The 72089-nt window shown below is 45.1% G+C and overlaps 2 protein-coding genes and 3 pseudogenes across 2 annotated transcripts; 1 reads left to right on the top strand and 4 right to left on the bottom strand.

Moving 5' to 3' along the window:
* Window positions 1–1873: 1873 nt before the first annotated feature.
* LOC786836 (melanoma antigen family B, 2-like) lies at window positions 1874–7289 on the bottom strand. Its single transcript, NM_001206775.2, has 2 exons — window positions 7194–7289; window positions 1874–3440 (listed from the first exon to the last, which is right to left on the bottom strand). Exon 2 carries the CDS (start codon window positions 3380–3382, stop codon window positions 2372–2374), a length of 1011 nt encoding a protein of 336 aa, NP_001193704.2. The 5' UTR covers window positions 3383–3440; window positions 7194–7289; the 3' UTR covers window positions 1874–2371.
* Window positions 7290–11818: 4529 nt separating this feature from the next.
* On the bottom strand, window positions 11819–13936 carry LOC100140161 (polyhomeotic-like protein 2; annotated as a pseudogene).
* Window positions 13937–14211: 275 nt separating this feature from the next.
* On the bottom strand, window positions 14212–17821 carry LOC100139469 (melanoma-associated antigen B3-like; annotated as a pseudogene).
* Window positions 17822–48119: 30298 nt separating this feature from the next.
* On the bottom strand, window positions 48120–53469 carry LOC112445611 (melanoma-associated antigen D2-like). Its single transcript, XM_024989104.2, has 2 exons — window positions 53256–53469; window positions 48120–50737 (listed from the first exon to the last, which is right to left on the bottom strand). The coding sequence occupies exon 2, from the start codon at window positions 50674–50676 to the stop codon at window positions 48544–48546; it is 2133 nt and encodes a 710-aa protein (XP_024844872.1). The 5' UTR covers window positions 50677–50737; window positions 53256–53469; the 3' UTR covers window positions 48120–48543.
* Window positions 53470–58333: 4864 nt separating this feature from the next.
* On the top strand, window positions 58334–59652 carry LOC112445608 (ubiquitin-conjugating enzyme E2 D3-like; annotated as a pseudogene).
* The last annotated feature ends 12437 nt before the right edge of the window (window positions 59653–72089 follow it).

Consider the following 72089-nt stretch of genomic DNA (forward strand, 5'->3'; position numbering starts at 1 on the left):
CAGTATAGTTGACCTTGGCCAAAAACTCCAGGGCTTCTACCTTGCTGGTTTCCATAGCGGCTCTCAGACCCCACAGGAGTGCTCTCGTATCCCCCCATAGCGAGGGGGATCGCAGCCAGGCAGGGGGATTGTGACCAGGCAGTGTGAAGAGAAATGAATTGACAATATGTCAGCCTCAGACTGGGAGGAGTGAAGCATTATGGACTCTAGAGCAATTCAGACCAGGCTCTACACTCAGTTCCATCACTTTATCAGCCTGGAGAATAGAAGTTCTTTGTCTGCTAAGTGAATTTGATAAGCCTTGTCTTACAGAAGTATCAGAACATATGTAGCTTGTGCAAAGCACCTGGCACTGCAGCTGGCAAAGTTTAGGTGTAATGATGCTTATTTTCACACCAGAAGAAAATCTATGGGAATTTCTACCTTCATCTATGGGAATTTCTACCTTCAACTATGGGAATTTTTCTTTACCCTGGAGAAACTAGAGACTATGTGGTCTTCTAAACAAAGAAAGCTAAGTCAATCAAACTGCTGTAGGGCTTCCCCGGTGGCTCAGTGGTAAAGAATCTACCTGACAACCAGATGTCAGTTCAATCCCTGGGTTGTGAAGATCCCCTGGAGAAGGAATTGGCAATCCACTCCAGTATTCTTGCCTGCAAAGTTCCATGGACAGAGGAGCCTGCCAGGCTACTGTCCATGGGCCCACAATGAGTCAGACACGACTTAGCAACTAAACAAGTAATCCTAAGTAAATTTTCTCTATCAGAGAATATGTTATTGAATTTAGAGGCAAGTGTTTTACCAGGATGCAATGCAAAACCTTATAGAATTTGTGTCAAGGACCAGTAATTCCCCTGCCTCCCAAAGCCCTCCCGACAAAACACCCCGATTTTCATGTATTTCACCACCACTAAAATCTAGCCCTGCTCAGGAGGTCTACTAGATTACACTCGAGATACCCTCATGTTTGGAGTGTGCTGGGGCTTCTTCCGTTCAGGGCCCAGAGTGCCAGTACGGTGACGTCTCAACATCCCATCACAAAGGAGAGAGTAATATGCATCAAACACCTGGTTTGTGGACTGTGTTCACCTGCACTGGGGCAGGAGCACTGGACACCATCTGTTCTTTCCCCCAGGTGGAGATTCCCTCTGGTTGACTCACAATCTCAGGGTAACTGTTCAGGGAAGCTTCTCATTTGTCTCAGCCTCCCAACTTTGAGGCCCACCATCTGGGGATCTGGGCCCGGCTCACCATTATCACAGGTTCATCCAGCCCACCACGCAGCCAACTTAAAATGACCTCCCAGGAAGGAACAGGAAGACAAAGAAGATGTATATTATGATTAGCTTTCCAGCCCCACCTTAGCCTCTCACAACTTAAAAGGCTGGGAGTGTTGGTCGAACGCAGTGAAATAGTTGCCTCAGGCCTGACTAGGGGCTGGAGGGACTGCTAGACGTGACTTTGGAGCACACACTGGCCTTGACAGGACTATAAACCCTGACTGCAGCTTGGGCTCTCTCGTCATCCTCTCTCAGAGCCTTTTCATAATCGGGTGGGAAGGCACTGGGGATGTTACCATTGACCTTGGCCAAAATACCAAACCTCAAAGTTTTGGTTTAAGAGAATAAAGGCTGAGAGAATTTATACCTCACTGCTCTCATCCCAACTCCCTCCCCAGCATCCTCCCTGATTTTTGTCACTTGTCTTAGATCATCACACCACCTTCCTTATGGAATCACTGCTCATATACTCAACACATCTACAGGCAGGTACAGGGTCTCCTTTATCTTTGCATCACCCCCACCAGCACAGAACCTTCTGAAGAGCAGATGCTCAAGTAAAGATGGGAATAAAGGAGCCACCAAGCAAGGAATGTAGTTTCTTATTGTTTTTATTGGCATTCATGAATAAGCTAACAACATCTAAATATATCGCTAAGGGTACTACTGAATGTTATAGAGAGATAAAGGTGAATAACATAAATCAAAACTTGACTACAGCTTACTTCGTTTTCATCTGTTTTAAAACTACAACGTTCTTTCACATTTCCAAGAAAATTATATTCCAAAGCTATGTTATCTTGTTCTGGATCCCCAAAAGATGAAGGATTTTCTGAATTACACTACACAGTACCAAAACTCTTACTCTTAGATCTGACAGACAACAACAAATCTGTGATCCATGTCATTCGTAAATTTGGATTCTGAATCTAAACAAACATGCTAGGAAATGAAACAACGTTTGAAAGGTAATAGTGTAAAACAGGAACACAAAGAAGATACGTATTGACATTTCCAGCCCTACTTTAGCCTCTCACTTCTTGAAAGGTTGGCAGTATTGGTCAAACAAAGTGAAGCTGCCGCCTGAGAACTCACTGGGCACTGGACGGATCTCTGGGTGGGACCCTGGAGCGGGCAGTGGCCCTGGCAGCACCACGAGACCTAACTAGAGATCTGCCTCGGGATCTCTTCTCTTCTCCCAAAGCTTCAGCATAATGGAACGGGAAAGCACTGGGGATGGTACTACTGATCTTGGCCAAAAACTCCAGCACCTTCATCTTGCTGGTTTCAGCGTAGGCTCTTGAGCCCCATAGGAACTCATAGCTCAGGGGATCGCTGTCGGGAATCTGACGATACACAAGGTAATTCTGCTGCACCCACTCTTCCGTGATGAGCTTCCTGGGATCCCCAAAGATTACATGCTGCTTTCCATCATAGATGCCCAGAACATTCAGGAACTCCCAGACATCAGCCTCAGAGGCGCGGTTGCCATTCACGTAGATCACATTCAGCAGAGGCATCAGAAGCCCATTCTTCGGCACCTCACAGCTGCTGCTCAGCACCTCATCACTGATGAGGCCTATCTTGCTGACCAGGGTATAGGAGTAACCATTTGGCTTGACTTCCTTCAATTCAAGACCGAATGACAGCTCCATGCATTTAGCTGCTCTCCTGAGGATCTCGGGGAAGCGTGTCTTGTACCTTTTGTGAAAAAGATTCAGCATATCTATCTTCCTAATGGGCTCTTTCATCTTAAACTGATCAAGCAGGAAATTGACCAACACTCCTGCCTTCTCGGTCAGAGGATCTAGAGGAGCGGTCTTAGCAGAGGTTGAGGCCCGGGAAGAATTTTCACGTTCCTCAACTTGGCCCCTGCCACGTGCTTTAGATCTTGGGCATGAAGCCCCTGCAACAGGAGAGCTAGTGGCTGCAGCTCCCTGAGGCTTCTGGCCCGCACCGGCAGGTGGGGAGCCTGGGGGCGTACTCCCAGAAGTAGGGGTGGGGGTGGCAGCAGCCTGAGCATTCCTGAGATCCTTGGTCTCCATGCGTGCCTGGCGGCGTTTCTCACGCCCACGGTGCTTGCTCTTCTGCCTCCGAGGCATTACTATCAGCAGGCACAGCTGGCAGGGAAGCAGGCAGGCAAGTAGGTGATGCTGGAACCTGGAGAAGGGAAGATGAGTGGATGAGCTCCTTCAGCATGGAGGGAATAAGGCTGCTCTGCCCGTTTCCTTGAGAGCCCTACTCTAGGAACCGCTGGCCTCTTGTTCTTGGTCAGCCTATCCCCTGAGAACCCTGTGTAGAAGTGAGAGCGTTCCAGCCTCAGGCCACAGCCTGCCTGTGGCTGCCTCCAATGACAGAAGATCCTGGGAGTGGGGCCCTTTCTGGGTCCCTTCTTTCACACACACAACTGTCACATCAGCTCTTAGTGGGGCCGGGACCCCTGCCATGTGCTGCTTGAAAGGCGACACCTCAAAGCTCCCTGGGACCCATGAGAAGGAGCCAAGTCATGGACACTGTAGGGGTGGATGGCACTGGCAGTTCTGGGGGCCTGCTCTGTCCTGAACTCAGTTCTCCACCATTCAGGGTCCTCATCTTGTCAACACCAAGGGTGTGGGCCCCTCCCTCCTGCCTCTGGTGCTGCCCCTTCAGGTGAAGAACCTCATCTCCCTTAGAAATGACACAAAGAAATGAGGGGCCTCAGCGGAGGATCAGGCAAGACTCTAGTGTTCGTTTGATTAGCTGCAAGGGGGAGCGTGCTACCTTCAGTCCTCATTCGCAGTCCCCACTTTGACTCCTGGGAGCATCTGGGGGCTCCTTTCTCTCCTGGCTTGAGGACCTCTCTTCACAGCAAGGCCAACGACTCCCTAAGATCAAACGGGGAAAGCCAGGGTGGCCTTACCTGGCCCTACCACCCATGGTCTCTGGGGCCTGAAGAACTGCAGCAGGAGGTTGAGGCCCTGTAATGGGTGCTATTCATGCAAGGTCCCCAGATTTTACTCAGGGGAGAGTCTAAGATTCCTTCCTCTGCTGACTCATTAGACTAAGACCCTCACTTCCCTGTTAGCTGTGAGTGAGGCACACACACTTCTGCCCGCCATGTATGCCTGGGGGCACCAAGGAGTGACAGTGCGAGGAATTCTGGGAGTTTCCCACAGTCCTCAGCATCTTCTCTGTGAGTCCTGGAAAGTGTTAGAAATTCTCCCTCTGCTGACCTGAGCACGCTGAGGTTCCCAAGGTGAAAGAAAGTGTGAGCCACCTCTAGTCATCCCTGTCCCTGACCTCCCTGGGATGGCAGCAGGGGTTGGACTCTGTGGGACTTCACTGTTCTGTCATCACTGGCCCCTTTCGTCCTCACTTGGATGTGATTTATGTTCCTCCCTTAGTCCACACTGAGTTTTCTGGCCTCAGATCAAGGCCCACATCTCCCTGAGTTCCTGGGGCTGAAAGTGAGGGGTGACATCTGGCAATCTCTGCCTGAGGTGCCCCAGGGCAGACAGGGACTGGGACTTTGCAGGCCCCCACTGCTTTGGGTAGGTGCTCAACTAAGTCATCTCTCTGGGTCTTTATCATGACTCTGTGACTCCTGGCAAGACCAGGAAATCTCTGTCTCTTCTTGAGATCTCTCCCCTCCTACTAAGTCCCCCATCTCCCTGAGACCCACTAGAAAGCAGCGACATTTTCCCGATCTCTAGCTACAGCTGTGTGTGGACTCCTCATGCGGACAGTCAGGAAGAGATTCTGCACTGCCCTCTGTTGTCGCGGGGTAGCTGGATGGTCCCTCAATTCTTAGGTCCTCTTCTGGGCTCCTGGTAATAGCTGCAAATGCTCCAGTGGCGGACCTGAACCCATACCCCCATCAACGAGGTTCCTCATCTCCCTGCGAGGCTCTGCGCAGAAGCAAGTGGGGGTCATCTGATCCCCATGCCTGGGTCTCCCAGGTCTGAGAGGAGTGATGTACTATGTGGTTCACTTCCTTCTGGGTGGGGTTCTCACATGTTCATTCAGTGTTACCACTGTGACTCCTTTTAGGAACCGGGCTTCCTCCCTATGTTGAATGAGGCCTCACCCATCAGCGTCAAACCTGAATATCCCTGAAACCATCCTTGGAGAAAATGAGAGGGCGTCTCTGCCTGAGAGCTCTAACCCAGCTTCCCAGGGCGACGGCAGAGCTGGCACTCTGTGTGGGCTCCTCTGTGCTGGGGGAGTCAGTTGTCTCCTTCCTTACATAGAATTGGTGCTTCAACATCTCTCACGGCCTAGGACTCCTCGTTTTCTCCTAACCTGGGCAGGCAGACCTGAAACCAAGGCCCTCATCTCCCTCAGACCCCACAGGCAGAAGTCAGGGGCATCAGAACTGGCCAGCTCTTCCCTGGACCCCCAGAGCTGACACCTGAGGGGGCATCAGATGTGGCTCTCTCTACCGTGTATGGATCTTCCCCTCGACACCACATCCTTCCTGGGACTCTGCCTTCTGCAGACCTGAGCCCAAGACCCTGTGAAAAGTCTTCACCTTTCCCGGACCCAAGCTGACAGAGTGAGACACATTCCACCAAAAATTATTTGGGGCTATGCTGCTAACCAAAAGGGCAGCACTCTCGACCCCCACCCCCTGCCCCAGTTCTGGAGTCAGGGGCTCCCTCAGTCCTCACTCAGGATTCTGGCCTCCAGTTTGGGTAGGGTTTGGGGTCTTCCCTCTGCTGACCTGAGTCTGCATGCCCCAGAGCAAAGCTCTCACCTCCCTGAGTGCCTAGAGGAGATGCTGGGGGCTCCATATCCAGCTACCTTGTTTGGGGATGCCCAGATCTGAGAGCAGGGCTGGTCCTTAGTGTAGCAATCCACTTGGATGCCAGGCCTGCTGACTAGCACTGAAGGTCCTAGCTTGACTCCTTCTAAGGCTGAGACTCCTCCCTAAGCCTAATGGGTTACCTTATCTATCATTCTATGTCTTTATTTATTTACCTTTCACACCCATTGCTTTTTATTATGTAACTGGTAGTTACATCTTAACCTTTCTCACCTATTTCTCTTCTCCCCCACGCCCCTAACCCTAACCCCCATCAACCATCTGTTTTTTTCTCTCTTGCTTCTACAATTGTTTCTGTTTTTCAGATTCCTCACAGAAGTGAAATCATATAGTATTTCGTTTTCTCTGACTCATTTCACTAAACATACATAATACCCTCTAGGTCCATATCCTTTTATATAAAGGCCTTTCTCTACCTGAACGTCCCTTATCCACAACGCCTGCCAGCCCCTGCACACCATGCAAAAAATGACGGGTTCTCTCAGCCTGAATTACTCTATGGTAATTTGGACCCCTATGGACCCCTATGGGGTCCAAACCTTCCCATTCTAATGCCTAATGATCTGAGCGGGAGGGGATGTAATAATAACAGAAATAAAGTAAACAATGTAATGCGCTTGAAGCATCCTGAAACCATCCCTTTAGCCTACCCTACCCTACCCTCATGCCACCCCACCCTCCTTTGTCCACCGCATCACACCCCATCCCACACTGCACCCCACCCCATGCAAAAATTGTCTTCCAAGAAACCGGTCCCCCAGTGCCAAAAAGATTGGGGGCCACTACTGCGCGGCACTGCAGCCATTGGTGGCGGGAATGGCTTCTGTGCAGCCACCACTTTGGAAGGAGATAGCCCTGTGAGCACTGAAAGCCCCATCTTTTCACCTGTTGAGGGCAAATACCACTTCCAACGCATAAAGAGTCCATCCTCTTTCAACAAAGCCGCCCGAGCCGCCACCGACCCTCCACGTGGCAACAAGATGGCCCCTTGGCCCGCAACTCGGGACAGGCCATGTTACACTGCAGATTGCAGGGGTGGGATGCGGTTGGGTCACTTTTCTTACAGGGAGGGGTTGGGAAATTCACTTCAGCTACATTCAGGTCCTCACCTTGGCTCCGGACGAGTCCAGCACACAATCTCCGCTGAACAGACGCTGCAGCTACCAGTCGCGCTCCTCGCCTCGGAAGCGGAAAAGAGGGGCCCTGCATACGTTCGTACGTGGGGTCTCCTAGGGGCGGGGCAGGGGCAGGAGGCGGGGGCGGGGCAGGGGCAGGAGGCGGGGGCGGGGCGCTACAGAAACCCGGTAGTTCAATATCCATCCAGCCCTGGGTCCTCCTGTGCAGTGTATCAGAGCCCAGGACACCTCCTTCTATGAACCCGAGTCCTCCAGCTCCCAAACGAAGCCCTCGCCTTCCCAAGTCCCTAGTGTCGGGAGTCAGGGTGCTGCTCTGAGCATCTCTGCTTGTCAGGAGGGGGCGCCACTCTGTGAGCCTCCCTCGTAGGGGGAGAGACCCTCTCACTAGCACTGATGGTCCTCACCTTAAGTCCGGTTATGGTCAAGATGCCCCCCCCCTGCAGATCTGGGGTCCGATTCTGCTAGAGGAGGCCCTGTCCTCCCTAAGATCACACAGGTTGAATGAGGGGACCACTCAGAAGTAGCTCTTCTGGGTCTCTCAGGGCTAACAATTTACAGAAATCTGTTTGGCTCCCTCTCCAGGGGTCCTGTCTAACACTCAGCATCGCATGTGAGGTCCTCTTTGGGTTCAGGTCCGTCCCTCTGTGAAACAGGCTGATCCTATTAGACAAAGGCCTCACCTCGCTGAGACTTTCCAGACTGAAATCAACCTGACATCTGTGCCCAGCGCTTCCTGGGGACCACAGCATCAGCGATTTTCCAGGGCCTCCTTTTATAGTGTGTGCTACCATGCATTCACTTTCAGGTCCTCACATTGACTCATGACGAATCCTGTAACTCCACTCTCTATTTTTATGAAGCTGCTTGTCTTACAGCAAGGTCCTAGTCTCCTGAGAATTCCAAGTGGGAAGTCAGTGTGATCCTCATGTGATCGTAGTCCATCAGGGCCTCTGAGACCAGACAGTGGGGATGCAACTCTAGTCCTTTCGGATTCCTTTTGCTCAACATACTACATCTACTACAACCTGGGTCTCTGCCTTCTACTGATCTAACATTCCTCTTCTTAGTCTTTGGATGACCACTATATTCAGCAGTGACAGCCCTCCTTCATGGAGGTTCCCATATCAGCATCTGTCACTTGATTAAAGGCTTCCTGGGAAATGCATATTCCTACAGACATTGAACAGTTAACCTCTAGCAAATGTTGGAGAAAACAGGTCTTGGTCCCAAAAGTAATCTAAGATTAGGAACATGCAGCAGAAATCAAGGAACTCGGGAAAGAGGTTATGCTGTCAGAGAAAAAGAGCTGATATATTCCTTCTCTTCAGCCAGATTAGGGTGTCTGCTTATTTGCTCAGTCATATCTGACACTTTACAACACTATGGACTGCAGCCTGCCAGGCTCCTGTGTCCATGGGGATTCTCCAGGCAAGAATACTGGAGTGGGTTGCCCTCCTCCAGGGGATCTCCCCAACCCAGTGATTGAACTCAGGTCTCCTGCATTGCAGGCAGATTCTTTACCATATGAGCCGCCAGATTTAGGGTAGTTTAAAAATCTTTACTTTCAGTACCCTCCTGTTGTTAAGTGGTTAAATCGAGTGGTTAAGACTCTGTGCTCCCAATGCAGGGGGCCTGGGTTCAATCCCTGGTCAGGTAACTGGATCCCACATGTCACAACCAAGAGTTCATGTGCCACAACTAAAAATCTCACATGCCACAACTAAAGAGCCTGCAGACATGGCAGGAAAGGTCCTGAGTGTCACAACTAAGACCCAGCACAGCCAAAAAATAAATTGAAAAAAAATATTTTTAGTCCAAATAATAAAATATTTACTTTCTACATAGAAGGACAGCACCAGATAATCTTGTAAGCCCTTGATCACTTGAGGGTGTCTGATTTTGCACATGCAGATTACCATATGGTTACTGAGCATTATCTATTTGTCTCCTTTAATTATCACTCTTAATTATTTTGGTTATGTGTTATGTGGCAGTATTGATGGGAAGGGAGTTTGGGGGAGAGTGGACATGTGCATATGTATGGCTGAGTCCTTTCACTGTCCACCTGAAACTGTTCACAATATTGTTAATTTGCTATTCCTCAACACACACACACACACACATACACACACACACACACACACACACAAAACTGTGCTTCCAGTGCAAGGGGTGTCAGTTCAAACCCTGGTTGGGGAATTAAGATCCCATGTGCCACATAGCAAATCAATCGATCAACAAAAGATCATCAAAGAAAAAAGTGATGGGGATCCGTGAAAGAAATAATTGATAAGCTAGATTCCATTCTCTTTAAACTTCTGCTCTGTAAAAATACACCATCAAGAGAACAAGATGAGCCATAGTCTGGGAGAAAATGTTTGCAAAAGATATATCTGATGAAAGCTCTAATCTAAAATATACAAAGAATTCTTAAAATTCATAAGAAGAAAACTAACATCTAATAAAAAATGGACAAAAGATAGAAATAGATACATCACCAAGGAAGAAACACAGATGTCAAACAAGCATATGAAAAGATGCTCCACATCATATACCATTATGGAACTGCAAATTAAAAAAAACAAGCAGATACCACGACATGCCTTTCAGAATGGCCAACATCCAAAGGACTGAAAACACCAAATGCTGGTAAAGATGTGAATCAACAAGAACTCTCATTCCTTGGTGGTGGTGATGCAAAATGGGAGAACCACTTTGGAAGACAGTTTGCAAGTTTCTTAGTAAACTATACACATTCAACACAGCTGGTAGGAATGTAAATTGGTACAGCCAGTATGGAAAACAGTATAGGGGTTCGTCAACAAATCAAAAATATCACATAATACTTTCCGCAATTCCACTACTATCCACAGGAACTGAAATCAGGACCTTGAAGAGCGCTCTGCACTCCCATGTTCACTGCAGCACTACTCACAATAGTCATGACAGGGAAGTTGCCTACCTGTCCAGTGACAGATGAATGGATAAATAAGTAAAATATACATACAATGGAATATCATTCAGCCTTAAAAAGAAGCTAACCTCTCTAGTCATGACAGCGTGGATAAATCTAGAGGACATTATGGTACAGTGAAATAAGCCAGACACAGAAGGACAAATACTGCATGTCCTTTACATGAGGAATCTAAAATGGTCTAAGTCAAAGAAACAGACAGTAGAGTGGTGGTTGCCAGGGGCTATGGGAGGGTGAATGAGGAACTGTAGATTTAAAAAATATTCACAACCTAAAAGCTGACAGTTATGCCCAGCGAGGAAAGAGTGTGCCATTCTAGCGGATTCTGGGCATCATCCCACCTCAGAGGACTGTCACCCTGATTTCTTTTTTTATTTTTATACATCAGGGTAGGTATTATTCTGTTTTGCTTCAGTTACATACATCTCAGTACATATATGAGTGTGGGGAAAAAACTGTCAGTCACAATCAAAAGTTTTGCAAAATTCTATGTAAGGCATGAATATCAGGAGTGAATATATGTTGAAGGAAGCACCCTTCAGACTGAGGCCTTCCACCCAGAGTGAAGAGACAGCAGGGGTGTATTTACCTGTGTCAGTCAGCCCTGCAGATCCAACCTATCCTCTTTCAGGAGTTTCAGCTCCCTCTCCCACCTCACATACAAGGACAGACTCTGGCTGGGCCTGGCTTTGTCTTCCAGAAAGCGAAAGTCGAGGTCCAGCATGGACTCGCCAAGCTGCATGGGCCACAGTGGCCCGCTCCCCTGCCCTGGAGTGGGGTGGGCAATATAGGGGTCTTCCTGGGGGACATTCCCCACTCCCCCTCAGCCCAGGGTCCCATGCTGGCCCCAGTCTGGCTAGCCATTCCCGACCTTCTGCAGACCAGACTTCCCAAGTCCTAGCTCCATCCTGTGGGTGGTCAACTAGTCAGTTGTTTGTTTCTCCTCTTCCTCCAGGAAGTAGTTACATCTTAAAGGTTTTCTGCAGTTGTCATCAAGATGTGGGTATTAGTTCTTAAAAGGTCCCTGCTAATCAGTCTCCCTGGGCCCCTCTGTTACAGACTAATTGAGTGCACAAGCAGCCTGTGTTTGGCAGGCCCCTTCTTTATTCGAGGCTTAGGCAATTGCCTCCTGAGGCAGAGACTCCTAACAGTTTGCTATTCCAGCATCCAAAGAATGCTCAGCTGTTGAGTGAGGCAGAGTTACCCCAAGGGTGGTGCTGGACACGGAGCTGCACGCACCACAGGTGTGTGTGTGAGGGTGGGGAGCTCTGGGCTCTGCCTCCGGTGAGCCAGGTATTGCTGACGAACAGCATCCTGTCTCCCCAGCGGCAGTGGTGGGTCGGGGAGGCTCAGAGTTGAAGAGGCCCTGGACCCTTGCACTCCCAAGGAATACCCATGAAGAACAGGTGGGATCTGAACCGGGGCTGAGTGTGCCCTCAAATGATGCGGCAAAGCGTGGAGGATATGCTGTCCAGTTAAGGTGGTTGTCCCCCTACCAGCCCAGGGACCTACCCTCTCCCTGCAGGTGAAAAGTAGCTCTTCAGGATCACAGAAAGGCATCCCCAGGGGAGAAAGGCACAGAAGGAATGGATTTTACGTATTTGTTTTTTAAAAACAAAAAAAGGTTTAAAAAGTCCTTCATTTCCAACCCTGCCTGGGGGGTGTGAGTGGGGAATAGAACGAACTGAGAAGGGCACCCACCCTCCCCTGGGGAGAGTCCAACTCTTCCCCGGGAGCAAGCAGTGTGCAGGGCAGGTCAGAGGCCGGCCCTTGCCCTTCTTGCCCTGCCTCCTCCATCGGCAGCTCACACTGCTGCCAGCAAGTTCCAGAGGCAAAGAAGTGTGGGAGCCGAGGCCGAAGGCTGCCTTCTTCACCTCAGCGGTCACTCCAGCTCTTCCGCCCTTGGACGTTCTCTGGGCCCCACCACTGGGCTCTCAGGGTGAGTGGACAGGCAAGACCAGGAGGCGCAGCTTGGCCCAGCCCACTGGCAGCTTCCTTAATGCCGTCTGTGACACAGCAGGGCAGTTTGGGCGGGGGGCGTCAACAGTGAAGGAAAGGGCTGCAGAGACACCACGATAATCTGGAAAGGAAAATCTCCTGCTAACCTGCATCGCTTTTTGATCCTGCCTCTGCACCGGGGCAGCCCTTTTTCCTATTCCCCATCCCGAGGCTGAGTGGAGTCCAGGACAAAGCACTAAGTGGCTGTTTGTTACAAAACACCTGGAGATGCCAGGGGGGGCTCTCGGCCCGTCAGTCAGTCCAGGCTCCCACACAGTCACACACATAGCATTAAGGCGTCTGTACTCGCAGGGGTGGCCAAAGCAGGCCCAGCTTCTCTCCCTCCACCTGCAGGGGTAAGGGGGGAGAACCCTTCTGGCGGCTTCAGTAACAGGGTGAAGTGGGAGAAGCTGGCAACGGAAGAGCGAGCTGGGCCCCGAGAAAGAAGAGGAAGAAGGCAGGCGAGGGCTTCCGAAGCCTCTCTCCAGGCCCGACGGCTGCCCTGGGAAGTGACCCAACTCAGCTTGGGAGCCCTAACCACATACCCCCTGGAAAATGGGGGACAGAAAGAGAGGAAGAGAAGCGGGGCTAGAGTCGTGGGACTTTGGAGGAAGCCAGTGCTATCAAATATTTACAAGCATAAAGCCCCATCTTCTGTGCCAACTACCTCTCTGCCCCTCCCACAGAAAGAAAGGCCCCTGAGAGCCACCAAGGAGGTCCCGAGACCTCCTCCCCAGCCACGCCCCACAGCGGGGGGCCCTTCCCTCTACCGCCCTGCTCCTTGAGCATGCTGATGCACACGTAGATCTTGAGGGTGGGCCCCAGCTTGATGTTTATGGCACTCATCAGGTGATCCTCGTTGAGCAGCAGCAGAGATTGCCCATCGATCTCCTGGCCATGGAACTCCTCTGTGATTTCCTGGCAGCCTGGCAGAGAGCGGATGAATTCGTAGACATCGTCCACGTTCCACTTGGTGGGCTCACTTGACAGGAAGTGGTGTCCCATGCCTGCCAGGTCCCGCATGTGCATGTCAGGGAGCTCCAGGTCCCGCAGGCCTTGTTGCTGGCGGGAGGTGGACGAGCTGGCTGAGATGGGGGACAAGGGTTCCTCATAGCTTGAGTTATCTGAGCAACGGCTGGAGTCTTCCTGGCTGTGTGTTAGCTGCAGGGCAGCAGTAACTGAAAGGGGTACGGTGCCTGTTGGCTGCTTCTTGGTATCCTTGGTAAGTGTTGGCAGATTGGCTTTGCTGGCCTGATGGCGGTTGTGGGTTGTGGCTCCCACCTTTTGCACCTTGCTCTGGTCTGAGTGGAAAAGCCCCACTCGTTTGGTGCACCCCACGTTGTACCTTTTTGCACAAGCCATGGAACAAAAGTGCTTGGAACGCTTAAACTTGTAGGCAAAGTCCACCCAGCCACAGAGCTCACACTTGAGTTTGAGGGGAGTACCCTCCTCTTTGGATTCTTGCAGATAGGGCTCCTCCATCTCTGAGTCAGTGGTGGTGGTATGGTCCTGCTGACGAAGTTTCTCAGGCAAGAACCCCTGTGCATACTTCTTGAGATTCCCCACCAGCAGAGATGAGCGTCCCACCATTCTTGGGGGCAGTGCCAGTGATGCTGGAGGCAGAGTTTCCGTTCCCTGAGGTCATGCCAGGGGTGCTGAGGTCCGTCAGTGCATCAACAATGCCCCGCCCTGTCTCTGTTCAGGGCCCGGTTGGGCCTGGCCGGGCGGGGACTACGTAACCCCTCGGCCGGCCACCACCTCGCGCAGGGTCCCTGGCCGGGCGGGCCGCCTCCTCTCTGCCGGAAGCCTCTGAACCGGGGTCCAGGGCTGCCGCGGTGCATCCGACTGCACCGGCGAGCCGGCGGCCACAAAGGGCGACAGGGGCGCGAGGCCAGGGTAGAGGTGCCATCGGCGGCGGATTGCGTGCCTGCGCGTTGTGCGCTCTAGGGTTGCAGCCGCCGTGGAGACCTCACCCTGATTTCTCAGAAACTCTCTGGAGAGAAGGCAACGTGAATAAAACATCTAATCTGCACATTGCTTGCCTGCACCGGAACAAGAGCTACAGGATACATTCCACGCCAGGTTCACGCGATTTCTGTCTGATTTACTCACAATCCCAAAGCACAGGGAGACCCAGAAAATCCTGCAAGTTTGGTTCCCAACCCCTGAAGGACAGTCAATATCACAATTGAGTCACAACAAACTTTTGGTTTCCCAGTGCTTTCATAAAACTTATGTTTACACTATATTGTAGGCTATTAAGTGGGCAATAGCATTATGCCTCAGAACAATATAGATATCTTAAATAGAAACACCTCTTTGCTGAAAGAAAAAAGATGCTAACCATTATCTGAGCCTTCACTGAGTCCATCATTTTTGCTGCTGAGGGTGTGAACATTGCAAGAGGTATCAAAACGTGACACACAGACATGAAGTGAGCAAACGATGTTGGAAACATGGAGCCAAAAGACTTGCTGGAAGCAAGGTTGACTGACACAAACTTTTAATTTGGTAAAGAAAAAGAACAAAGAAAAGAAAAGCAGTACCTGTGAAATACAATAACACAACATGCAACAGAGTGAAGTGTGCCTGTAACTGTTAAGGGCAGTTTCCCATCCCAGGCTTTGTCTTTAAACTATGCGGCCCACCATGTGAGAACCTGGTCCCTGGTCACGATTGCCACAGCCTCATCCAGCCCGCCATGCACTCAACTTATAATTACTTCCCACTTAAGGACTTCTATTTTCCCAAGGCCCACCACTCCCTTGCATCAGGGAATTCACATTTGACTGCTGTCATGTCACCATTTCCTTTACATGACAGCTGCTTCTCGCCTCTGTAATTTTATGGTCAGTGGCTAGATCTTTTTCTCAGCTCTCCAAGTACTAGCATGGAGCCTACTATGAGCAGAGGCTCAGTTCATGTTCAGGGAATAAATGAGCCTGTGAGCATGAGGTTGAAATTATTAGAATTTAATTCTACATTTTGAATTAACCAAGTATATACTGTTGTTTATAATTTTGTAAAACACAGAGTACAAGGCATGAGGAATCCAAATACCATCTTACTTTTCCTATGTTTCTTGATCCCACATATTTTACTGCTTAACTTTTTAATATTTTCAAGGAAATAACATATTGCAATGCCATTTTGTCTTGAACTGGCTTACTAAATAAGATGGAAGCTTCCCCATTTGCTTTACACAACAGAAAAACTCTTATCCTTAAGACCAATAAAAGTGTGACTGATGTTATTCATACACTTAGATTATAAGCTAGGTAAGCTTTCATTTAGGAGCAGCATTAGAAAAGTAGAGAACTTAAAAACACAAGTTTCTTTCTAAATTCCCCATACAGAACAGGAACACCAAGGTATTTTACACTATGAATCCTCGGTGACGTCCAGTCCTATACTACTTGGAACACTGACTACTCTCTTGAGCCACAAAGTGCAGAATTTGCCTCAGCTTCACTAGGTGTGGAAGGAACTGCTGGGGGAACACTGGGACATCCGCTAGCTTGGGCCCTCTCTTCCTCATCTTTCAAAGCCTCTTCATACCCAAAGTGGAAGGCACTGGGATCCAAATGGTTAATCCTGGCCAGGAACTCCAGGACTCTCATCTTGCTTGCTTCAGCGTGTGCTCTCGGACCCCACAGGAGCTCATAGCATGCTGGATCATTGCCGGGCACTTGCTGATATTCCAAATACTTCATCTGCACCAAATCTTGGGTGATGAGCTTCTTGGGCTCCCCAAATATGAAGTGCCTCTTCCCAGCATAGATATTCATCTTACCCAGGAAATCCAAGATGTCTTCCTCTGTGGTGCAGTTGCCCTTCATGAAAATCACACCCAGGAGATTCATCAGGAGACCGGTCTTGGAAAAACCCCTGCCACGGTGCACGATCCCGTTGTGGGGGAGATTCATCTTGCTGACAAGGACATAAGAATGCTTGGCAGTGTTGTCTTTCTTCACGTCAATACCAAATACCACCTCCATGCTGTCAGAAGCTCTTTTGAGGATCCTGAGGAATCAATTTTGGTACTTTTTATCGATGATCTTCAGGATATTTGCTTTCTTAAAGGGCTTTTTATCTTATACATGCATAACAGGAACTGCACCAACAGACCTGTCTGCCTGGTTAATGAGTGTTTTCCAGACCGCACATTGGAGACAGGGGATTGAGAGGAATTTCGCTTTTTCCCAATTTTCCCAAGGGCTCTTTTGGATGATCTTGTGGGAGAAACACCTGCAGGCACAGTGGTGGTGGCAAAGGCCCCCTGAGGACACTTGAGATGGTTCCAAGACCTAGCACTGGACTTTCCCTTAGCATCAACCCCAGGACCAGGACTGGAGGAAGATGAAAGTGCTTCCATCGTGGTGGCAGTGACCTGAGCACCCCTCAGATCCTGGGTGCCATGCTGAGCCTGGTGGTGTTTCTCACAGGTGTGGAGCTTAGCCTTCTTACCCCGAGGCATGGTGACTGTGGTCAGGACAACAGGCAGGAGTGAAGGTAGAACAGCACGTGATCTGGGCAGAGAGGAGAGAGGATGAGAGGGTGTGAGTGCCCTTGGCAGGGAGGCAGCACTCAGACTTTAAGAAGGCCCACTCTGCAGGTTTCCATGTGGGCACTGCTCTACAAACCCAGAGCCTGGGACACCGGTGTCTGCTGCCCTGGTGTACCTCCTGTCAGACAAAGGCTCTCACCAATCCCATACCATCAGAAAGAAGGAGAGTTCAGATACACCTGACTTCCATGACTGGGCTTCTCAGTGCTGTGTGGTGGGTGGGGGTGGGGGATGGTGCTCTCTATTGTTTTCCCTGTTGTAGGGTGAGCGTGATCAACATTGTTCTTTCAGGGTCGTCATGCTGACTCCTCTGAAGCCCTGGGCCTCCTCCCTTGGCATAATTGACGCCATTCACATATTCCAACATCCTCATATCTCTGAACTCTCCAGACAAAAGTGAGAAGACTCACTCAGCTTCATAGATACGGTAGATTTCCACTTGGAAAAGAGCCAAAATTTATGACAACTTACATTTAGAGTTGGTGTTCACCTTAGACCTCGTTCTGGTCTGGGTAGAACTCAGGACTCCTCCCACCAATAACCTGGGTAATTCAGCCTCAGAGCAAAGTCCTGAATTCCCCGAGTTCCTGGAGGGGCAAAGTCAGGATAAGATATACATGACTACCCTTCACTGGAGCCCCCTAGATATGTAGGCACTCTGCTTTGTGATACCACCCCTAAATGGGGAAGGCCCCCCAATCAGTACTTGGGGTGCTCAATGCACTGCAGTTAGGACAGAGGTATCCTCCATCTGCAAGCAGGGGCTATGCCTGACCAAAGCCCTCCCATCCCTGAGACTTCCCCAGGCAGAACTCAAATTGATGGCTCTGCCGGAGCTTCCCAGGGCTCACAGCAGCAGTGAAACTTAGTGCGGCCCTCTTGCTTATGGGCTGAGTGGCCCCTGCCTCAGTCCCAACTCAGTTTTCACCTCGACTCTGGACCAGCACTGGGAATCCACCTTCTGCCAGCCAGAGGCCTGATTGCCGGATAGAAGTCCTTACTTCCAGGAAAGTGTAAAACGGAAGTCAGGATGACTCATTTCTGGCCACGATGCACAGGGTGTCAGATAGCTCGGGGATGCGGGGGCACGGGGAGGATGGGGGCACACGGGGGGTGGGGTTGGGGAAAGCCGTGGGAGGGTGTCCTATGGTCCTCATTCGGAGTCTCCATCTTTATGTCTATTAGAGTCTGACACTCGTCCCTTACCTGAACTCTGTCCACAAGCCTCCAAACAGAGCTTCACCTCCTAGAGTTCAGCAGAGGAGAAGTCAGGGAATTGAGCGCATGGGTGCTGCTTTGTGTCACCATCTTTATTGCCAGTGCTGAGTTAGCACTCAGACCCCTCCCCATGGCTGGAGTTGGGGCCTAGGTTTCTATTATAGAATCAAGTAATCTCTTTGATCTTACACAATCTCTTAGATCAAGATTTACTGATAATTCAGCCTAACAGTGTTGTAGGAACCATCCCCTGCTATCATAGAGGTGAGACTTGGTGGATTTCGCTTTGTTACAGGAGGAGCAACGGTCCCATGAGCCCACATTCAGGTCCTCACCTTGCCTTCAGATCAGTCCTGGGAATCCACTCTCGTTTAAACGAACACCCTGAACAACAATCAGAGCTCATTGCCACCAGCACGGAAGTTGGGGGGAGCCGATTCTGGTGATGGCTACCCTGTGCGGGATCTCTGAGGGATGATGGCAGGGGTGGGGCTTTGTGGGGACTCCATCGTTCAGTGTTCAGCGGTCCCTGGGTCATCCCCTAGGGTCCTCCCTGCACTGTTTGTCAGAGCCCGAGTCCCCTTACTCCATGGACTTGAGTCCTCCTGCCCCCAAACAAAGCCTTAGCCTCCCCATATCCCGAGTGGGGAGTCAGGACGTGTCTCTGAGCATCTGTCCTTGACAGTGGCAGTGCCACTCTGTGAGCCTTCCTCCTTGGTGGGAGAGACCCTCTCATTAGCACCGATGGGCCTCACCTTCACTGTGGTGATGGCCAAGACGCCCCCCTCTGCAGAACTGAGGTCTGATCCTGAGAGAAAAAGCCCTTCCCTCACTGAGACCAGACAGAAATGAAGAGGTTTCTCATTCTTATAACTCTGCCTGGAGCCTCTGGGGTTAGAAATAGGGGCAGGGGTCTGTAAAGCATCCTCATTTGTGGGTCTAGTGATACTTCTTTCTTCACTCAGGGACCTCACCATGGTCCTGGCCAGTCCTGGGACCTGACTCTCCAACCTGAGATTCTCCCTCTACTGAACTGAGGCCATTCTTCTTAGACTGAGACTTTGACCTCATAGAGAACTCTAAGACTTGTAATAGGGAATTACAAGTATCCTGTCTGTGCGTTCTAGGTTTGAGAACAAGTATGGGCAGGTCTCTGAATGACCTATATTTTAGGGTGGTTGTTCCTCCAGTCCTCACTCATGTGGGCCCTCATTTTGTCTACTCTTGGAATAATAGGTTCCTGGGGAACACCACATCCCTGCAAAATCTTGAGCAATGTCCCTAAAGCAAACCTTACAGTTTCATGTTCCAGACTTCATGTGAGATGGGGAAAATGTCACAGAAGGCAGGGGGCAGGATGGGGTACGCTCCCAGAGAAAAATGTTGATCTCTCTGTTTCTGGAGGGGGCGGGATTTAGGATGGGGGGACACATGTACACCTGTGGCTGATTCATGTCAATGTATGGCAAAACCCACAATATTGTAAAGTAATTAATCTCCAATTAAATTAATTTAAAACAAACAAAAAAATACCTTACCCAGAGTCAGTCTCTTATGTGAATTGTTTTAACTGATTTATAGGCATACCTTTAAAAAACTGTACTTCACTTAACCATGCTTCACATATATTGTGTTTCATTACTAACTGAAAGTTTACAGTAACTGTGCATTGAACATAACTATGGCATCATTTCCCCAAAACCGTGTGTTCACTTGGGGTCCTTGTGCCACATTTTTTAAATTTGTGAAATATTTTAAACTCTTCCAGTATTGTATTCCTTATGGTGCTCTGATCAGGTCTCTGTTACTATTGTAGTTGTATTCTAATTTTAAATTAAGCTATGTACATTTTTTAGACATCCTCTAGTAAGTGTACAATAGGATTAACAACTTTTATAAGCACTGGGAATCCCCCAAATTCCTATGATTTACTTTATGGCAATATTCACTTTATTGCAGTGATCTAGAACCCAACACACCATATCTGAGATATGCGCACATTTCTAAAGGAAAGGAGCAGTCCAATATGGTTTTCTGCTCTTTTGATTGAAGTTCTCTGACACTGCATAGAAAGACGATCTTATTGTCACTATCATCCATTTCTCCTCCTTATTGCTGTCATTTCCTGAGGTAGCCTTCAAGGCTTTGTGCCTGACGAAGTGTATTGGAATATATCCAGAGTCCTTACTTTTATTCCAAGATACATTTGAGTGTTAAGGAACACAAGATCTGCTTTAGACCAAGAGGAGTATAACAGCGTCGGATCTAGAGGAATTCAGAGAGGGATCTAATTCCAGGCCTATCAGTCACTAGTGTTCCCCAGCAATGGCTCACTGCCTGATGCACCTAGAAGCCAATACTATGGAATGGGCTTTTGAGAGACAAACTTTATTTCAAGGTGGAGTGGCAAGAAGACATGAGGCAGGGCTCTCAAATCTGTCTCCTCAACCCAGAAACTGGGGTAAAATGAAAGGGTTTAGAGGAACTGCAAACTTGGAAAGTATTTGGCTAGTCTTGAATTAGTTCATTTAAGCTATTCATGTTGCTAGAAGCCAGATTTTCCTTATTGAAGGACTTCATACAGTTCTCCCCTGGCAACATTCCTACTCTGAGAGTTCCAGAGACTGAACCCTCTTGGTTCTGCAGTCATCCTGGAAACACAGGCTCCTTTTTGCACATGCACAGTGCTGCCTCTAAAAATAACTCAAGGTTTGATTAATCAACAACCTGTTTTAAGAAGGCAAAACCACTTTAAACTGCTCAGTGTTTTATGTTTCAATCCCCCCATTTCTCTTTGTACATTCTTCAAGCTTGTGGGAAATCATCCTCAATTTGGTTAATGGTTCTCAAATTGTATAAAAAGTGATAATCCCAGGTCCAAGATTTTTGTACCAACAGGACTGGAGTGTTATATAAGCATTGACAAGGTTGGATTAATTGGTATTTAAGAAAGGTGATTATCAGAGGCTTCGCTTCCTTCACATTTCTCTTTATAGGCTATTGCTTTAAATTTGGAGTTTTGGTGCCTGGATGGAATTTATTACTATTAGGTCAGCTGTCTTGGCTCTTCCTGGCCACTCATCAGTCCTAACTGAGCTCTGTAGTTGACTGACTGATTTCTTCCACTCTAGTGCTCAAAATAGTTTACATCTTGACCAGCAGAGAGCCTGGACCAACTGTCTTTAACCAATGCTTGCTGCCTCTTGCCAGCCTTCATGGATTGCAGCCATCATCAACCAACACTCTTATTAGGAAATTGATGTCTCTGGATGACGCCGAAATATTGGCTTCCCCTGGAAAACCCTTGCATTCATGGGAGCTGTAGGAAAGCCATCAGGACTTATCTATCTTGGCTCAGAGCACTTTGTTACTTTAAGAAGAAAAAGGGGCAAACTAGAGGCATCTCTCCTTAATTTAGGACCCAATTCCATCTCCTAGTTTGGTTTCTGGGAAGAGTTGGCCGTATGAATTCCCTGGAAAGCCACTGAGAAGAATGGACAGTCTCAAGGTGACCAATTTGCATTTGAGGGTTCACTTAAAGAACCCTGAAAAGTTTTCCATTAGAGGTGGCTGTCATACCATAGCTTGAGAGTCACACGTGCTACCCAACTTCTAAGGAATTTGTCCAGTTCCATGACTGGAGCCCATTTGGTCAGAGGCTCCTAATATTTCCACCCTGCCATGTGCTGAGGACCAGCTTGTCTACTGAAGACAGGCCCATGGAATGTCAGGCTCTGTCTCACTCTCCACCTTGAAAATCTTACCTAGTGAGGAGGAGGGTGAAAGAGTTATTGCATCACACTGAAGAAAGTGAAAGAGGAAGCTGTCTTAGACTCAGGCAGAGCTGAGTTTCAGAGAGCAACTCAGGAGAACACATGTTAAAACACTGATTTCTGCACTTCCTTTCTGAGCATGCTGAGGTTTAATCTTTCTGGTAGATGACCAAATCATTTTACCCCTCCAGCAGAGACTACAGACATGCGAGTCTAGATGTCTGGGCAATTTCCAGGGGGAATACATTCACCGCAAGTCCTCTATGTAGCCCATGGCCTTTAGCACCACAACCAATGGCTATTTCTCCTGGTAACATTTGATTTTTAGCATCACACACACACACACACACACACACACACAAGCAATTCAATTCTAACTCCCTGCTATTCTGGCTGATACAAAAGAGGACTAGACTTTTTAGTGAGGAAACACCAGAATGTGTCCAATTGTATAAAATTCCTCTAACATGGGCTCATGGTATGTTCTTCTGCGGGGGGAGAATTTTCCTGCATTACACTCCCTCATTTTACCTTTATGCTCACACCACAAGGTAATCAGGGCTGGTTTCTTTAAGAATACACTTGTGTGAAATTCAAAGGATCATAGGAGACTACTACAAACAACTATATGCAAATAAAATGGACAATCTGGAGGAAATGGACAGATTCTTAGAGGTACAACCTTCCAAGATTGAACAAGGAAGAAACAGAGAATGTGAAGAGACCAATGACAAGTACTGTAAAACAGTGATTTAAAATTTTCCAATAAAAAGCCCAGGGCCAGACAGTTTCACAGGTGAATCTATCAAACAGTTAGAGAAGAGTTAATGCCTGTCCATCTCAAACTCTTCCAAAAAATTGCAGAGGAAGGAACGCTCCAAAGGTCATTCTATGAGGCCACCATCACCCTGATAGCAAAACCAGGCAGAGAAACACACACAAAAAGAAAATGACAGGCCAATATCACTAAAGAACATAAATTCAAAAATAGTGAATAAAATACTAGCAACCCAAAAAGAAAGTCTCTTCAATATCAAAAGATTATGATAAATGAAGGAAAACCAGATAATCCTGGTTAAGGAATTTAGACCTTTTTCATATATGGAAAGATGCAAGAATCGGGGCTCACTGAAATCATTCCTTTGATATGAACTTCACATATCTGGGGCCCGTATCCTGTATTTTTACATCCTGTTGTTCCCTCATGGTTCACCATCCATGGTGGCTGCAACTGTCGATAACTGACAGTGTTTATTCACTGATACAGCAGGCAGCATTCCAATTCTCAGTATTAATCAAAAGTTACAAAGTTTAATTATACAAAACGAATAAGTTCTAGGGATCTACTATATAATATAGAGCTTATAGTTAAAAATACTATATTGTACACTCTCTAAGAGGTCAAATCTTATGGCAAGTGTTCTTATCCCAGACACAAAACATAAAGGGTGAGAAGGCATCTGCCAAAATGGCCATCATCAAAAAGTCTATAAACAATAAATGCTGGACAGGGTGTGGAGAAAAGGGAACTCTCTTGCATTGTTGGTGGGAATGTAAATTGATACAGCCTCTATGGAGAAGACTATAAAGTTTCCTAAAAAATTAGGAATAAAATTACCACATGACCCAACCATCCCACTACTGGGCATAAACCCTTAGGAAACCATAACTGAATAAGACACATGTACTCCAATGTTCATTGCAGCACTATTTACAACATATAGGCCACAGAAGCAACCCAGATGTCCATCGCTGAATGGATAAAGGAGCTCTGGTTCATGTATACAATGAAATACTACTCAGCCATAAAAAGACCATATTTGAGTGAGTTCCAATGTAGTGGGTGAACCTAGGGCCTATTATACAGAGTGAAGAAAGTCAGAAAGAGAAATATAAACATCGTATCCTGACACATACATGGAATCTAGGAGACAGCATTGATGAATGTATTTGCAGGGCAGGATGGAGATGCAGACATAGAGGACAGACTTGGTGACACAGGGTGGATGAGAGGGAGGGACAAACCGAGAGTAATACTGAAACATATACATTACCATATGGAACATCGACAGCCAATGGGGATTTCCTGGGTGATGCAGGGAGCTCAAACTGGTGCTCTGTGAAAACCTAGACGGGTGGGAAGAAGTGGGAGGTGGGGGGATGTTCAAGGGGGAGGGGACATATGTATACCTATGGCCGATTCATGTTGATATATGGCAGAAATCAACACAATAGTGTAAAGCAACTACACTCCGATTAAAAATAAACTTAAAAAAGGATGAGAGGGAAATTTTGGAGGTAATGGTTATGTTTATGGCATAAACTGTGGTGGTCATTTCACAGGAATAGACTTATCTCCAAACTCATCAATAAATAAATCAGAAAAATACTGGTTAGCAAGGAAAACTAGCATATCCCAGTTAAGAGTATGCCACTGAAGGTCACCATGAGGTAGACATCCTCAGTGGATGTAACTAAAAGCTCCAAAATGTTTGAAGGGCCCCAAACTTACCTATCTGTCACTTGTCCTTTTTCATAAACCACTCCCACTTTCATTAATTTAACCACCCACAAGTGTCTATTCCTTCCCTATTGTTTGCCAAATTACAGTCAAGATAACTTGATTTCAATTATTATTAATTTTTTAGTGCCGTGGGCTCTGGCTCTCCCAACTAGACGGCAGAGTGTGCCAGTCCAGCGGCTTCAAGGCATCATCCCTCCTCAGGGGAGTGCCACCCTGACTTCTGGGAAACTCCACAGATAGAAGACAACATGAATAAAGCATCAAATCTCCACAGGGTTTCCCTGTACTGGAATAAGAGCACAGGACACATTCCATGCCAGCTTCACATGATGTCTCTCTGATTTACTCATAATCACAAAGCACAGGCAGACTCAGAAAATACTGCAGGTTTGGGTCTCAACCCCCAAAGGAAAGTCCATATCACAATTGAGTCCAGCAAATTTTTTGGTTTCCCAGTGCTTTCATAAAATTTATGTTTATACTATACTATAGGTTATTAAGTGGGCAATAGCATTATGCCTCAGAACAATATAGATATCTTAAATAGAAACACCTCTTTGCTAAAAGAAAATAGATGCTAACCATTATGTGAGCCTTCACTGAGTCCATCATTTTTGCTGCTGAGGGTGTGAACACTGCAAGAGGTGTCAAAAAGTGACACAGACATGAAGTGAGCAAACGGTGATAGAAACATGGAGCCGAAAGACTTGCTGGAAGCAAGGTTGACTAACACAAACTTTCAATTTGGTAAAGAAAAAGAACAAAGAAAAGAAAGCAGTACCTGTGAAATACAATAACGCAACGTGCAACAGACTGAAGTGTGCCTGTAACTGTTAAGGGCAGTTTCCCATCCCAGGCTTTGTCTTTAAACTATGCGGCCCACCATGTGAGAACCTGGTCCCTCGTCATGATTACGACAGCCTCGTCCAGCCCGCCATGCACTCAACTTATAATTACTTCCCACCGGAAGACTTATACTTTCCCGAGGCCCACCACTCCCTTGCATCAGGGAATTCACATTTGACTGCTGTCATGTCACCTTTTCCTTTACATGACAGCTGCTTCCCAACTCTATAATTTCACGGTGAGTGGCTAGATCTTTTTCTCAGCTCTCCAAGTACTAGCATGGAGTCTTCTATGAGCAGAGGCTCAATTACTGTTTAGGGAATAAATGAGCCTGTGAGCATGAGGATGAATTTCTTAGAATTTAATTTTACATTTTTATATTAAGGAAGCATACACGGTCACTTATAATTTTGTAAAACACAGACTACAAAAGATGAGGAAACAAAATACCATCCATCTTACTTTCCCTCTATTTCTTGATCCCACATATTGCCCTGCTTAATTTTTTCATATTGTCAAGGAAATAACATATTTTAATGCCTTGTTATCTTGCACCAGCTGACTAAATAAGATGGAAGCTTTCCCATTTGTTTTACACAACAGAAAAACTCTTATCCTTAAGACCGATAAACAACAATAAGTGTGACTGCTGTCATTCGTACACTTAGAATATAAGCTTTCATTGAAGAGCAACCTTTGAAAAGTAGCAAGAACATAAAAGCACAGATTTATCTCTAAATTCCTCATACAGAACACAAATCCCAGGGAATTATACACTGTGCACCCTCTGGCATGCCCCGTTCTATACTACTTATAGGACACTGAATGCTATCTTCAGCCACAAAGTACAGAATTTGGCTCAGCTTCATTAAGTGTGGGAAGAATTGCTGGAGGAACACTGGGACATCTGCTGGCTTGGACCCTCTCTTCCTCACCTCTCAAAGCCGTGATACCCAAGATCTCTGATAGCTAACAGAAGGAGTAGGATTGGGGGGGAGGGGGCGGTGAGAAGCCTGGCGGGGTGTTCTACAGTCCTCATTCAGAGTCCCCATCTTCATATCTCTCAGAATCTGACACTCCTCCCTTTCCCGAACTGTGTCCACAAGCCTCCAAACAAAGTTTCACCTCTAAGAGTTCGGCAGGGAACTCCGGGAATTGAGCACATGGGTGCCGCTTTGTGTCGCCATCTTTACTGCCCCATGCCTGGTTCGCACTTGGCGCTCTCCCAGTGACTGGAGTTAGGGCCTAGGTTTCCTTCTTTTACAGAATCAAGTAATTGCTTATCTTACAGAATGTCTTAGATCAAGATATACCAAAGAAATCGGCCTAAGAGATTTGTAGGAACCATAACCTTGCAGATCACAGAGATGAGACTTTGGGCATTATCTTTGTTACAGGACGGGGGAATGGTCCCTGGAGTCCACATTCAAGTCCTCACCTTACCTTCAGATCATTCCTGGGAATCCACTCTTAGCCACACGAACGTGCTAAACATCAGTCCGAGCTCTTTGCCACCAGCACGGAAGTTTTGCAGAGACACTTCCGGCTATGGCTGCCCTGTGCACGATCTCTGAGGGATGATGGAAGGGGCGGGGCTCTGTGGGGACCCCGTCGTTCAGTGTTCAGCAGTCCCTGGGTCATCGCTTAGGGTCCTTACCATGCCATCTGTCAGAGCCCGGAACCATTCGCACTACGGACTTGAGTCCTCCTGCCCCCAAACGAAGCCCTCACCTCTCCGAGTCCCTAGTGGGGAATCACGGGGCTTCTCTGTGCATCTCTCCTTGACAGGGGCAGCGCCACTCCATTAGCCTTCCTCCTTGGTGGGAGAGACCCTCTCATCAGCACTGATGGTCCTCATCTTCCCAGTGCTGATGGCCAAGATGCCGCCCTCCTAAGAACTGGGGTTCCATCCATTCCCTCGCTGAGACCAGACAGAAATGAAGAGGCTTCTCATCCCTGTAACTCTGCCTGGAGACTCTGGGGTTAGGAATAGGGGCAGGGGTCTGTATGTAAAGCCTCCTCATTTGTGGGTCTAGTGATACTTCTTTCTTCACTCAGGGACCTCACCATGGTCCTGGCCAGTCCTGGGACCTGACCCTCCAACCTGAGATTCTCCCTCTACTAAACTGAGGCCATTCTTCTTAGACAGACTTTGACCTCACAGAGAACTACAAGGCTTATAAGAGGGAATGTCCTGTCTGGGCATTTTAGGCCTGAGAGCAAGTTTGGGTAGGTCTCTGAATGCCCTGTATTTTATGGTGGTTTTCTCTCCAGACCCCACTTATGGGGGCCCAAATTTTGTCTCTCTCTTGGCTTAAAGGATTCCTGGGCAACATACATCCAGCAAACTCTTGAGCAGTGTCCCTAATGCAAACCTTACAGTTTCAGGTCCCAGACTTGACCTGAGATGGGGACAATAACACAGAAGGCAGGGGACAGAATGGGGTGTGCTCCCAGAGAAAAATGCTGCTCCATCCTTTTCAAAAGCCAGAGTCAGTCTCTTTTCATGACTTGTTTTAATTGATTGACAGGCATACTTTTCAAACATTGTACTGCATGTAATCATGCTTCACAAATACTGTGTTTCGTTACAAACTGAAAGTTTATGGTAACCATGCACTGAACACGTCTATGGCATCATTTTCCCAACATCATGTATTCACTTGGGGTCCCTGTTCCACACCTTGTTAATTATTTAAATATTTTAAACTCTTTCCTTATTTTATGTCTTATGGTGCTCTGATCAGTTGTCTTTGTTACTATTGTAACTGTTTACATTTGTAAATTAAGCTCTGTGCATTTTTTAGACATCTTCTAGTAAGTGTGCAATAGGATTCACAACTTTTATAAGCACTGGGAATCCCCCAAATTCCTAATGATTTACTCTATTGCCATTTTCACTTTATGGCAGTGATCTAGAACCCAAGTCACCATATCTGAGATATGAGTACAATTCTAAAGGAAAAAAGCCATCCAAGATGGTTTTGTGCTATTCTGATTGAGGTTATCAGACACTGCACAGAGAGACGAACTTACTGTCCGTATCATCTGTTTCTCTACTTTATTCCTGTCATTTATTGATGTAGCCTTCAAGTCTTTGTGCCTGAAGAAGTGTATTGGAATATATCCAGAGTCCTTGCTTTCATCCCAAGATACATTTGAGTGTTAAGGAACACAAGCTCTGCTTTAGGGTAAGAGGAGTATAACAGCATCGGATCTAGAGGAATTCAGAGAGGAATCTAATTCCAGGCCTATCAGTCACTGGTTTTCCCTAGGAAGGGCTCACTGCCTGATGTACCTAGAACCCAATACTATGGAACAGGCTTTTGAGAGACAAACTTTAATCCAAGGTGGAGTAGCAAGAAGACAGGAAGTGGGGCTCTCAAATCTGTCTCCTCAACCCAGACATTGGGGTAAAATGAAAGGGTTTAGGGGAACTGAAAACTTAGAAGCTAATTGGCTAGTCTTGAATTAGTTCATGTAAGTATTCATGCTGCTAGAAGCCAGATTTTCCATATTGAAGGACTTCATACAGTTCTTCACTGGCAACATTCCTACTCTGAGAGTTCACAGATTGAACCCTCTTGGTTCTGCAGTCATCCTGGAAACACAGGCTCCTTTTTGGCACATGCATAGTGCTGCCTCTATAAATAACTCAAGGTTTGATTATTCAACAACCTGTTTTAAGGAGGCAAAACCACTTTAAACTGGTCAATGCTTTATGCTTCAATCCCCTCATTTCTCTTTGTACATTCTTCAAGCTTGTGGGAAATCATCCTCAATTTGGTTAATGAGTCTCAAATTCTGTAGAAAATGATAATCCCAGGTCCCAGAGTTTTCTACCACCAGGACTGGAATGTTACATAAGCACTGACAAGGTTGGATTAATTGGTATTTAAGAAAGGTGATTATCAGAGGCTTTGTTTCCTTCACGTGTCTCTTTTCAGGCTATTGCTTGAAGTTTGGCGTTTTGGTGCCTGGATGGAATTTATTACTATTGGGTCATCTGTCTTGGCTCTTCCTGGCCACTTCTCAGCCCAAACTGAGCTCTGCAGTTGACTGACCAATTTCTTCCACTGTAGTGCTCAAAATAGTTTACCTTTTGGCCAGCAAACAGAGCCTGGACCAACTGTATTTAAACAATGCTTGCTGCCTCTTCCCAGCCTTCATGGATTGAAGTTGACATCAACCAGCAGTCTTATCAGGAACTTGATGTCTCCCTGGAAAGTCCTTGCATCCTTGGGAGCTGTAGGAAAGCCTTCAGGGCTTCTCTGTGGCTCAGAGTGCTTTGTTCCTCTCTAGGGAGAAAATGGGCAAACTTGAGGCATCGCCCCTTAATTTAGGACCCAATTCCATCTCCCAGTTTGGTTTCTGGAAAGCATTGGTTGTATGAGTTCCCTGGAGAAACCACTGAGAAGAATGGATAGTCTCAAGGTGACCACCTTGGATCTGAGGGTTCACTTAAAGAACCCTGAAAAGTTTTCCATTATTATATGTGCTTGTCAAACTGTAGCTTGAAAGGCACACGTGCTACCCAGCTTCCAAGGAATCTGTCCCACCAGTTCCAAAATTGGAGCCCATTTGGTCACAGGCTCCTAATATTTCTGCCCCGCCATGTGCTGAGGGCATGCTTGTCTACTGAGGAGGGTCCTATAGAAGTTCAGGCTCTGTCTCAGTCTCCACGTAGAAAAACTTACCTGGTGAGTAGGAGGCTGAGACAGTGACTGCATCCCATTGAAGAAAGTGAAAGAGGAAGCTGTCTTAGACTCAGGCAGAGCTGACTTTCAGAGAGCAATTCAGGAGCACACACATTCAAACACCGATTTCCTCACTTCCTTTCTGAGCATGCTGGGGTTTAATCTTTCTGGTAGATGACCAAAATACTTTACCCCTCCAGCAGACATCACCAACAAGCAAATCTAGGTGTCTGGAAATACATTCACTCCAAGGCCTCTATGTAGTCCATGGCCTTTAAGACCACAACCAATGGCTATTTTTCCTGGTAAAATTTCATTTTTAACATCACGCATGCACAAATATATAAAAGTAGTTCAGTACTACCTCCCTGCTATTCTGGCTGATACAGAATAGGACTAGACTTGTTAGTGAGGAAACACCAGTATGAGTCCTATTGTATGAAATTCCTTAGCCGGCAGGTTCTTTACCATCTGATCTAATGGGGGAAGCCCAAAGACATTGCATCCCTAGTACTGATTTATCTTATAACTGGAAGTGTGACGTTTTTACTTCCTTCATCTGATTTTTTTCTTTATTTTTATTTCATTTAATTTTTAACTTTACAATATTGTATTGGTTTTGCCATATATCAATATGAATCTGCCACAGGTATACACGTGTTTCCCTTCCTGAACCCTCTTCCCTCCTTCCTCCCCGTACCATCCCTCTGGGTCATCCCAGTGCACCAGCCCCAAGCATCCAGTATTGTGCATCGAAACAAGGAAAAATATTTTTTCTTTTCTTTTATATCTATATGAGATGACGGATGTTCCCCAAACTTACTGTGGCAATCATTTCATTGTGTGTGTAAGTCAAGTCATTGTGCTGTACACCTTAAACTTACCCAGTGCTATAAGTCAATTATATTGCAATAGAACTGGAAGGAGAAAAAAAAAAAGAAATTCCTTAGCCAGATTAGGGTGCATTCTTCTGTGTGTGGGGCGGAGACTTTTCCTGGTTTATACTCCCTCATCTTACATTTATGCTTAGACCACAACAAGGTAATCAGGGCTGGTTTCATTAAGAATACACTCATGTGGAACTCCAAGTATCATAAGAGACTACTACAAAGAATTATATGCAAATAAAATGGACAATCTAGAAGAAATGCACAGATACTTAGAGAGGTACAGCCTTTCAAGACTAAACAAGGAAGAAATAGAGAATGTGAGTAGACGGATCACAAGTACTGAAACAGTGATTTAAAATTTTCCAAAAAAATGTCCAGGACCAGGTGGCTTCTCGGATAATTCTGTCCAACAATTAGAGATTCTATCAACCTCTTCCAAAAAGAATTACAGAGGAAGGAACACTCCCAAGCTCATTCTATGAGGTCACCATCACCCTGAGAGCAAAACCAGACAGAGAAGCACACATGAAAACAAAAGAAAAAAGAAAATGACAGGCCAATATCACTGAAGAACACAGATGGAAAAATCCTGAACAAAATACTAGCGAACCAAAAAAGACAGTCTTTTCAATAAGTGGTGCCTTGAAAACTGGACAGTTACATGTAAAATAATGAATTTAGAACATTCTCTAACACCATACAAAAAATAAACTCAAAATGGATCAAAGACCGAAATGTAAACCCAGATTCTATAAAACCCTCAGAGGAAAACCTAGGCAGAACACTGTTTGACATAAGTTGCAGCAGTATTTTTTTTCTTTTAGTAAAATGGTTTTTGATCCACCTTCTGGAGTAATGAAAATAAAAAGAAAAACAAACAGGTGACCTTTCATTAAAGTCAAAAACTTCCACAGAGCAAAAGAAACCAAAAACAAAAAGACAACTCACAGAATGAGAGGAAATATTTGCAAACAAAGCAAACAACAGCGCAATAATCTCCAAAATATATAAATAGCTCATGCACCTCTGTGTCAAATAAACAATCCCATAAAAAAAATGAGGTGGATGAAACTGGAGCCTATTATACAGAGTGAAGTAAGCCAGAAGGAAAAACATAAATACAGTATACTAACGCATATATATGGAATTTAGAAAGATGGTAACAATAACCCGGTGTACGAGACAGCAAAAGAGACACTGATGTATAGAACAGTCTTATGGACTCTGTGGGAGAGGGAGAGGGTGGGAAGATTTGGGACAATGGCATTGAAACATGTAAAATATCATGTAAGAAACGAGTTGCCAGTCCAGGTTCGATGCACGGTACTGGATGCTTGGGGCTAGTGCACTGGGACGACCCAGAGGGATGGTATGGGGAGGGAGGAGGGAGGAGGGTTCAGGATGGGGAACACATGTATACCTGTGGCGGATTCATTTTGATATTTGGCAAAACTAATACAATTATGTAAAGTTTAAAAATAAAATAAAATTAGAAAAAAAAAAGTAGGCAGAGTGTATAAACAAACATTCCTTCAAAGAAGACATACAGATGACCAGAAAAGATGCTCAACATCACTAAGTATCAGAAAAATGCAAATCAAAAGTACAGTGAGGTATCACCTCACACCAGCCAGAATGGTCATCATCCCCAAATCTGCAAACAACAAATGATGGAGTGTGGAAAAAAGGGAACACTGTTGCACTCTCGGTGGGAATGCAAATTGACACAGTCACTATGGGGAACATTATGGAAGTTCCTTGAAAAATGAAAAATAGAGTTACCATATGATTACCAATCCCACTCCTGGTACATATCCAGAGAAAACCATGATTCATAAATATACATGCACTCCAATCTTCACTGCAGCACTATATACATTAGCGAAGATATGGAAGTAACCTCAATGTCTATCAACAGAGGAATGAATAAAGCAAATGTTGTATATATATACAATGGAATATTATTCAGCCATAAAAAGAATTAATTAATGACATGTGCAGCAACATGGATGGACCTAGGGAATGTCATACTAAGTAAAGTAAGGCAGAGAAAGACAAATAGCATATGTTATCACTCGGAAGTGGAATCTAATTTTTAAAAAGTGACACAAATGAACTTGCTTCCCTGGTGGCTCAGCTAGTAAAGAATCTACCTGCAATGTGGGAGACCTGGCTTTGATCCCTGGGTTGGGAAGACCCCCTGGAGAAGGGAAGAGCTACCCACTCAAGTATCCTGGCCTGGAGAATTCCATGGACTGTATAGGCCATGGGGTCGCAAAGAGTTGGATAAGACAGCGACTTTCATTTCACTTCACAAATAAACTCATTTACAAAATAGAAACCAACTTATGGATATCGAAAACAAGCTTATGATTACCACTGGAGAAATGTTGGGGGAGGGATACTTTAGGAGCCTGAGATAAACATAGACGACTGTTGTGTCTGACTCTTCGTGACTCCATGGACTGTAGTCCACCAGGACCCTCCATCCATGGAATTTTCCAGGTCAGAATACTGGAGTGAGTTGCGATTTCCTGCTCTAGGGGATCTTCCTGACCCAGGGACTGAACCCACTTCTCTTGTGTCTCCTGCATTGGCAGGTGATTCTTTGCCACTGTGCCACTTGGGAAGCCCACATCTACAACTAATATATATAATAGCAATAACCCAAAAGCGCCTACTGTATAACACAGGGAACTCTACTCAATAATCTGTAGTAATCTGTATGACAAAAGAATCTGAAAATGAGTGAATATGTGTATGTATAACTGAATCACCTGAAACTAACACAACATTTTAAATTAATTATACTCAATAAAATTCAATAGAAAAATAATACTACCATAATATCCAGCAATCTGACTCCTGAGCATATATCCTGAAAAAAAGCATAATTCAAAAATGGAACAATCACCCCAATGTAAATTGCAGCAATATTTACAATACCCAAGACATGGGAGCAACATAAATGTCCATCAACAGAGGAGTAGATAAACACGTGGTCCAGAAATACAAAGAAATATTATTCCGCCATAGGAAAGAATGCCATTTGCAGGAACATGGATGGACCTAGGGATTGTCATACTAAGTGAAGTAAGTCAAAGACAAATATATCCTTCATCTGTGGAATCTAATTTTAAAAAGTGATAAAATGAACTTAATACAAAACAGAAAACTTACCGATCCTAAAAATGAACCTATGGGTACTAAAGGGGAAATGTAGTGAGGGAGGGAAAAATCAGGAGCTTGGGATCAACGTACGTACATACCTATATATAAAATATATAACCAATAAGGACCTCCTGCATAGCACAGGGAACTCTAATCAATATTCTGGGATAACCTATATGAGAAAAGAAACTAAAAATGAATTTATATATATATATATATATATATATGTATATGTGTGTGTCTGTTTGCTATATGCCTAAAACTAACACAACATTGTAAAACAACTATACTCCAATAAATTAAAAAAAATAGACTACCTGGGCATATATCTGAAGAAAACCATAATTTGAATAGGAACAAGCACCCCCATGTTCCTTGCAGCTCTGTTTACAAGAGCCAAGACATGGAAACAACCTAAAGGTCCATCAACAGATGCAAAAGATGTGATACATAAATACAATGGAAGAATACTCAGCCATAAGAAAGAATGAAAGAATGCCATTTTCAGCAACATGGGTGGACCTAGAGATTGTCTGAGTAAATCAAAGACAAATACCGTAGTATATTGCTCACAGGAAAATCTAATTTTTTAAAATGACACAAATCTTATGGACTCTGTGGGAGAGGGAGAGGGTGGGAAGATTTGGGAGAATGGCATTGAAACATGTAAAATATTATGTATGAAACGAGATGCCAGTCCAGGTTCAATGCATGATACTGGATGCTTGGGGCTGGTGCACTGGGACGACCCAGGGGGATGGTGTGGGGAGGGAGGGGGGAGGAGGGTTCAGGATGGGGAGCACATGTATACCTGTGATGGATTCATTTTGGTGTTTGGCAGAACTAATGCAATTATGTAGAGTTTAAAAATAAAATAAAATTTAAAAATAAAAATAAAATAAAATAAAATGACACAAATGGACTTATTTACAAAACAGAAACAGACTCACAATTTGAAACAGATTCATGGTTACCTAGCAGAACTTTGTGGGCAGGGATACATTAGAAGTTTGAGATGAACATACATACACATACAACCAATATAGAAAATAGATAACTGAACAGGACCTCCTATACTCAATATTCTGTAATAGCCTATATGGGAAAAGAATCTGGAAAAGATTGAATATTTGTGTAACTGAATCACTTTGCTTTACACCTGAAAGTAACACAAGATTGTAAATCAACAAACCTCCGATATTTTTTTTTTTTTAAAGAATATCCATCTGTAACAATACCTCTGTGCTGTCACCTTAGGCAAAGGGGAAAACCCCCATCACCTCCATAAAGCAAGGTTTCCAGTCCAGGAGCAAGGTGTTTTATCTCCCGATTCAGAGGACCCTCATGAATTACAGCTTGAATAAAGTCTCACCACATTCATCCCATAGCGAACTCCTATTAGCCAATCCCAATACATAAAACAGTCAGACACAGACAAATATAGGCAATTAAATCCAAAGGCCTGGAACCTTAAGCCAGTGTTCAGACCTCTAACCCAATCATTTGAGCACCTCAGTAGCTCTAACCTCTGACATTGTCCTCTTAGGGTGGGTCTTTAACCCAAGACTGTAGCCTTAGGATTCTAATCAGACAGAAGAAACTCTCCTAGGTGGGACTCTAACCCAGGGTGGTGTTGTCCTTCTTCAATCAATTCGTCACGTCTGACTGTCTGCAACCCAATGGACTGCAGCATACCAGGCTTCCCTGTCCTTTACCTTCTCCTCGGGTTTGCTCAAACTCATGCCCACTGAGTCAATGATGCCATTCAACCGTCTCATCCTCTCTAACACACAGTCCTGATGAGATTATTAGACTACAGGCACTTCATATAGCACATTTATTTTTTTTAATTTTATTTTATTTTTAGACTGTACATAATTGTTTAGTTACAGGCATATTTTAAGGAGTTTACTCACCCCAAAGATGTCTGATCCAGGAGCTGTTTCCTTCCTTAAAAGTGAAAGGAGCCCCAGAAGCCAGAGGAGCCCAGAGTGCCATGGCTAGCAAACAGGAACCCGAGAGCCAACTCTCTAGACAAACTCAGTATAGGTGGGCACTCAGGGTTGCTGTTGAGGGCCCCCAGGGGCTACAGTGCATCAAGCAGATGGTCACAAGTCCTAAACCTCAACAAGGCTGCCCAAACTCACGGAACATGGGCTCAAGCCCGATGCTCAGAGAAGTCAATACTTACGGCAAGAGCTTTAGAGAAAAGAGCTTTACTGCAAGGCCAATCAATGCAGGAGGCAAGGTATCAAATCTCTCTTCAATCCAGGAGCCTAGGTGCAATCTAAGGGGTCAGGGGAATTTCTAACTTTGAAGCTAATTGGCTAGCCTTCAATTAGTCCGTTTCAGCTACTCAGGTTACAGGAAGCCAGGTTTTCCTCACTGAAGGACTTCTAACTTTGTAAATGGCCTGGGGCCATATTTCTCTTCTCTGAGTTTTGCAGACAGAAGAGCTTGGCTCCAGGGTCATCCTGAGGTCATGTGTTCCTTCTTGGACACATGCAGTTCTTTCTTTGTAAAATGACTCAAGGTGTGATTAATCAACAATCTATTTGAGAAGGTCAAACCAGTTTAAGCTGGTCAGTTGTTTCACATGCTGTTTCACTAGCCCCCTGAACCCCAGCACATTACTGAAACTCCTAGGCAAAGTAAATCACAGTCAACTAAAGGTTGCCTAGCAAGGAAAATTATGTAACATTCAAAGCAGAGGACGTGACATAGAAAGTGCTTGAGGTAGAATCTTTCCCAGTTGGAAAGAACTCAGAGTTCTTAGAAATTTTGTCATTGATCAGTATCTTCCCTCCCAGATACCCTTTCATCTAAATAATGAATATTTCCACGTATTTAAGTACCAACAAAAATCTAGAACTTGCCTAGAATTTGCCCAATTACACATAAGATAAAATAATGGAGTAGGTCCTTAAGGAGAGGTCTCTGGCTCCCTCAACTCAGTGTAAAGGTCACCAGTCCAGGAGACTGTGGATTCTCTCAGGCCCTCCATCTGAGGATCTGGCTGTGCTCACCACTCCCACTGTCTCTCTAGCCCACCAGGCAACTTCCCTTGAAATGACCTCTCGCTGAAGGCTCTGCGTTTTCCTAAGGCTCCGAAGTGAGACTGTGTATTAAAAAACGGAGATATCCGTTTGCTGACAAAGGTCCCTGTACTCAAAGCTATGGTTTTTCCAGTAGTCATATATGGATGTGAGAGTTGGACCATAAAAAAGACTGAGTGCTGAAGAACTGATGCTTTCAAACTGTGGTCTTGGAGAAGACTCTTAAGAGACACTTGGACAGCAAGGAGATCAAGCCAGTCCATCCTAAAGGAAATCAACCCTGAATATTTATTGGAAGGACTGATGCTGAATCTGACTCCAATACCCTGGCCACCTGATGCGAAGAGCTGGCTCATTAGAAAACACCCTGACGCTAGGAATGAAAAATTGAGGGCAGGAGGAGAAGGGGGCAGCAGAGGGCAAGATGGTTGGATGGCATCACTGACTCAATGGACATGAGTTTGAGAAAACTCTTGGAGACAGTGAAAGGCAGGGAGGCCTGGTGAGCTGCAGTCCATGGGGTCTCAAAGAATCAGACACAACTAAGTGACTGAGGATGCACACACACACACACACACACACACACAACACTCCATGATATGTATATATCATATATCGATCCATTGATACATCAACGGACATTTAGGCTGCTTCCCTGTATCGGTTATTGTGAATAATGCTGCAACAAATACAGGAATGAAAATATCTCTTGGAGAGTCTAATTTTAAATTTTTTGGATTAAAACCCAGAAGTGGGCTAGCTGAATCATATGGTAATTCAATTTTTAATTTTTTGAGGAACCTCAATACTGTTTTCCGCGATGGTTGCACCCATTGACATTCTCACTAACATTATAAAAGAGTTCTCTAAATGCTTGCACTTAATCATCTTCCTCTGTCCTGGACAGGGAGCAAGACAATCAACTTTTCAAATGATTGTTGTGGTAAAACCACTTAACATCAGATGTACTCACTTAAATATTTAGGCACACAATACAGTAATGTTAAATATAGGCACAATGTTACCCAGCAGATCTCTGGAATTGGTTCATCTTGCATAACTGAAACATTATACCAAGTGAAAAGCAACTGCACATGCACATGCAGTCACCATGTGCAGTGATCTTGGAGCCCCCCAAAATGAAGTCTCTCACCGTTTCCATTGTTTCTCCATCTATTTGCCATGAAATGATGGGACCGGATGCCATGATCTTTGGTTTTTGAACGTTGAGTTTTAAGCCAGCTTTTTCTCTTCTCTTTCACTTTCATCGAGGTTCTTTAGTTCTTCTTTGCTTTCTGCCATAAGGATGGTATCATCTGTGAATCCTAGGTTATTGATATTTCTCCCTGAAATCTTGATTCCAGCTTGTGCTTCATCCAGCCAAGCATTTTGCAAGATGTACTCTGCATATAAGTTAAATAAGCAGGGTGACAATACACAACCTTGATGTATTCCTTTCTTTCTAGTTGACATAGCTATAAGTATTAGCTATTGTATTCTTACAATAATGTAAGCTAGAGAAAACAAAATGTTATTAAGAAAATCTTAAGAGAAAATATATTCACAGGACTTTATTTATCAATATTGTAAGTTTACAGCATGCATTTGCAAGAATCGTCTGTCAGTACATACATCTATTTTGCCTTATATGACAAAAGACTATAGATGCAAAACACTAAATATCAACAATGAAAAAATAATGTGCAAAGCAATTCATAGTTAGTTACAGGTATAATGATTCAAGCATCGATAATGAAGAAGCAGCAATATGATTGCTTTATAGTAGCTTAGTGTAACTGATAGGATTGCTGCATGGTAGCCAAGCATATATAGTAATGAATGGATCACTAAAATTTTTATATCCTACGCTATTTCAGTCATATTTATAATTAAGTACTGAAAACATTGTTACTTTAAGAGAAAACACTTACCTGTGATGACAGGCTGATGTGCCGTTTATCCATTCACAAGAGAGAGATGGGACAGTGTATAATAATAGAATTCTTTGAAAGCAAAATTATAAAACAGAGAATATAAACATTATTAATTTTATATTAAATGTCACTCACCTTCTGCCTATGAAATGGTAGGCTATCCACTTCAATACACGTCTTGCACGCTATGTTTTACATGATGGATACTTACTTAGCTGGTGGTGATGATGAAGATGATGACACAGAAACATCTCGTACAGTCCTTGCCTACAGTTATGAGCTCTTAGAACAAATACACTCACACACATACTCAACAGATAAGATTATTACCGGTATGGCACAATGATTATTTACTACTCATTGAGTGGAAGTGGATCATCATGTAGGTCTTCATTCCCATCACCTTCTTGCTGAGTAGGCTGAAGAGGAGGAGGAAGAGGAAAGGTTGACCGTGATGAGTGGCAGAGATGGAAGAGCAGAGGAGGTGGAAGGGGAGGCAGGGGGAAGCAGGCACACTCAGTGTATGGAAATGCATTGTAATTTCTGTCTGAAGATTTTGCTTTTTTGTTTCTCTAAAAACGTTTCTGTGTGTTATCAGTCTTCCTTCCACCATTTGCTTTCTTTTCAGTGCCCATATCATAGAAGGATCCATGCCATACAAGAGTCAAAAGCAGCCTTGAGTCCTCAGAATGCTTCTGCCAGATTGTCTAATGTCAATTTGTTTTCTGGCACTGCTTCTTCTACATCTTGTTCCTCATCATCCAGCTCTGGTTCAGCACCACTCATCTCCATCAAGTCGTATTCTGTTAATTCCTCTGCTGTAGGCTCTGCTGCTGCTGCTAAGTTGCTTCAGTCGTGTCCGACTCTGTGCGACCCCATAGACGGCAGCTCACTAGGCTCCCCCGTCCCTGGGATTCTCCAGGCCAGAACACTGGAGTGGGTTGCCATTTCCTTCTCCAATGCATGACAGTGAAAAGTGAAAGTGAAGTCGCTCAGTCGTGTATGACTCTTAGCGATCCCATGGACAGCAGCCTACTAGGCTCCTGCGTCCATGGGATTTTCCAGGCAAGAGTACTGGAGTGGGTTGCCATTGCTTTCTCTGCTGTAGGCTCTGCTAGCTCTTGGATATTTCCAAGATCCATATTTTGGGACTCTTCACCCCCTCCTACCTTTTCATGCTATATCCACAGTCTCTGTCATGATTTTCTTAACTCACACTGTCACAAATCCTGTGAAGGCATGCACAACACCTGAACAGTTTTTTTTTTTTTTTTTTTTAGCAGGAATTTATTGTTTGGGACATTCATGGGGTTATTTTTTTTTTTTTTTTGGTAAAAACAATCGCATCTTCAGTCATGTAATCCTTCCAGATTTCATGATGTTCTATCAGGGTTCTCGTCCATAGCATTGACAGTCATTTCCATAGAGTACCATGTGTAAAGAGCTTTAAAGGTCCCTTTGACCCTCTGATCTATAGACTGACTTAAAGATGTTGTATTTAGGGGAAAGGAGACACTTTGACGCCTTCAGTGTTGAACTCATAGGGTTCTGGGTGGCAAAAGCATTGTCCAGTATCAAAAGAATTTTAAAAGGCAGTCCCTTACTGGCAAGGTACTTTCTGCATCCAGGGACGAAGCACTGATGAAACCAATCCCCCAAAGGGTTCCTGCTGTCCAGCCTTCTTGCTGTACAACTGAAACACTGGCAGACGATATTTATCATTTCCCTTTAAAGTTCAGGGTTAGCAGCTCTATAGGTTAGGGGAGTTCTGATTATTTGCACAAAAACCTGACAGCATTTGCACAAAATCATAGAATTAGCCTATCTCATTCTGTCTCAAATCCTGGAGCTCATTTCCCTTCCTTACCAATGAACGTACTTTGTGGTATTTTGTCCAGAATAGGGCACTTTCGTCTACCTTAAAACCTGTCCAGACAGATCTCCTTTCTCTTCAGGGATTTTCTTTTTTTTTTTTTTATTTTATTTTTAAACTTTACAAAATTGTATTAGTTTTGCCAAATATCAAAATGAATCCATCACAGGTATACATGTGCTCCTTTTAAATTTTATTGGAGTATATTTGATTTACAATGTTGTGTTAATTTCAGGTGTATTGCAAAGTGATTCAGTTATTCATATACATATATGCACCCTTTTAGAGAATCTTCCCTCATATAAGTTATCACAGACCGTTGACTTTCTTGTTCTATACAATAGGTCCTTGTTGGCTATCTATCTTAAATACAGTACTGTTTATATCTTCATCCCAAGCTTCTGATTTAACCTTCCCTGCCACGTTTCCTCCTTGGTAACCATAGGTTCATTTTTGATATCTGTTCAGTCTTTCTCTATTTTGTAAATAACTTTATTTCTATCATTTTTTCAAATTATATTTCCGCATTTGAGTGATGTGATATTTGTCTTTGTCTGATTTCACTTAAGGAGAAGGCGATGGCAACCCACTCCTGTACCCTTGCCTGGAAAATCCCATGGACGCAGGAGCCTAGTAGGCTGCCGTCCATGGGGTCGCTAACAGTCGTACACGACTGAGCGACTTCACTTTCACTTTTCACTGTCATGCATTGGAGAAGGAAATGGCAACCCACTCCAGTGTTCTTGCCTGGAGAATTCCAGGGACGGGGGAGCCTGGTGGGCTGCCATCTATGGGGTCGCACAGAGTCGGACACGACTGAAGCGACTTAGCAGCAGCAGCAGACTTCACTTAATATGAAAATTTCAAAGATGTCCATTTTCTCCACTTTTACTCAACATGATTTCAGAAGTCCTAGCCATGGCAATCAGAGAACAGAAGAAATAAAAGGAATCCAAGTTGGAAAAGGAGTGACACTGGCACTGTTTGCAGATGACATGATACTAGACATAGAAAAGCCACAAATTGCTGTGAGAAAACTACTAGAGCTCATCAATGAATTGGTAAAGCTGCAAGATACAAAATTAATATCCAGTGATTTTCTTGATGACATATGGGAAACCACCTGTTGCATCTTGTTTGCAAAAGCTGCTTCCCCTATTATTTAAATATTTTGAAGTCAAACCTCTTTCTGAAATTATCAGATCATCCTTTGCTGACATTAAATTTTCCAGCTTTAGATCCTTCACCCACTTTTGCTTTAGGTTGTCATAATGACTTTGCTTTTTCTTCAATCATGTTTGAGTCTATAGATATGCCTTGCTTATAGCAATCCTGCACCCACATACAAGCTATGGTATGGGGAGGGAGGAGGGAGGAGGGTTCAGGATGGGCAACACGTGTATACCTGTGGCGGATTAATGTTGATATATGGCAAAACCAATAGAATATTGTAAAGTTAAAAAATAAAAAAATAAAGTTAAAAAACAAAAACAAACAGAATATTTAATTAAGCTCGGAAAAAAGAGATAAAAACATACTTCACAAAAAGCACAAGATTTTCACACCTGCTGGTGTAGCTGCAGTGATGGCTTCATAAATTTCCTTTTCTTTTTCTTACAGTAGTGCTTATGCTGGATTCATTCATCTTGAAATGGTGGCAACCACAACTGCAGATCCAAACCAGTATACAAGGAGCAACTCAACTTTTTTGTATAATGTCATGACTTCTCTCTGCTTCGTGAGAGCACTTCCAGCACCACTAGGGGCACTTCACATGAGTCCTATTGTGTTACTCAAAGTTTAGAGTATCGTACTAAACAGAGTAAGAAATAGCTGTGAACCATTGGTGATCACATTTTTGGAGATAACAGTTTAGTCCACAAACTGTTCCTCATAGATGAATAGTGCTATTCATGATCCATAAGTGTGTGTGTGTGTGTGTGTGTGTGTGTGTGTGTTGTTCTTACCCATTTCAAGTGCAGCTGATCTAAGCTGTATGCTTACCTGTGGTACTGCAATTTCTTAATTGGACTCTGGACCTTCTATAAAGGTTATTTTACTACTTATATACTTTTAAGATCTGGGTTGCTGAGGGGAAACAGGGGCTGGGAATTCCTGTTCCACTGTATTGCAGATGCCACACAGACAAGACCATTTTTTAATTTTCTGATATGAACAATTTCACTCACTGTCCTTTATCATTGGCAAGAAACTCCCAATTCTCTTGTCCTGTCATCTTGTTCTGAACCACAAAAGGAGATTCAAGGATTTCTGACTGATTATACAAAATATAAAAACCTTTGTACTTATACTGAAATACAGCAATAAATGGGATATACTTTGTTCATAAACACAAATACGGAAGTCAAATTAACCTTCAATTACAAAAGTGTATTTCAATAGTGCCAAAAAGAAAGCCCTAAACAGAAAAAGATACATCTCCCAGTTACCGAGGTCAAGCAAGGACAAAACAAGGCATAAAATGTGTTCCCTTCAGATCCACCTTGGCACTCAATTACTTGGAATACTTACTTCTCTTTTCAACCTCAAGTTGAAGGATTTTCCCTGGATGTCACTATGTGGGAGGAGCTGGCAGACTTGGTTCTGGAACGTGCCCTGCCCATGGCAGTAGCGCTCTGTCTTTCTCAGCTCTCAAGGCCTCTCTCTACCTCATCCTATGAGGGGATTCAGGACCTCCGAGGGCTGACTGCAGCAAGTGGACACTACAGAACCCCACTGGTTCTGGGTGGCTATTTCTTTCACTTCTTTTTAAGGGGCTTCACACATATATTTGACAATTCCTACTCTGACCTGAGATTGCCTTCCTTAGACCAAAAGTGTCATGTCCCTGACAACTGTACTGACACAACAGAGAAAAGAGATGTTCACCTTGAGAGTTCTGCTGAAGCCTTCTTACACCTAATATTCTGGGGCGTTGCATTCCTCAGTCCAGTTGCACGGGTGTCTTTCTAAAGGCCCTTGCCCCTTTGATTAAAGCCTTCTTGGGAAATGCCACGTCCCTGAAAGGCCCTGAGTACTTTCTCTACTGCGGACCTTGCAGAGAAGGAATCCCTGTCCTAGGAGTGATAAGAGACAGGAAATCCATGGCATAAGTAAGGGGGCCTAGGCAGAGACCTGTGAGGGAAACAAAACGTGGTAACCTGTCCCTTCTCTCCTTCAGCCAGACTTCTCAGGCAACCTCTGTTCTAATAAATAAACTTTATATTTTAGATCTAATAGATATTTTTTATACAAAAGAATGGCTGTGAGATGATGTTTTTGAGTTCCTTACTGATCTTATAAGCTTATCTGAAAGTTAAAACGTTCAGATCTTTTAAGATGTCTGAACCCTCATATGTATGGACAGATGACCCTATTGTCAGCAAACACTATCTTTTTTTCCTCTCTTCATATGTCATATTTATTTTGGCATAATTATTATTATTATTGCTCTGGATACGTATTACAATATAATAGTTGGACCTGAGAGGCCCTGTTCTTAGTGCTTCATACATTTCACAGTAATGAGAATAAAAAGGGAATTAAGGGCACAAGGTCAGATGAGGCCTCCAGGAGTGAGATGGTGAGCTTTAGACTAACTCAAATCAAGGGCCTATGGCCATCCCTGTCACTTAAACAGCCATGGAAAAGTTTGTCACATCATTAAACTCTCTGAGAGCGCCTCGGGCTCTTTAACTGTGAAGGGAGTTTGACAAGCCCTGTCTGGAAGGACTGCTGGCATGTGGTGGTAACTGTAAAGCATCTGCCACAGTGCCTGGCAGGCACCAACCATATCCCTCGCTTCTCAGGACTGGTGGCTATACTTTGCAACGAAGATCTCACCTCCCTTAAGCCTGATATAGGGCTTCCCTGATGGCTCAGCAGGAAAGGATCCGCCTGTGATACAGGAGCTGCAGGAGACGCAGACTCAGTCTCTGGGTCAGGAAGATCCCCTGGAGGAGGAAATGGCAACCCAGCCTAGAATTCTTCCTTGGAATATCCCATGGACAAAGAGCCTGGTGGGCTACAGTCCATGGAGTCACAAAAGAGTTAGACATGACTTAGCAATTCAAGAAGAAGAAAAAGAAGAAGGTCTGGTATAAGAAGTGAGGGAGAGCCTTGCCTGACAGTCTTCTCCTGAGCTTTCTAGAACTGACATCAAATGGGAGGGCATGGCTCTCCTTTGTCCCCTCTATTCAGGGATGAGTAGACCCCTCAGTCTCCACTCGGGCTTCACAATTTGACTTCTGGTGGAGCCTGGGGAACCCCCTCCTTCTTGACCTGTGGCCTATCTCCTCATAGTAAGACTGATACCTCCCTGTGAGCCTGGAGGAGGAAGTAAGAATGGCCTTATCTAGCCACCCCTACCCGTAGTCTCACAAGAATGAAAGCTGTGGCAAGCTCCATGGGAATGACAGGTGGTTCCTCTCAGGGGCCCAAATCAGGGTCCCAAATTTGACTCTCAGCCAAGCCCAAGACTCCCCCTTCTGTTGACACCACCATCAGACCAAACCCTAACTTTCCTGATACTCCTCGGTCAGAGCTGAAGGGCCCCTTGGCCTGATAAATTTGCCTGAGGCCTTCTAGGCAGAGTAGGAAACATACTGTGTGGCCATCCTGGTGTTTATGTTCCCACATTCTTTGCTGTCCTCACCGTCTTGGAAAGAACCTGGAAATATTCCCGAGCTGGAAACATTCCCTGACTTGCCTTAAAGCTTCTCCACTCAGGCCAATAGTTCCCTGATACGTGAGGAGGAAGAGGAGTTTGCCTCGTAGGGCCACCACAGGCCATGGTCTTCTGAGGCTAACAGGAGTGGAAGGAATATGTTCTGCCCCCACTGTTTTGAGGTGGGTAGTCTATTCAAGTCTTCAGGGTCCTTACCTCAACTTCTGGCACAACGTGGAAATCATCCTTCTGCTGAGCTTCGGCTGCTCCCTTTGATCAGGATGAGGTTCCTTACCTCCATGTGATCCTCTGGGAGGAAGTGAGTAGGACTCACCATGTCACCAGGCCTAAGTGGCACAGTCCCAGTCCTGACAACAGGGACAGTGCCTTCTGTATAACCCCCTTCTTTCTGGGAGGGATCCTTGGCTGTCAGTCAGTATCATCAGTTGATTCCTGTTAGGAACAGGGTACCCTTCCTTAGCTGATACAGCCTCCCTCCATTAGCCCAAGGACTTTAAGGCCCTGAAGCCATTTGCCTTCAGAAAATAAGGGATAAACCCAGTCTGAAAGCCCTGCCTGTTCCCTCCCAGGGCCCATTACAGTTGCAGGACTTTCTAAGAATTTATCTGTAATGGGGTAGTTGGCTGACACACTCCTCATACAGGACTGTACAAATGTCATGCCTAGGATTTCCACTCTCTGATGAAGAGCCAGCCTATAAACCAAGGTCAACTCCTTGAAACCCTCCAGGTAGAAGTCACGGGGCCCTTGAGCCAGCCAGCACTTACCTATGCCTCCCAGGGCTAACTGGAGAGGAGGGACTAAGTGTAGTCCTGTCAGCTGTGGATTGAGGGGCTTCATGTCCACACTCTGGGTCCTCACTTTGACTCTGCACCCTTCCTGGGGCTCTATTCTCTGCAGATTCCCAATGTCCCCACCTCCCCAGGACCTGAGTTGAAAGTGTTAACCACAGCAGCCCAGATAGTTCTGGACTTCATGGGCTTGCCAGTGAGGACGGGTCTTTACAGGATCCTTCTGTTCTGGATGGGTCTTTCCATCACCCTCATTCAGGTTAATCACCATCATTTCTGCGAGATTGATTCTCTCTACCAACATCAGAACTCTGTGCCGAGACCAAGTTTCTTAGGTCTCTGAGAAGCCTGAAGAATAAGTGAGGCTATGCTAAGGCTAATAGCCTAAGCCCACCAGTTCTGAATTCCTCTGTGTCTGAGATCAGAAGGGAGTGCTGACCACCACCCCCCATATTCTTGGGTCTTGCTCTCCTCAATCCTCCTACCTGGGGCCCTCATCTTGCATTCTGTGTCTTGGATTAAAGACCTTTGGGGAAATTCCATGTCTCTACAAACTCCTGAGCTATGTTTGCTCTGCAGTGCTACAGAGAATGGGTCCCTGTCCCAGGAGTGACGGGAGATGGAGAAGCTATAGTCCAAGGCGGGAGTCCCAGGACAGGTGGCAGTCCTTTAGGGAGAAAAAAGTAGATCAATCTATCTCATCAGCCAGGTGACGATTCTCATGTCATTTCTGTTCTGATAGGTTTACTTTCCACAGGGAAGAGACTGTAAGGATGATATGGAGACTCCTTGCTCTTCAGAGGTTATCTAACATGGCCAATGTACATGCTTGTACTGTCCCTGAATATTGTTTCTTTCGCTTATCTATGAGTAATGAATATGGGATACATATTGTTGGTTAAGTATATCTGGTATTCTTACTACTCTGGCTACACATTTCGACCCAGTAGCTTGAGCACGAGGGCATTCTTTGCTATCACCTAGGACAAATTTTGGAGTACTGAGAAAAGCACTGAAATAAAAGATACAGGGTGGGGACTTTCCTGGTGGTCCAATGGCTAGGACTCCAGGCTCCCAATGCAGGGGGCCCAGGTTCGATCCCTGGTCAGGGAACTAGACCACACGTGGAGCAAGTAAGATCCAGCACAGCCAAATAAATAAATAAATGATATAAATAAGGAATTGTCAAATGTTAAAAGGACTTGTTAAAGAACAAAGACAAGGGTATGTCTCAGGTTGGGGGGAGAACAACAGTATGAGTGATAAGTAGTGTAGAGCAGGAGTCTATTGCCAGCTGTCATTTACCAGCCTCATGTATTTCAGCACAAAACCAAACCCTAACTCTATGAGCCTTGGGCTCTCCCCTGTGAAGTAAGTTTGATAAGCCTTTTCTTGTCAGATTGGTGGAATATAAGTATTTATGGAAAGCTTCTGTCACAGCGCCTGTCTCTATTGAGACATTAGGAACAATGGCAGTTATTACTATGATTATCTTGACCTCAGATGTTACATCAGCCGGATTTTTTTTTCAATCTATCACATATCAGAAACTATGCAGTGTTCCAAGTGGGGGGAAAAAAAGACCCAACCTCCCAAATCAGCCAAAATTCTGCTTAGCAATGAAACCAAAGTAATATGTTCTCTCCCCTCTTTACCCTGCTTCTTTCTTGTTCTTCCTGAAGTAGAGAGTATCTCAGCCTCTTCCACAGAATGACAGCATCTCTGAGAAACTTTAATGAGTGGACAGAGGCTAGGACTTTTTTTGACTAATCACCACCAGTACAAGCATGAAGACTTAAGAGCAGATTCTCAATGTTTGTGTAAAAGAAGAGCCATGAATAAATCATTTGCTATAATTTATATTCTCATTCTTGAAAACCATAAACCATAAGTAGAGGCAAGTATGTGTCTTTTACACTTACAAAAAGGGAGACTAAGCAGAGAGTAAATCCAGCCAAAATCTGAAGAAATTTCAGCTATCTCCCTAACAATGTATCAATGTTCTAAGCCTCTATTAGTGTGGTGTCTTTCGCATTTCTAAGGACACTCTTATCCTAAAGTGATGTTATTCTCATCCTGGATCACAAAAGTGATGCAACGATTTCCAATATTTATTTGAGAAAACAAAATTCTTACTCCTAATCTTGACAAACAGCAAAGTGTGTGTGACCCATGTTATTCATATACTTATATCATGACTTTAAATGATCTTTCTGTTGAAAAATTTTAACAACTGAAAATTGGGGGAAATAAAGTCAACAAGTTATTGATGCATATCAGGAGCACAGGTTGACCGGCTTCTCCAACCACAAAGTGAACGGGCTTCAGATCACACTAGGGACGAGATAAGCGGCTGGATGCGGCCCTGGGGTGCACAGTGGCTGAAGCAGAAGGGCCAGCAGTGGCTGAGGCAGCAGTGCCAGGCCTGGTTGAGGTAGAAGTGCCAGCAGTGGCTGAGGCAGCAGTGCCAGGCCTGGTCGAGGTACAAGTGCCAGCAGCGGCTGAAGCAGCAGTGCCAGGCCTGGTTGAGGCACGACGGCCAGCAGCGGCTGAGGCAGCAATGCCAGGCCTGGTTGAGGCAGAAGTGCCAGCAGTGGCTGAGGCAGCAGTGCCAGGCCTGGCCGAAGCAGAACGGCCAGCACTGGCTGAGGCAGCAGTGCCAGGGCTGGATGAGGCAGAAGTGCCAGCAGTGGCTGAGGCAGCAATGCCAGGCCTGGTTGAGGCAGAAGTGCCAGCAGTGGCTGAGGCAGCAGTGCCAGGCCTGGCGAAGCAGAACGGCCAGCACTGGCTGAGGCAGCAGTGCCAGGGCTGGTTGAGGCAGAAGTGCCAGCAGTGGCTGAGGCAGCAGTGCCAGGCCTGGCCGAAGCAGAAGGGCCAGCACTGGCTGAGGCAGCAGTGCCAGGGCTGGTTGAGGCAGAAGTGCCAGCAGTGGCTGAGGCAGCAGTGCCAGGCCTGGCCGAAGCAGAACGGCCAGCACTGGCTGAGGCAGCAGTGCCAGGGCTGGATGAGGCAGAAGTGCCAGCAATGGCTGAGGCAGCAGTGCCAGGCCTGGTTGAGGCAGAAGTGCCAGCAGTGGCTAAGGCAGAAGTGCCAGCAGTGGCTAAGGCAGAAGTGCCAGGCCTGGATGAAGAAGAATGGCCAGTGCTGGCTGAGGCAGCAGTGCCAGGCCTGGCTGAAGCAGAATGGCCAGCAGTGGCTAAGGCAGCAGTGCCAGGCCTGGTTGAGGCAGAACGGCCAGCAGCGGCTGAGGCAGCAGTGCCAGGCCTGGTTGAGGCAGAATGGCCAAAAGAGGCTGAGACACCAGTGCCAGGCCTGGCTGAAGCAGAACGGCCAGCAGCGGCTAAGGCAGCAGTGCCAGGCCTGGTTGAGGCAGAACGGCCAGCAGCGGCTGAGGCAGCAGTGCCAGGCCTGGTTGAGGCAGAAGTGCCAGCCCTGGCTTCACTTCTGGCTCCGGTGCTCTCTATTTCCTCTCTCCAAGCCTCTTCATATTGCGGCTGCAAGGCAGGATGGACTGAATCCTTGACCTTGGCCAAAAACTGCAGGATTTTTGTCTTGCTGGTTTCTGTGAGCGCTTTAGGACCACACAGGAACTCATAGCGAGGGGGATCGCTGCCGGGCACCTGGTGGTACTCCAGGTACTCTTCCCGCACCAGATCTTCTGTGATGAGCTTCCTAGGCTCTCCAAAGATAAAGTGACTTCTTCCATCATAGATGCCCAGCATATTCAGGAACTTCCAGATCTTCTCCTCAGGGGCGTGGTTGCCATTCAGGTAGATGACACCCAGCAGAGGCATCAGAAGACCATTCTTCGGCAGCCCCAAGTCACCTCTCATAGACTCGCTGTCACTGAGATCCAGGTTGCTCACCAGGGTATAGCAGTGACTGTTGGGCCTGACTTCCTTCAGCACCAGGCCAAACACCATCTCCATGTGCTCAGAGGCCTTGCTAAGGATCTCAGGGAATTGTTCCTTGTACCTTCTATTGATTTTCTGCAGCATTTTGGACCTCTTAATGAATTCCCTCATCTTATACTTATACAGCATGTACTGCACCAATAGCTCTGCCTTCATGGTCAGAAGATCTGTGTGAGAGCTCGCAGCAGCAGCTGAGGCCTGGGAGGAATTTTCACCTTCCTGAACTTGGCCCTCAGCACCTACACCAGATCTTGAGCGTGCTGCGCCACCAACACCAGATCTCGAGCGTGCTGCGCCACCACCACGAGATCTTTTGCGTATAGCACCTTCAGCAGCACTGGTGGTGCCTTGGGCTCCCTGAGGCCCCTTGGGGGTGCCAGCAGCAGACAAGCTTGAGGGAGCGCTCTCTGAATCAGGAGGGGAGGAGGAGGTGGTCTCTTCTCCCCTAGATGTGGTAGCCTGATCATGAACACCCTGGGTCTCAGCTCGGGCCTGGCGACGTTTCTCACGAGCACGGTGCTTACTCTTCTGCCCACGAGGCATGATGGCTGTGGTCAGGGACCACAGGCAGGAGTCTCGGCCAAGAGACAGGAGATTGGGGCACCTGGAGGATGGAGAATGAGGTGACATGAGCACCTTAAAACATGGAGACTCCACCTTGGCTTAATCAAAGGCCGCCTCTGCAGGTGTCCTTGAGGACACTGCTCTAGGAACCCACAAGGCTCCTGTTTTCCTGCTCAGACCAAACATGGTCTCCTGAGAACAAAATCTGGTGCAGGCAGGTTGATGTCCCTGTGGACCCTCACAAGATCCTAATTCAAGGTCTAAAATATTTTTTTGCTTCTGGTTTCTCCTATATGTCTTTTGGAAAATAAAATTATTTTTTGCAGTATTACAATATTAATTTATAATAGAGTACCAGTTTCTGCCACACATCAATATGAATCAGCCATAGGTATATCTTATGTCTCCTCCATCTTGAAACTTCCTCCCACGTTCCCACAGAATCCCACAGAGGAAGAACAGAGGCCTTACTTTTCCTCTGCGCCCTCTCAGCCCTGCTTTGGATTTACTCAGGTGACAGCAGGTGCCAGCAGTGGGGTTTTCTAAGTTCTACTTCAGTATTATCACGTCAAGTCCTGGCGGAGCCTTGGCACCCTTCCCTCTGCTACTCTGATGTAGACACTTTAGACCTCCCCATGATCCAGAGGTAAGTGAAGGGATGCCTCATACCACCTCCCTGCCAGGAGATAGATAACCAGTTCTGAGAGTTCATTAAGGTCTTTTCTAGCCTGAGTTCACTGGGATCATCATTCAGGGTCCTTACCTTGGCTCCTTAAAACATTGGGCACCATTATCCATTTGCGGACTGGTGTCTACACCTTCAGACATTTCCCCTCCCGTAGGCTTCGTATAAAACAGAAAAGAAGGTGCTTAGCCTCACAGCCCTTCCCTGAGATTTCCTGGGCTGAAATCTGAGGGTTGGGATGGATGCAATGAGTCCTCACTCAGGTTCCTCAATTGGGCTCCCGGTAGAGAAGCTCCAATTTCTCCTGAAGTGATGACTGCTTGATAGTAAAAGCCAATCACTCCATGTCCCAAAAGCAGGAAGTGAAGATGACCTTATCTTACCAAACATGGTCTCCTGACGACAAAATCTGGTGCAGGCAGGTTGATGTCCCTGTGGACCCACACAAGATCCCAATTCAAGTTCTAAAATATTTTTTGCTTCTGGTTTCTCCTATATGTCTTTTTGAAAGTAAAATTTTTTTACAATATTACAATATTAATTTATAATAGTGTACAAGTTTCTGCCACACATCAATATGAATCAGCCATAGGTGTATCTTATGTCTCCTCCATCTGGAAACTCCCTCCCACGTCACACCTCTCTTAAGTTATCACAGAGCACTGGCTTTGAACTCCCTGGTCATAAAACTACTTCCTACTGGTTATCTATTTTCCATATGATAATGTGTACATTTTCAGTGTTACTCTCTCAATCTGCTCCTCCCTCTCCTTCCCCCACTGGGTCCATGAGTGTGTTCTCTATGTCAGCATCCCCAGGCTGCCCTGCAAATATGTTCATAAGTACCATCTTTCTGGATTCCATATATATGCATTAATATATGATATTGGCTTTCCTCTTTCTGACTTAATTCACTCTGCTTACAAAAACTAGGAATAAAACTACCACATAAGCCAACAACCCCACTAGTGGTCATATACCCTGAGGAAATGGTAACGGAAAAAGACACTTGTACTCGTGTTCACTGCAGCACTATTTACAATAGCCACGACATAGAAGCAACCAAGCTCTACATTTGACTCATGACGGGGTCTAAGGTTTCTCCCTCTGCTGACCACTCAATTCAGACCAAGACCCTTACTTCCCCATTAGCCCACAGTGGGGACAGACATGTATCCTTGAGGTCTCCCAGGGATGACAACAGAGCGATGTGCTCTGAATGACGTGGTGTGGAACATTCACATCCCCCAAGGTTCTCACCATCCACCAGGACACCTGAAACCCTCCCTTGTCAACCTGAGGCTGCCCCCACTGACCTGGTCTCTCACTTCCCTGAGATGTCCCAGGAAGTGTCATGTCAAAACGCCTGATTCTCCCACTCCTGAAAATAGGACTGGCGCCTTATGTGACTCCATTTCTTATGGGAGGAGCCCCCATCCTCATTCAGCGTCACAGCCATTAATATTGTTGCAGACTAGGTCCCTTTGTTGAACTGGGTTTATTCCATTACAGCAAGGCTCTCACTTCCCCAAAACCACCTCCAGTGGACACCAGGGGGCACCACAGTTGGCCAGCTCTACCTGGGGCCTCCTAGAGCCCAGTACAGGGGGGCCGCTCAGTGTCGTCCCCTTGGCGGTGTCGAAGTCTGCTTATCAGCCCTCAGGTCCCTCATCTCGGACCTAGACCTCCTCCGGGGGTAGAATCCGGGCCTATCCCCATAGACAAACGTCTTAGCCTGAGACACTCTAGACCACATTCAGCCGATAGCTCTGAGGGACTCATAAGAACCATATCACAGGGGTGGGATGTGGATGGGTCACTTTTATTACTGGGAGGGTTGGGAAAGACCCATGAGCTACATTCACGTCCTCACCTTGGTTCCGGACGAGTCCTGAACACTAAGTGTCCGCCATACGGTCGCCGCGGCTACCGGTCGATCCGCTGGCTTTCAAAGCGGAAGTGGAGGGGAGCTGCGTAAGGTCCTACGTGGGGTCTCCCAGGGATGACGGCAGGGGCAGCATGCTATGGGAACCCCGGTAGCTCAATATTCATTCGTCCTTGGGTCCTCCTTGTGCAGTGTATCGGAGCCCAGGATGCCCCCTCCCATGAACCCAAGTCTTCCAGCTCCCAAACAGAGCCCTCGCCTTCCCAAGTCCCTAGTGGTGGGAGGCCAGCTGTGCTCTGAGCATCTCTGCTTGTCAGGTGGGTTGCCACTCTGTGAGCCTCCTTCGTTGGGTGAGAGATCCTCTCACTAGCACTGATGGTCCTCTCCTTAAGTCCGGTTATGGTCAAGACACCCCCATCTGCACATCTGGCTTCTGATCTGGCTAGAGGAGACTCAGCCCTCCCTAAGATCACACAGGTTGAATGAGCGGACCACTCAGAAGGAGCTCCTGTGGGCTAAGAATTTACAGAATTCTGTTTGGCTCCCTCTGCAGGGGTCCCCGCTAACACTCAGCATCACATGTGAAGTCCTCCTTGGATTCAGGTCTCTCCCTCTGCGAAACTGCAGCTGATTGTATTAGACAGAGGTCTCACCTCGCTAAGACTTTCTAGACTGAGATCAACCTGACATCTGTGCCCAGAGCTTCCTGGGGACCACAGCATCAGTGATTTTCCAGGGCCTCCTTTTAGAGTATATGCTACTGTGAGTCCACTTTCACATCTTCACATTGACACATGACGAATCCTGTAACTTGACTCTGTTTTACAAAGCTTCTTGTCTTACATCAAGGTCCTAGTCTCCTGAGAATTCCAAGTTGGAAGTCAGGATAATCCTCATGTGATCCTAGTCCATCAGGGCCTCTGAGAATAGGCAGTGGGGATGCAACTTGAGTCCTTCTGATTCCTCTTGCTTAGCATCCTCACTACATCTACCACAGCCTGGGACTGCTCCTTCTACTGAGCTAAGATTCCTCTTCTTAGTCTTTGGGTGACCACTATATTCAGGGAAGATTGTCCCTCAGTCCTCCTTCATGGAGGTTCCCATATCAGCTTCTGTCCCTCGATTAAAGGCTTCCTGGGGAATGCATATTCCTACAAATAGTGAGCAGTACCCTCTAGCAAATCTTGGAGAAAACGGGTCTCAGTCCCAAAAGTGATGTAAGATTAGGAAAATGCAGCAGAAATTAAGGAACTCAGGACAGATGTTATGATGTCAAAGAGATAGAGGTGATATATTCCTGCTCTTCAGCCAGATTTAGGGTGTGTGCTTAATCGCTCAGTCATGTCCCACTCTTTGTGACCCCATGTACTGTAGCCCGGCTGGCTCCTCTGCCCATGCAGATTCTCCAGGCAAGAATACTGAAGTGTGTTACATGCCCTCCACCAGGGATTGTGCCCAACCCAGAGATCGAACTCAGGTCTCCTGCATTGCAGGCGAATTCTGTACCATCTGAGTCACCAGATTCAGCGTAGTTCTAAAATATTACTTTTGGCACCTCCCTGTTGGTCCAGTGGTTATGCGCTCCCAATGCAGGGGTCCTAGGTTTGATCCCTCGTCAGGTAACTTGATCCCACTTGCCGCAACTAAAAATCTCACATCCAACAACTAAGAGTTCACGTGCCACACCTAAAATCTCACATTCCACAACTAAAGAGCCTGCATGTGGCAACAAAGATCCCAAGTGTCACAACTAAGACCCAGAGCAGTCAAAAAATAAATAGAAATAACTATTTTTAATTAAAACATATAAAATTACTTTCTACATAGAAGGATAGCGCCAGATAATCTTGTAAGCCCTCGATCACTTGAGGGTGTTTGAATTGCACATGCAGGTGATCATATGCTAACTGAGCATTACCCCCTTCTCCCCTTTATTCACACCTCTTAATTATTATGGTGTTTATATTGCCTTGGCTATGTATTTCATCCCAGTGTTTTCATCACAGAGTCCTTCTTTCTGTCACTCAAGATACATGTTGAAGTGCTAGAAGACAGTGAATTAACTGACTCATGAGCACCTCAGATCGGGACAAGTGGAAGGGTACATGCTGTGGTTAAATTCAGACCAGCGCTCTAGTCCCAGCTCTGCCTCATATCAGTTGTGTGGACTTGGGTCCATCCCCAAACTCGGGGAGCCTCAGGTGAAGTGGCTTTTGTAGGGCTAGTGGCATGTAGCTAAAGCACCTGGCACACTGCCTGGACCACACTGAGACTTTACACAATATCTGTTTTTACTATGATTATGAATAGTTTCATCCTGGAGGATACCACCGACCCTGAGGAATCTTTTAAATCCAGGAGATGTCAGAGAATCTGTGGCATTCTAGCACATGGAACACCAAATCAGTCCAAAATGCTGTTTAGAAAGAATCTTTCATTTCCACTACTAGATCGTATTTTGAGTGTGGGGGAATGTTTTTAACTGAATGAAACTCGAAGAATCTAAATTTGATTCTGAGACTAATTCTGTCTTCCTTCCCGGCTGCTCTTTCATCTGAACAACTCCTAGAGACTTCCTTAGTGGTCCAGGGGTTAAGACTCTGCACTCCCAATGCAGGAGGCCCGGGTTCCACTGCTGATCAGGGAACTAGGTCCCACATGCCACAGCTTTGCCGCAACTAACAGTTCACAAGCCACACCTAAAGATCCTATATGCCACAACTGAAACATTCCTCATGCTGCAACTAAAGAACTCGCAGGCTGCAAGGAAGATCAAGGATCCTGCGTGCCAAAGGTAAGACCAAGCATAGCCAAATACATAAGTAACTAAATAAAATAAGCCCGCATCTTCATCAATTTCACCATCACCTAAAATAGACTCACCTCATAGACTTTGGTGGAATTATCAACGTAGCCAAAAACGCTGAATGGAATGCCCTTTCAATAAAATGAGCTCTGTTTCCACGACTCACAGCAAAGAGTGTTAGCCCACTAGCTTCTGAGTTTCCGGTTTCATTCTACTATTACTTTTATTTCACAGAATCTCCTTGGAGATGATATGCATGAAACATCTAGGTTGTGCACTGTGTTCACGGGCACTGGGACAGGAGCACAGGGCACATTCCATCCCCTCCCTAGGGGGGATTTCTCTCTGGTCTACTTGTGTTGCTGTTTAGTCACTCGGTGGTATCTGACCCTTTTCTACCCCATGGACTGAACAGATTGCTCTGTCCATGGGATTCTCCAGGCAAAAATACTGGATTGGGTAGCCATTTCCTCCTCCAGGGGCAGCTTCCTGACCCAGGGATTGAACCCATGTCTCCTGCATTGGCAGGCGGGTTCCTTACAACTGAGCCACCTGGGAAGCCCCATAATTCCAAAGCAATTGTTCGGGGTAGTTTTCCATTCCAGGCTTAAGTCTCTCAACTTTGAGACCCGCCATCTGAGGGTCTGACCCCTATTCAGTGTTTCCACAGCCTCCCTGGTGGGCTCGCCCTGTAGCCTAACTTAAAACTACCTTCCACTGCCAGACTTTTATTGTCCTAAAGTCTCCAAGTGCCTTGCCTCAGTGTATTTACACTAGACTCCTCATGAGGAAGCCCTCAATCCCCTCACCTCCTTACACCTCATTTTTATATGCCCCTAGATCTCAGTTCACCAGCTACTTTAGATGAATGCTGCTCTTAGACACTAGAATTCTATAAGAAGGGGTTGAGTTTATTTTTCTTAGCATCCCCAAAACCACCCAGAAGCCTTCCAAAGAGCAGATGCTAAATTGATATTTGAACAACTATAGTGCAAGTGTGCAAGAAAGCAATGTTACTGGGATTTCACTTCTTCCACATTCTTAAATAAGCGAAGCCAATCCAGGTAAATAAACTTCAATATTACAAAGAAAGACTAAACAAATAAAACAGACGAAGAAATGAATACTTCTTAAAATTTTTTTCTGTATCTGATAATCACACAGACTTCACTGTGGAAAAATTTCCATTTTCACAAAAAAAATCCATATTGCAATATCATGTTATCTTGTTCCGAATGACAAGAAATGATTCAAGGATTTCAGTCTGTGCTATGTAATACGAAATTTCTTAGTTTTCAACTTGATAATCTGCAGTACATGTCAGAGGTGTGCCATTAGTGTACTTGGAATCTGAAGCTAAACACATCTTTAATTAAAAGGAACAATATTTAAAAACAGAAAAAAGAAAAACCTCCAATTTGTGCATATTGTATTAGAACACAAATAAATACCTTATATGCTGAATTTCCATGAGCCCCACCGTGGCCCTCCACTAGTGGGAAGTTTGCCTGCTTTCTTGAAATGCAATGTGAAATATCTGCTCAGACTTCACTAGGGGTGGGAGGAAATTTGGACATGCTCGGGAAAGTGCACTGGCCCTGGCACCATAGGAGCCCTGGCTGCAGCTCTGGCTCTGGCTCTGTCTTCTTCAGCTCTCAAAGCCTCTTCATACCAGAATGGGAAGGCACTTGACTTGGTATCATTGACATTAGCCCCAAACTCCCACATTCTTTTATATATCTATATCTATCATGGAAGCACTCCATATTAGTTTACAAAATTGTACTCATTCCTTTTTATAGCTTTGTAGTACTCCACTCTGTGCATATATCATGTTCCCTCAATTAACATGTGCATGGACATTTATGTATTTTCATATGGTTGTGGATGTCTCTTCAGATTTAATTTCTGAAAACACTGAATTACTGGCTCAAATATAAAAGAACATTTAATTTTCTGACTACCAAATTGTATTTACACTCTAATCTCATTCTTTGATATGTAGCTCTCAAAGAATGAGATCAGTATATTCTCTAACACTATATACAAAAGTAAACAGAAAAGGGATTAAAGACTTAGCTATAAGAGTGAAAACCATAAAACTCTTAGAAGATAATATGAGCAGAACACTCTTTGACATAAATCATAACAATATTTTTTTGGATCTGTCTCTGAAAGCTAGGGAAATAAAAGCAAAAGTAAATAAATGTGTTGTAATTAAAGTTAAAAGCTTTTGCACAGCAAAGGAAACCATCAACAAAATGAAAAGCCAACCTATTATATCGGATAAAATATTTGCCAATGATGTAAGCAATAAGGGGTTAATATCCAAAATATATAAACAGTTGATATAACAGTCTAAAAAAAATCAAGAAAAAGATGGGCGGAAGACTTAAATGCACATTTTTCCAAAGAAGACATACAAATAGCTGAGAGGCACATGAAATGATGTTCAACATCGTTAATCGTCCTATGAATGCAAATTTAAACCACAATGAGGTATTATCTTATACCTATCAGAAGGGCTATCATTCAAAAGGAACAGAAGTAACAAATGTTGGTGAGCATGTGGACAAGATCTATACACTGTTGGTGGGAATATCAATTGGTGCAGCCACCATGGATAACAGTAAGGAGCGTGCTCAAAATCTAAAAAGAGAACTAACACATGACCCAGCAATCGCACTCCTGGTTGTATATCTGAAAAAAAAAAAATAAAAAAGAAGCCACTAATTTGGATGGTCTCCGTCAGGTACTCGATGCTTGTCTGAGTCTAAGGGTTTGCACTGCTTGTTTCCCCTTCCCCTCCAGCCTCATCTACTCTCTGCCAGTGACCCCACCCCAGTCCAACCTCTCTGTTTATTAAGAAGGGACCTGTGCCTGGCAGAGCCAGTGTGAGATGAAGAGATAGTCCTTCCCAGCCACCAGATAATCAGGAGTTTTGGCCGGACCTTTGAGTACACACTGAGACAGTGAGGAGTCAGACAAAAAGCACAGATGGTGGCACTGAAATGGATTAATAAGGAACTTAGTGATGTCGCCAGGGACCCTCCAGCACAATATTCTGCAGGTCCAGTTGGGGATGATACATTTCATGGGCAAATCACAATTACGGAAAAGAATGGCAACCCATACATATCAAGGCAGTTTATTCTCTGTGACAGTTCATTTCCCTAAAGACTATCCGTTCATACTACCTAGGTTGCATTTGCAACAGAATTTATCATCCACAGATGAAAACTAATGGCAACACTTGGTTCGCTACTCTAGGATCACTGTGGTCTCCTGCTTTCATGATTTCTAAAGTTCTGGTATCCATTTGTTCACTGCTATGTGATCCGAACCCAGATGATAGCCTCCCCAGTGCCAGACGTTGCATAGACCTATAAAACAGAAATAAGTACAAAAGAATTTTTCAGGAATGTACTCAGAAGTATGCCATGTGATGCTACCTTAAAGTCAGAATAACCTGCATTAAAGCTTGAATAAACTTTGAGTTCAGTTAAGTTGCTCAGGTGACTCTTTGCGACCCCATGAAGTGCAGCATGCCAGGCCTCCCTGTCCATCACCAATTCCCGCAGTTCACTCAGACTCACATCCGAGTCAGTGATGCCATCCAGCCATCTCATCCTCTGTCACAGTCTTTTCCAATGAGACAACTCTTCCCATGAGGTGGCCAAAGTACTGGAGTTTCAGCTTTAGCATCATTCCTTCCAAAGAACACCCAGGACTGATCTCCTTTAGAATGGACTGGTTGGATCTCCTTGCAGTCCAAGGGACTCTCAAGAGTCTTCTCCAACAACACAGTTCAAAAGCATCAATTCTTCAGCGCTCAACTTACTTTAAATTACTGCTACAAATGAAAAAAAAAACCCACTAATTCTAAAAGATCCACACACACACACAATGGAATTTTACTCAGTCATAAAAAAGAATGAACTTTTGCCATTTTCAAGAACATGGATTGATTGGAAGGCATTATGTTAACTGAAATATGTGAGAGAGAGGAAGGCAAATGCTGTATAATACTGTTTATATGGAGAATTAAAAAATAAAACAGACTAGGGAGATGAAGCAGACTCACAGATACAGAGAACAAGCTAGCAGTGGTTACCAGGGGAGAGCAGCAAGGGGGAGGGTAAGGGCAGGGATAGAAGATTAAGAGGTGCAAACTAATATGTATAAAATAGATAAGCTACAAGGATATACTGCAAAACAAAGGGGATATACCGATATTTTATAATAACTATAAATGCAACATCACATTTACAAATTGTGAATCACTTTGTTGTGTCCCTGAAACATAAAATATTGTACATCATCTATGAAAATGAAGTGAAAATGTTAGTTGCTCAGTCTTGTTCAACTCTTTTTGACCCTAAGGACAGTAGCCCGCCAGGCTCCTCTATCGATGGAATTCTCCAAGTAAGAATTACCCACTGGAGTGGGTAACCATTCCCTTCTCCAGGAGATCTTCCTGACTAAGTGATCAAACCCAGGTCTCCTACATTGCAGGCAGATTCTTTGCCATCTGAGCCACCACGGAAGCCCACAACAACTATAACTCACTTTAAAAATATATATATTCTCCCAAATCATCCCACCCTCTCCCTCTCCCACAGAGTCCAAAAGACTGTTCTATACATCAGTTTCTCTTTTGTTGTCTCATACACAGGGTTATTGGGACGACCCAGAGGGATGGTATGGGGAGGGAGGAGGGAGGAGGGTTCACCATGGGGAACAAATGTATACCTGTGGCGGATTCATTTTGATATATGGCAAAACCAATACAATATTGTAAACTTAAAAAATAAAATAAAAATGTATATATATATTCTCTCAGGAACTTTCACATATACAATACAGTATTATTAACTATGCGCTTCCCTGGTGGCTCAGTGGTAAAGAATCTGCCTGTTGATGCAGGAGAGACGGGTTCAATTCCTGGGTCGGGAAGATGCCCTGGAGGAGGACACAGCAACCCAATCCAGTATTCTTGCATGGAAAATTCCAGACAGAGGAGGCTGGTAAGCTACAATCCATGGGGTTGCAGAGAGTAGGAAACCACTTGGCCACTAGCAACAACAATGATCAACTATAGTCACAATGCTGTACATTATATCCCTGCTGCTGCTGCTGCTGCTATGTTGCTTCAGTCGTGTCCGACTCTGTGCGACCCCATAGACAGCAGCCCACCAGGCTCCCTCATCCCTGGGATTCTCCAGGCAAGAACACTAGGGCTTCTTTATTTTGTAAGTGAAAGTTGTGAATGTTTATGCCATTTGGACACTTACACCCATTTCATCCATCCTCCAACCCCCTCTTGTGGCAACCGCCAATCTACAACATGATGGACCTAGAGATCATTACTGATTGAAGTGACTCAGAGAAGGAGAAATATTATATGACATATCTTAGATGTATAATTTAAAAAGAGATGATACAAATGAATTTAAGTACAAAATGGAAAGACTTACAGTCTCAGAGAACAAATTTATGGTTGCCGCTGGGGAACGATGTGGGACAGGGATAGTTAGGGGATTTCCGATGGACATGTACACACTGCTATATTTAAAATGGATAAGCAACAAGGTTGTACCGTGTAACACAGGGAACTCTGCTTAGTATTATGTGGCAGTATTGATGGAGGTTTGGGGGAGAGTGGATACGTGTATATGTATGGCTGAGTCCCTTCACTGTTCACCTGAAAACTGTCACAATATTGTTAATTTGCTATACCTCAACACAAAATAAAAAAGCTAAAATTTTACAAACACTGTGCCTGCAGTGCAAGGGCTGTGAGTTCAGACCCTGGTTGGGGAATTAAGATCCCATGTGCCACATAGCAAACCAATCCACAAAATATCATCACAGAAAAAAGTGATGGGGATCCATGAAAGAAATAATTGATAAGCTAGATTTTATTCCCTTCAAACTTCTGCTCTATAAAAATACATCAATAGAACAACAAGATGAGCCATAGTCTAGAAGAAAATATTTGCAAAAGACATATCTGATGAAGGCTCTAATCTAAAATATACAAAGAACTCTTAATATTAATAAGAAGAAAACATTTCATAAAAAATGGACAAAAGATTGGAATAGATACCTTGCCCAGGAAGATACAGAGATGGCAAACAAGCATATGGAAAGATGCTCCACATCATATACCATTAGGGAACTGCAAATTAAAAAAACAAGCAGATACCACGACATGCCTTTCAGAATGGCCAGCGTTCAAAGACTGACAACACCAAATGCTGGTAAGGACGTGAATCAATAAGAACACTCATTCCTCAGTGGTGGTGATGCAAAATGGTAGAGCCACTTTGGGAGACAGTTTGCAAGTTTCTTAGTAAACTATACATATTCAACACTGCTGGTACGAATATAAATTGGTACAGCCAATTTACAGGGAAAACAGTGTAGCAGTTCCTCAAAAAATCAAAAATAACACATAATACTTTCCACATTCCACTACTATCCACAGGAACTGAAATCAGGACCTCGAAGAGAGCTCTGCACTCCCATGTTCATTGCAGCACTACTCACAATGGCCAAGAAAGGGAAGCAGCCTAGGTGTCCAGTGACAGATGAATGGATAAAAAAGATGCAAAATACACATATAATGGAACACCATTCAGCCTTAAAAAGAAGCTAACCTCTCCAGTTATTACAGCGTGCATGAACCAAGAGGACCTTCTGCTAGAGTGAAATAAGCCAAACACAGAAAGACAAATACTGCATGTCATTTATATGAAGAATCTAAAATGCTCAAAGTCAAAAAAACAGAGAGCAGAGTGGTGGTTGCCATGGTCTATGGGAGGGTGAATGAGAAGGAATTGTAGACTTAAAAAACATTCACAGTCTATACATGAGACAGGGTGTTCAGGGCTGGTGCACTGGGATGACCCTGAGAGATGGGATGGGGAGGGAGGTGGGAGCCGGGTCAGGAAAGGGAACAATGCACACCCATGGCTGATTCATGTCAATGTATGGCAAAAGCCACTACAATATTGTAAATAGCCTCCAATTAAAATAAATAAATTAAAAGAAAAAAAAAAAAAACATTCACAGCTTAAAAGCTGACAGGTATGTTCTCTTTGGTACAAACATTTAGGACTTCATCCCAGGAGGCAGCGTCTCCAGTAATCCTGAGAGAACTCCTCCAAAGAAGGGAGGGGAGGAGCCAGGTTACATAGAAGTTTTGCAACAAAGGGCAGGTAGTCTGAATATCAAAAGATTATGATAAATGAAGGAAAACCAGATAACCCTGGTTAAGGAATTTAGCATTTTTCCATATATGGAAAGATGCAAGAATCGGGGCTCACTGAAATCATTCCTTTGATATGAACTTCACATATCTGGGGCCCGTATCCTGTATTTTTACATGCTGTGTTCCCTCAGGGTTCACCATCCGTGGTGGCTGCAACTGTCAATAACTGACAGTATTTATTCACTGATACAGCAGGCAGCATTCCAATTCTCAGTATTAATCAAAAGTTACAAAGTTTAATTATACAAAACGAATAAGTTCTAGGGATCTACTATATAATATAGAGCTTATAGTTAAAAATACTATATTGTACACTCTCTAAGAGGTCAAATCTTATGGCAAGTGTTCTTATCCCAGACACAAAACATAAAGGGTGAGAAGGCATCTGTCAAAATGGCCATCATCAAAAAGTCTATAAACAATAAATGCTGGAGAGGGTGTGGAGAAAAGGGAACTCTCTTGCATTGTTGGTGGGAATGTAAATTGATACAGCCTCTATGGAGAAGACTATAAAGTTTCCTAAAAAATTAGGAATAAAATTACCACATGACCCAACCATCCCACTACTGGGCATAAACCCTTAGGACACCATAACTGAATAAGACACATGTACTCCAATGTTCATTGCAGCACTATTTACAACATATAGGCCACAGAAGCAACCCAGATGTCCATCGCTGAATGGATAAAGGAGCTCTGGTTTCTGTATATGATGAAGTACTACTCAGCCATAAAAAGACCATATTTGAGTGAGTTCCAATGTAGTGGGTGAACTTAGGGCCTATTATACAGAGTGAAAAAAGTCAGAAAGAGAAATATAAACATCGTATCCTGACACATACATGGAATCTAGGAGACAGCATTGATGAATGTATTTGCAGGGCAGGATGGAGATGCAGACATAGAGGACAGACTTGGTGACACAGGGGTGGATGAGAGGGAGGGACAAACCGAGAGCAATACTGAAACATACACATTACCATATGGAACATCGACAGCCAATGGGGATTTCCTGGGTGATGCAGGGAGCTCAAACTGGTGCTCTGTGAAAACCTAGACGGGTGGGAAGAAGTGGGAGGTGGGGGGATGTTCAAGGGGGAGGGGACATATGTATACCTATGGCCGATTCATGTTGATATATGGCAGAAACCAACACAATAGTGTAAAGCAACTACACTCCGATTAAAAATAAATTTAAAAAAGGATAAGAAGGGAATTTTGGAGGTAATGGATATGTTTATGGCATAAACTGTGGTGGTCATTTCACAGGAGTAGACTTATCTCCAAACTCATCAATAAATAAATCAGAAAAATACTGGTTAGCAAGGAAACCTAGCATATCCCAGTTAAGAGTATGCCACTTAAGGTCGCCATGAGGTAGACATCCTCAGTGGATGTAACAGAAAGCTCCAAAATGTTTCAAAGGCCCCAATCTTACCTATCTCTCACTTGACCTTTTACATAAACCACTCCCACTTTCATTCATTTAACCACCCAAAAGTGTCTATTCCTTCCCTATTGTTTGCCACATTACAGTCAAGATAACTTGATTTCAATTATTATTATTTTTTTAGTGGCGTAGGCTCTAGATCCCCCACCGAGGGCAGAACGCGCCAGTCCAGCGGCTTGAAGGCATCATCCCACCTCAGGGGAGTGCCACCCTGATTTCTGGGAAACGCCACAGACAGAAGACAACATGAATAAACCATCTAATCTGCACAGGGTTTCCCTGTACTGGAATAAGAGCACAGGACACATTCCATGCCAGCTTCACATGATTTCTCTCTGATTTACTCATAATCCCAGGCAGACTCAGAAAATGCTGCAGGTTTGGGTCTCAACCCCCAAAGGAAAGTCCATATCACAATTGAGTCATACAAATTTTTTGGTTTCCAGTGCTTTCATAAAATTTATGTTTATACTATACTATAGGTTATTAAGTGGGCAATAGCATTGTGCCTCAGAACAATATAGATGTCTTAAATAGAAACACGTCATTGCTAAAAGAAAAAAGATGCTAACCATTATGTGAGCCTTCACTGAGTCCATCATTTTTGCTGCTGAGGGTGTGAACATTGCAAGAGGTATCAAAACGTGAGACACAGACATGAAGTGAGCAAACGGTGTTGGAAACATGGAGCTGAAAGACTTGCTGGAAGCAATTTTGACTGACACAAACTTTTAATTTGGTAAAGAAAAACAACAAAGAAAAGAAAAGCAGTACCTGTGAAATACAATAAAGCAAGGTGTAACAGAGTGAAGTGTGCCTGTAACTGTTAAGGGCAGTTTCCCATCCCAGGCTTTGTCTTTAAACTATGTAGCCCACCATGTGAGAACCTGGTTCCTGGTCACGATTGCCACAGCCTCATCCAGCCTGCCATGCACAGAACTTATAATTACTTCCCACCGGAAGACTTATACTTTCCCAAGGCCCACCACTACCTTGTGTCAGGGAATTCACATTTGGCTGCTGTCATGTCACCATTTCCTTTACATGACAGCTGCTTCTCGACTCTATAATTTTACGGTGAGTGGCTAGATCTTTTTCTCAGCTCTCCAAGTATTAGCATGGAGTCTTCTATGAGCAGAGGTTCAATTACTGTTTAGGGAATAAATGAGCCTGTGAGCATGAGGATGAATTTCTTAGAATTTAATTTTACATTTTTGAATTAACAAAGCATACACGGTCACTTATAATTTTGTAAAACACAACTAGGAAAGATGAGGAAATAAAATACCATGCATCTTACTTTCCCTCTATTTCTTGATCCCACATATTGCACTGCTTAGTGTTTTCATATTGTCAAGGAAATAACATATTGTAATTCCATGTTATCTTGAACCAGCTTACTGAATAAGATGGAACCTTTCCCACTTCTTTTACACAACAGAAAAACTCTTAAGACCAATAAACAACAGAAAGTGTGACTGATGTCATTCGTACAGTTAGATTATAAGCTTTCATTGAGGAGCAACCTTTGAAAAGTAGCAAGAACATAAAAACACAGATTTATCTCTAAATTCCTCATACAGAACACAAACCCCAAGAAATTATACACTGTGCACCCTCTGGGATGCCCCGTTCTATAATACTTATAGAACACTGAATGCTATCCTCAACCACAAAGTCCAGAATTTGGCTCAGCTTCATTAGGTGTGGAAAGAATTGCTGGAGGAACACTGGGACATCCGCTGGCTTGGGCCCTCTCTTCCTCGCCTCTTAAAGCTGTGATACCCAGGATCTCTGATAGCTGACAGAAGTGGTGGGGTTGGGGGAGGGCGAAGAAGGCTGGCAGGGTGTTCTACAGTCCTCAGAGTCCCAATCTTCATATCTCTCAGAGTCTGACACTGCTCCCTTTCCCGAACTGTGTCAACAAGCCTCCAAACAAAGTTTCACCTCTTAGAGATCGGCAGGGGAGAAGTCCGGGAATTGAGTGCATGGGTGCCGCTTTGTGTCTCCATCTTTACTGCCCCATGCCTCGTTCGCACTCGGCGCTCTCCCAGTGACTGGAGTTAGGGCCTAGGTTTTCTTCATTTACAGAGTCAAGTAATCGCTTATCTTACAGAATGTCTTAGATCACGATGTACCGAAGAAATTGGCCTAAGAGAGTTGTAGGAACCGTCCCCTGCCGATCATAGAGATGAGACTTTGGGCGTTATCTTTGTTACAGGACGGGGGAATGGTCCCTTGAGTCCACATTCAGGTCCTCACCTTGCCCACAGATCAGTCCTGGGAATCCACTCTTAGCCACACGAATGCGCTGAACATCAGTCCGAGCTCTTTGCCACCAGCACGGAAGTTTTGCAGACACTTCCGGCTATGGCTGCCCTGTGCACGATCTCTGAGGGATGATGGAAGGGGCGGAGCTCTATGGGGACCCCGTAGTTCAGTGTTCAGCAGTCCTTGGGTCATCCCTTAGGGTTCTCACCATGCCGTCTGTCAGAGCCCAGGACCCTTCACACTATGGACTTGAGAACTCCTGCCCCTAAACGAAGCCCTCACCTCTCCGAGTCCCTAGTGGGGAATCAGGGCACTTCTCTGTGCATCTCTCCTTGACAGGGGCAGAGCCACTTTGTGAGCCTTCCTCCTTTGTGGGAGAGACCCTCTCATCAGCACTGATGGTCCTCATCTTCCCAGTCATGAGGGCCAAGATGCCACCCTCCTCAGAACTGGGGTTCCATCCATTCTGTCACTGAGACCAGATAGAAATGAAGAGGCTTCTGATCCCTATAACTCTGCCTGGAGCCTCTGGGGTTAGGAATAGGGGCAGGGGTCTGTAAAGCCTCCTCATTTGTGGGTCTAGTGATACTTCTTTCTTCACTCAGGGACCTCACCATGGTCCTGGCCAGTCCTGGGACCTGACCCTCCAACCTGAGATTCTCCTCTACTGAACTGAGGCCATTCTTCTTAGACTGAGACTTTGACCTCACAGAGAGCTACAAGGCTTATAAGATGGAATGTCCTGTCTGGGCATTCTAGGCCTGAGAGCAAGTTTGGGAGGTCTCTGAATGACCTGTATTTTACGGTGCTTGTCTCTCCAGTCCTCACCTATGGGAGCCCAAATTTTGTCTATCTCTTGGATTAAAGGATTCCTGGGGAGCACCACATTCCGGCAAACTCTTCAGCAGTGTCCCTAATGCAAACCTTACAGTTTCATGTCCCAGACTTGACCTGAGATGGGGAAAATAACACAGAAGGCAGGGGGCAAAATGGGGTGTCCTCCCAGAGAAAAATGCTGCTCCGTCCTTTTCAAAAGCCAGAGTCAGTCTCTTTTCACGACTTGTTTTAATTGATTGACAGGCATACTTTTCAAACATTGTACTGCACGTAATCATGTGTCACAAATACTGTGTTTTGTTACAAACTGAAAGTTTATGGTAACCATGCATTAAACACGTCTATGGCATCATTTCCCAACATCATGTATTCACTTGGGGTCCCTGTTCCACATATTGTTAATTCTTTAAATATTTTAAACTCTTTCCTTATTTCATTTCTTCTGGTGCCCTCATCAGTTGTCTTTGTTACTATTGTAACTGTCTTACATTTGTAAATTAAGCTCTGTGCATTTTTTTAGACATCTTCTAGTAAGTGTACAATAGGCTTAACAACTTTTATAAGCACTAGGAATCCCCCAAATTCCTAATGATTTACTCTATGGCAATTTTCACTTTATATCAGTGATCTAGAACCCAAGTCACTATATTTGAGATATGAGTACAATTCTAAAGGAAAAAAGCCATCCAAGATGGTTTTGTGCTATTCTGAATGAGGTTATCTGACACTGCACAGAGAGACGATCTTATGGTCCCTATCATCTGTTTCTCTTCTTTATTCCTGTCATTTATTGATGTAGCCTTCAACGCTTTGTGCCTAAAGAAGTGTATTGGAATATATCCAGAGTCCTTACTTTTATCCCAGGATACATTTGAGTGTTAAGGAACACAAGTTCTGCTTTAGAGCAAGAAGAGTATAACAGCGTCAGATCTAGAGGAATTCAGAGAGGAATCTAACTCCAGGCCTATCAGGCACTAGTGTTCCCCAGCGAGGGCTCACTGCCTGATGCACATAGAAGCCAAACTATGGAATGGGCTTTTGAGAGACAAACTTTAATCCAAGGTGGACTAGCAAGAAGACAGAAGTAGGGCTCTCAAATCTGTCTCCTCAATCCAGAGTTTGAAGTAAAATGAAAGGGTTTAGGGGAACCGCAAACTTGGAAGCTAATTGGCTAGTCTTGAATTAGTTCATGTAAGCTATTCATGCTGCTAGAAGCCAGATTTTCCACATTGAAGGACTTCATAAAGTTCTCCCCTGGCCACATTCCTACTCTGAGAGTTCCACAGACTGAACCCTCTTGGTTCTGCAGTCATCCTGGAAACATAGGCTCCTTTTTGGCACATGCATAGTGCTGCCTCTATAAATAACTCAAGGTTTGATTATTCAACAACCTGTTTTAAGGAGGCAAAACCACTTTAAACTGGTCAATGCTTTATGCTTCAATCCTCCCATTTCTCTTTGTACATTCTTCAAGCTTGTGGGAAATCATCCTCAATTTGGTTAATGAGTCTCAAATTCTGTAGAAAATGATAATCCCAGGTCCCAGAGTTTTGTACCACAAGGACTGGAGTGTTACATAAGCACTGACAAGGTTGGATTAATTGGTATTTAAGAAAGGTGATTATCAGAGGCTTTGTTTCCTTCACATGTCTCTTTTCCGGCTATTGCTTGAAGTTTGGCGTTTTGGTGCCTGGATGGAATTTATTACTATTGGGTCATCTGTCTTGGCTCTTCCTGGCCACTCCTCAGCCCAAACTGAGCTCTGCAGTTGACTGATCAATTTCTTCCACTGTGGTGCTCAAAATAGTTTACCTTTTGGCCAGCAAACAGAGCCTGGACCTACTGTCTTTAACCAATGCATGCTGCCTCTTCCCAGCCTTCATGGATTGAAGTCGTTGTCAACCAGAACTCTTTATCAGGAACTTGATGTCTCCCTGGAAAGCCCTTGCATTCGTGGGAGCTGTAGGAAAGCCTTCAGGGCTTCTCTATCTGTGGCTCAGAGCACTTTGTTCCTCTCTAGGAAGAAAATGGGCAAACTTGAGGCATCGCCCCTTAATTTAGGACCCAATTCCATCTCCTAGTTTGTTTTCTGGAAAGCATTGGCTGTATGAGTTCCCTGGAGAAACCACTGAGAAGAATGGATAGTCTCAAGGTGACCAGCTTGGATCTGAGGGTTGACTTAAAGAACCCTGAAAAGTTTTCCATTATTATATGTGGTTGTCAAACTGTAGCTTGTCAAGCTGTGCTACCCAGCTTCCAAGGAATCTGTCCCACCAGTTCCAAGACTGGAGCCCATTGGGTCACAGGCTCCTAATATTTCTGCCCCGCCATGTGCTGAGGGCATGCTTGTCTACTGAGGAGGGTCCTATAGAAGTTCAGGCTCTGTCTCAGTCTCCACGGAGAAAAACTTACCTAGTGAGTAGGAGGCTGAGACAGTGATTGCATCCCATTGAAGAAAGTGAAAGAGGAAGCTGTCTTAGCCTCAGGCAGAGCTGATTTTCAGACACACACATTCAAACACCAATTTCCTCACTTCCTTTCTGAGCATGCTGGGGTTTAATCTTTCTGGTAGATGACCAAAATACTTTACCCCTCCAGCAGAGATCACCGACAAGCAAATCTAGATGTCTGGGCAAATTCCAGGGGAAATACATTCACTCCAAGGACTCTATGTAGCCCATGGCCCTTAAGACCACAACCAATGGCTATTTTTTCCTGGTAAAATTTCATTTTTAACATCACGCATGCACAAATATATAAAAGTAGTTCAGTACTGCTGCTAAGTCACTTCAGTCGTGTCCAACTCTGTGTGACCCCATAGACGGCAGCCCACCAGGCTACAGCATCCCTGGGATTCTCCAGGCAAGAACACTGGAATGGGTTGCCATTTCCTTCTCCAATGCATGAAAGTGAAAAGTGAAAGTGAAGTCGCTCAGTCGTGCCCGACTCCTAGCGACCCCATGGACTGCAGCCCACCAGGCTCCTCCATCCATGGGATTTTCCAGGCAAGAGTACTGGAGTGGGGTGCCATTAGAGCCAACTCCTATTAGCCAATCCCAACACATAAAACAGTCAGACACAGACAAACATAGGCAATTAAATACAAAGGCCTGGGACCTTAAGCCAGTGTTCAGAGCTCTAACCCAATCATTTGAGCACCTCAGTAGCTCTAACCTCTGACATTGTCCTCTTTTGGGTGGGTCTTTAACCCACGACTGTAGCCTTAGGATTCAAATCAGACAGAAGAAACTCTCCTAGGTGGGACTCTAACCCACAGTGGTGTTGTCCTTCTTCAATCAATTCGTCATGTCTGACTCTGTGCAACCCAATGGACTGCAGCATACCAGGCTTCCCTGTCCTTCACTTTCTCCTCGGGTTTGCTCAAACTCATGCCCATTGAGTCAGTGATGCCATCCAACTGTCTCATCCTCCCTAACACACAGTCCTGATGAGATTATTAGACTACATATAGCACATTTAGTTACAGGCATATTTTAAGGAGTTTACTCACCCCAAAGATGTCTGATCCAGGAGCTGTTTCCTTCCTTAAAAGTGAAAGGAGCCCCAGAAGCCAGAGGAGCCCAGAGTGCCATGGCTAGGAAACAGGAACCCGAGAGCCAACTCTCTAGACAAACTCAGTATAGGTGGCCACTCAGGGTTGGTGTTGAGGGCCCACCAGGGGCTACAGTGCATCAAGCAGATGGTCACAAGTCCTAAACCTCAGCAAGGCCGCCCAAACTCACGGAACATGGGCTCAAGCCCGATGCTCAGAGAAGTCAATACTTAATGCAAGAGCTTTAGAGAAAAGAGCTTTACTGCAAGGCCAACCAATGCAGGAGGCAAGGTTTCAGATCTCTCTCCAATCCAGGAGCCTGGGTGCAATTGAAGGGGTCTCGGGAATTTCTAATTGGAAGCTAATTGGCTAGTCTTCAATTAGTCTGTTTCAGCTACTCAGGTTACAGGAAGCCAGGTTTTCCTCATTGAAGGACTTCTCACTTTGTAAATGGCCCAGGGCAATATTTCTCTTCTCTGAGTTTTGCAGACTGAAGAGCTTGGCTCCAGGGTCATCCTGAGGTCATGTGTTCCTTCTTGGACACATGCAGTTCTTTCTTTGTAAAATGACTCAAGGTGTGACTAATCAACAATCTATTTGAGAGGGTCAAACCAGTTTCAGCTGGTCAA

This window comes from Bos taurus, unplaced genomic scaffold (genome assembly GCF_002263795.3).
Source record: "Bos taurus isolate L1 Dominette 01449 registration number 42190680 breed Hereford unplaced genomic scaffold, ARS-UCD2.0 Leftover_ScbfJmS_2110, whole genome shotgun sequence".
Taxonomy (NCBI): Eukaryota; Metazoa; Chordata; class Mammalia; order Artiodactyla; family Bovidae; genus Bos; species Bos taurus.

Coding starts and splice junctions, on each gene's coding strand:
- LOC786836 (NM_001206775.2), bottom strand. CDS start 3,382: ATGCCTCGGAGGCAGAAGAGCAAGCACCGTGGGCGTGAGAAACGCCGC.
- LOC112445611 (XM_024989104.2), bottom strand. CDS start 50,676: ATGCCTCGTGGGCAGAAGAGTAAGCACCGTGCTCGTGAGAAACGTCGC.